Source organism: Myotis myotis, unplaced genomic scaffold, assembly GCF_014108235.1.
Source record: "Myotis myotis isolate mMyoMyo1 unplaced genomic scaffold, mMyoMyo1.p scaffold_m19_p_17, whole genome shotgun sequence".
Lineage (NCBI taxonomy): Eukaryota > Metazoa > Chordata > Mammalia > Chiroptera > Vespertilionidae > Myotis > Myotis myotis.
In genome coordinates, this window is record NW_023416321.1 from 37226690 (window position 1) to 37298548 (window position 71859).

At 46.9% G+C, this 71859-nt stretch overlaps 1 protein-coding gene and 1 pseudogene across 1 annotated transcript; one reads left to right on the plus strand and one right to left on the minus strand.

Moving 5' to 3' along the window:
- Positions 1 to 2830: 2830 nt before the first annotated feature.
- LOC118671526 (NACHT, LRR and PYD domains-containing protein 1-like) lies at positions 2831 to 26216 on the minus strand. Its single transcript, XM_036339795.1, has 7 exons — positions 26192 to 26216; positions 24502 to 26101; positions 15772 to 15942; positions 12527 to 12587; positions 11303 to 11319; positions 5401 to 5571; positions 2831 to 2921 (listed from the first exon to the last, which is right to left on the minus strand). The coding sequence occupies exons 1-7, from the start codon at positions 26214 to 26216 to the stop codon at positions 2831 to 2833; spliced, it is 2136 nt and encodes a 711-aa protein (XP_036195688.1).
- Positions 26217 to 29679: 3463 nt separating this feature from the next.
- LOC118671527 lies at positions 29680 to 31148 on the plus strand (annotated as a pseudogene).
- The last annotated feature ends 40711 nt before the right edge of the window (positions 31149 to 71859 follow it).

Here is a 71859-nt window from a genome sequence, read left to right on the forward strand (position 1 = left end):
TGCCAGTCACCCCCCAGATTGGCCCTGATTGCTGGCCAGGCCTATGGACCCTACCCGTGAACAAATATCGTGCACCGGGCCTCTAGTACTATAGTAACAAAAGAAGGGGAAAATAAATAGTTGAAACAGATTTGGGAAAATGGTTGTTGAAGCTGAGTAATGAGTAAGTGGTAGTCCCTTGGACTCTTTTTCTTTGTTGTTTGCAGCTTTTCATAATAAAACTTCAGTTTCAATAATAAAAGCTCTAATCCAGCCCTGGTCTGTCTGCCTTGTGGCTCAGCAATGGAAAGGGGCCCACATGGCTATGACTGGGGTGCTGAGTGTCTGTGGGGATCCAGTGTGGGGATGGCGGGGTTGGGGGCCAGCCTGGCACAGTAGAGTCCCCTCACTCACCAGTCCAGACTGTCCCTGTGTTTGTCAACCATCTCTGTAGCCTCAGGCCATTTGGTGCCCCAGAATTCATTAGGAGTCATTAGAGGTTCCACTGGTTGTTTCCTCTGAAGTCCAGGATAAGGCCAACTCGAGGATACCACCTCTTTTCTGTGAGAGGAAAAGATATGGAAGTGGTCAGCTTTAGGATCTCCTGTCTGGCCTCTCCTACCTCTTAAGCTAGAACATGGAGGGGTCCTTCTCATGGCTGGTCTGCCTGGACTTCAGAAGGTGTGTGTTAGTAGCCTCTGTCCATGCTACTGGGGCTGCCTACCTGCTATCTGAGGAGGCCCAACCCTGTAGTCCCCTGATGCAACCCCTGCCCACTGGTCAGAAGGCATTTCTATTCCCTCATCCACCAGGAAGGTAGCTTATGAGAAGAACATGGCTCTAAAGGTGGATGGGCAGTGACGGAAAGGGATTCCTAGGCCTCAGAAGCCCAGCATGGATCAGTGTCTGAGACATTCCAGACATGAGCTGGAGAGGAGCAGCCTCAGCCCCTGAGCCTGGGAGGGAGGGAACCAGAGATCTTGCCAGGCTCTAGGTGTGGAAGATTTTGCATGGAGCGAGGCTTCTCTAGTTGTGAATTTCGCCATGGCTCACCCCAGAGGCAGGAGCATGGAGGGGATGGCCTTCCATATCCTCCCCACCCCTGTCCCAATTATTGATGCTCCCAGCCTGGCCCCTTCAAAGTGCCTCATTCTGATCTCTGCCATTGGGGTGGAGATGTGCCATCACTCGTCTGTCCTCCACGTGGGACAGTTTTAGTGATCGTTGCACTTGGCTTCCTAGACACAGAGTTGGTCATTCTCCCTGAGATCTTGGAGGAAGTTGGGGCTGTCTATGTGACATCCCCACTCAATTTCAACCTATCTGAAGGGAACTCATGGCCTTCATCTGATGTTCTTTCATAGACCCTGTCTTCATGATGGCCCCCATCCAGCCCTCCATCCATGCAGGAACTGGGATGTAGTTCTGACTCCTTCTGGATCTCTCTGAGAGTGGATTGGCCACCATGTCACTGGCTCTAGTGTAGCTCTTTTTTCTAATCCCTTCTCTCCACCTCCACAGCCTCCACCTCCAGCCAAGGCCCTGGCATCTGTGGCTTGAACCACTGCATCCTCCCCCTAAAGGTGTCTTCTTCTCTTGTCCCTCTCCAGGCCATTTCTACACAGCAGCTGGTTTTCAATTTGAACCTGACTCATCACGTAGCTACTGAAGCCCTGAAATCTTCCTTTATTGCTTTTGAGGTAGAAGCGGAAGTTATTAACATGGCCCAAAGGCCTCTTTGTCCTTCCAACTGCCTGCCACCCCTGAGCTCCAATCCCTCCTCTGCCACTCTGCCTGCTTACTCACTTCTGATCCAATGCTGCTCAGAGGCCTTGTCAAAACACAGATTCTGATTCAGCAGGTCTGGAGTAAGGCTTGAGATTTGCATTTTTAATGAGCTCTCAGGTGATGCTGATGCTGACACTGCTGGTATATGGTCCACACTTTGAGTAGCAGTGTTTCTGGTACCTGGCCTCCTTCCATTTCTCAAAGGAGCTGAGATCAGAGCCTCTACATCTGCCAGGAATCTACCCATTCTCTGCCCAGCTAACCTTCCCACCTTTCATAACTCAGCTCAGGTCCTTGGACGGACTCAAATAGGCCATCATGGCATTTAGACTGATCCCAGGCACAATGATTCATGCCATGGGTCACCTGAGCCTCTGTCCCTGCTGAGTTAATTCCTAAGTGTTGGGCTCATGTTCCTGGCCCTGTCCCTAACACACTGTGGGTCTGAGGGGAATGCTTGTTCCCTAAGGAATGGCTCTTCCTAAGGTCTCCTAATGTCTTCTGCCAGTTTAGGTGAGGCAGAGGAATGGGAACCAGGGCATAGATTTACTTTGCAGTCACAGGCCAAAATATACCAAAAGAAGGCCATGGGCCTGCAGCAAATTCCTATTAGAAAATCGTATTCTCCTCTTCCCAGGATTCCCCTCAGCTGGGCTGCGTGCATGGTTGTTTATATGTGTGGGGATTGAATGAGGGTGGTCTGTCCCGCCAAAGCTCTCTCTGCTTGTCCTTATCTCCCCCTCAACATCATTGCTTTTCATGTTCCAAATCTCACCCACTCACTCATACACTTTTCTTCATTTTTTTCACCTCCATATTATCTCATGGGAGGGTTTAAACAGAGAAGGGGCATAATCTTGTTTGAACTAAACAAACAAACAAACAAACAAACAAACAAACAAACAACCTTACTCTGGCTGCTGTTGTTTCTTGGCTTCTTCCTGGTTCTGTCTGTCTCTGCTCCCAACCTCACCCCACCTTACTTCTGGCCCATGTTCCTGGAACAGCCTCAAGGAGTCAGCCCTTTGACTGGGCCAGCTTGAGGGAGTTCTGTGTCTCCCCCTTACCCATAATAGATGATCAGCCGAGACTTCTCCTGCTGCAGGAACCTCAGCATCTCTGTCACCTCCTCACTCAGCCAAATCTGGTCCAGCCTGCAAGCACAAAAGAAGCCCAGTTATCTTGGGAAACCCATACGATCTCAAGGGCCTCAGGGCCCAGTATCATGGAACCTTCCATGTCTTGCAGGAACCTGTTGTAGATTGGATTCCCTGAAAATATGTTCTATGATGGAAAGTAGAGTTAGGAGGTTTATTATAAGGGAGTGTTCTTGGGTCAATACCAGGGCAAAGGGAGGTAACAGGACTGGGTAGAGGGACAAGTTGGGGTGTGATGCAGTCCCCAGGGACACAGCTGACTCTGTGGGAAGTTTGTTGTGGGGATGACCCTCCAGGGCTGTTCCATACTGGCAGGAGGGTCCTTATACCACTACCCCAGTCACTGGATGCAGGCCACCCAGGGAGGGAGGTGACCTTGTGTGAGATGGCCCTAGTTGGCAGAGGCCATCCTTTTAGCTGGCAGCACTCCAAGGGGTGGGGGTTGGGTCTTCTTTCCTGAAAGCGAACTGGGCAGCACTTCACAGCATCCATCAGAGAACAGCCAGTTCCCATGGCCTCAAACTCACCACACAGAAGTAGGTCCTGGGATTTCCTTCCTAGAGGCTAGGAGCCTTCCTGGAAAGAAAGAGCCTGTTTCCATTCTCACACATCCTGTGCTCTGGGGTTTCTGTTGGATTTGGGATGGCTGCTGCCCTCTCTGGGCCTCCATGTCCTCACCTCCAACATGGAGGGACCTGCTCAGCCTATTGTGAGCCATGGACAAGGCAGGTGTGAAGACCCTGCACCTGTCAGGGCACACACCGTCCTCATTCCTGCTGTCAGAGCTGTTCTCCCCTGGGGAGGGGATGGCCCATGATACAGAGGTTGTCCCTCTCATCCCACTCCCAGGGCCCAAGGAAGGAAGGAGGCAGAAATCTTCGCAGGACACCTAGAGCTGCTCTGAGGCAACCAAAAGGCAAGGAATAATGGGTGAGCGGGGCATGGATGCAGACCTACTGCAAAGGCTCAGCTCTGGAGAGGTGGTGAGATAGGAGATGGTGACAGCCACACATGCTCAGAGGGGGAGGCGGCTGGGTGGTGGTAGCCCCAGACCAGTGATGGCAAACCTTTTGAGCTCGGCGTGTCAGCATTTTAAAAAACCCTAACTTAACTCTTTTGCCGTGTCACATATAGAAATTTTTTTGAATTTGCAACCATAGTAAAATAAAGATTTATATTTTTGATATTTATTTTATATATTTAAATGCCATTTAACAAAGATAAACCAACCCAAAAAAATGAGTTTGCGTTGTCTCCTTTGACACGTGTGTCATAGGTTCGCCATCACTGCCCTAGATGATGGGGTTCTCTTGGTTGTGAAGGGACACGGTGGGCTCTGGGGTGACCCACATGTAGTGTTCACCTCCTGCTGCTTTAAGGTTGAGAAAGGAGGCCTCTCAGAGGAAAGGCTGAGAGTCAGCTAGAGCCTGAGCCAAGACTGAGGGGTCAGGACACACAGGTTTGGAGCCCTGTCAGCTCTGTGAGTGTGAGACAGGCCCCAGCCAGGTCTACAGGGAAATGTTCAGCCAGAAACTGGCTGTGGACTTGTTTTCAGGTTGGGGGGAGCGACAGGAAGTGGCCGGGAGACAGGGTGGGAAATGAGGGCTGGGGTCACTGTACCCCAGCCACACGGCTCTCCAGAGCTCTGAGCCTGATTCTGTCCTGGGGTCTCCCCCACGCTATTCTCAGCCTGGACTGCTCCCCCTGACGGGGCCTGGTCAACCCCTCTTTCTGCTTCCGGTCTCGGTCTGATGTCACTTCCACAGAGAGGTTCTCCCTGCCCCTGAGTCTAATTCCATCCTCCTCCCTGTTACACTCTCATAACACAGTGCACTTTCCCTTCACAAACTGCACGGAGCTCAGAGATACACACTGTGTGTTAACATGCCATCAACATCTGTCTCCTTCTCACTGGAGTGCAAGCTTAAGGGGGCAGGACCCACACCTGTTGCTAAATATTGTCTCCTCAGTGCATGGCCCAGTGCTTGGCACGTGGGAGTCATGAAATGAATGAAAGAATGAATGAGTGAATGAATAAATGAGGGAAGGAAGGAAGGAAGGAAGGAAGGAAGGAAGGAAGGAAGGAAGGAAGGAAGGAAGAAAGGATTCAAGGCCTGCCTTGGATGGAGAGGTAAACTGGGGCAGAAATCCTTTGAACATGTGGTCTTACCAGTGGTTCTCATTGGAGCCTCTCAACTCTGTTCCCAGCACTGCTCTAGTTTTACATGAATTTTATTTCATCACATCTATGAGGTGGGTATGATAGCCCTGATATACAGATGAAGAAACCGAGTTTCAGGTGAAGACCTGCCCGTCTCATGGCCTAAATCAGTGTCGGATCCGGTAGGAAAGCCAGGCTGCCCAGGCATTTTTCTGCCCCTTTACTTTCGCATCCAATTCAGGGCCCCCACACCCCTTCCCATCGCTCTCCCTCCCCTTTCCTGCCCTCTGCCCAGAAATGACACCAGGGACTTACCTCAGATATTTGAGTTTGCAGGCAGGCTGCCTGAGCCCTTCACAGAGCAGCCTCACACCAAGGTCACCCAGGTTGTTCTGCTGCAGGTCCAACTCTGTCAGGCTGGGACAGGCACCCAGCATGGAGGCCAGGCCCTGGCAGCAGTTGTATGTGAGGCCACAGCTGACCAGCCTGTGGGAGAGATTTGCAAGTCCTGAGGGCCCTCTCCTCAGGGTAACTGGGGTCTGGTTTCCATTTCCAGTACTGTGGCCCTTTTGGGGTCCTTGGTGATATTAAAGGAAAAACATATGTCTGGATTATAGTAACCTGGGACATTTTATTTAAATTTTTTTATATTTTTTGGGCAGTTGCAGGGAGGATGGAGGAGGCTGGAACAGGTTTATGGGGGAAATAGGATACATATGCAATACTTTCAACAATAAAGATTGAAAAATAAATAAATAAAAATAAAATAAAGGTTTCAGAGACCGGCAAAAAAAAAAAAAAAAAAAGAAAGAAAGAAAAGAAAAAAGAAATTTTATTTTTAATCCTCACCAAGGATATTTTTTCCATTGGTATTTAGAGAGAGTGGAAGGGAGGAGAGGCAGGAGAGAGAAGGAGAGAAACACCGATGTGAAAGATAAAAGAATTGGTTGCCTCCTGCAAGTGGCCCCTGTTGGGCCACCAGGAATTGAAGCTGCAACTGAGGTTCTCACTCTTGACTGGGAATCGAACTTGTGACCCTTCAATCTGGGGGTCGATGCTCTAACCACTGAGCCAAATCTGCCAGAGCATGGGAGATTTTCATTTCTTCCTGCAGCCAAGGAGTCACTCGTCAGCATTTCTCACTCCTGTGTGATTCTTACCAATGCTTCCTACTCTCCACATCAGCACTGCAGGATTAATTAACCCAACCTTCCAGTTGTGTACTGGGCCTAACTGTTAACTACATCAACCCTCCAAATGCCCAGTTAGCTGACTCACGATGCTTTGGAGAGGTTCAACTTGAGGGTATGTATCTGCTCCCAACCCCATTCTCTCACCCTGCCTAGTTCTCACTTTCTCTCTGATTTATGGTCTTAGGACAACTATCTCCCCTCCTGTGGCTGCCCAGCCCTCAAAGTAATGTCAATGGTGAGCAATTTCAGCTGTAGCCGTGGGGTGGAGCAATAAAGCTTTATATCTTAGTACATTTGATTTCATTTCTTTCCTGATGTTTGAGCAAGGGCACTGCATTTTCATTTTGTATGGATCCTACAAATTATCAAGCTAGTCCTGAGAAGAGGAACAGGTGTTTTTGGTTAGGGAGGAAAGTCTAGTTTAGAATACACTGAATTTGAGAAGTCCTGGCACATCCTGGAGGAGGGTGTGGTTTTCCAGTTCTGAGCTAAAGATGGAAGCTTGGCAGGTACCCGCTGAAAGGGGTCTGGGATGTGATGGTGGGAAGCCCTGAATGAGGTGGAGGACACTAAAATTGAGACCTGGTTACACGTCACCTGATTGGACGTCAGATAGGCCTGGTGTCAAAGCTCACCTCTGTCAGTTACTAGATGAAGACTGGGGGCAGGTTTCTTAATCTTCAAGTTTACAGATGTGTAACATGAATTCGACGTGCCTTTGCCCATGGTGGTTGCCAAGGTCAAAGGTGGTAACATATCCCATGTGCTTAAACAGTTCTTAAAGGATGCTGCTGCCGTGGAACCTGAGCCCCTTGGCTTTCTTCTAAGTCTCCTTCCTGTTTTCACACAGTCTTGCATCTCAGTTTTCATGTCGCCCTTCTTTTTTCCTTCTGTCTCAGAAGGGCCAAGGCTCCTGTGTCTTTGACTCTACAATTTCCTGTCTCCTCTCTGACCCTGTTCTTTTTGGAATTCCCTCTTCAGACCTCCAACCTCTCCTTTACCAGTTCCTTCTGCTTTGTCGATGTACTATGCTCAGTTTTACATGTCCATAAAAATCGAAGCACCCAGAATCCTTGAGTCTCACATATTCAACTCTTTTCAGAAGAAATCCAATCATTAGTTAGACTTTGCTTGAAGGTCTTAGATATTCCTACACTCGGCATGCAGGAGGAAGCTGATCAATGTTTCTCTCTCATAGATGTTTTTATATCTCTCTCCCTCTCCCTTCCTCTCTCTCTAAAATCAATAAAAACATATATATATATTTTTAAATACAAAAGATACCATCAGGTTCCCACAATCAAATCTATGTGTCTTTTGGCCAATGTCCCTCTGCAAGTTCTTCTCCCCTCCTGTTACAGTTGGAGGTGTTTCCCAACTCCTCCCAAGCCATCCTTCTCCCATTGCCTCCCTCTGAGGAAAGGGAGACCATCAATTAGTCTTCTTGTATCTTTCATCATCCTTTATCAACATATATTCAAACTTAGACCTTTTCCTTCTTTAGTGTAAATAAGTGCACGTGAGCATGTGCAAACACACACACACACACACACACACACACACACACACACACACTCACTCACTATTAGTCAGTCCCACATTCTCTTATGCTTTAGTTCTTTTCTCTTGTTTTTTTTTTAAATTAAATCTTTATTGTTGAAAGTATTACTTATGTCCTCCATTGACTCCTTCTAGCCCTCCCCCTCCCCCACCACCACACCCCAGGCCTTCACCGCCCTATTTTCTGTGTTCAGGGGTTATCTTTATATGCATTCAAGTTCTTTTGTTGATCTCTTCCCACCGAGCCACACTCCCCCACCTTGTCTCTGACATTCTGCAGTCAGTTCTATGCTTTTATGTCTCTGGATTGACTTTGTTCAACAATTTATTTTGTTCATTAGATTCCACATATGAGTGAGATCATGTGATACTTATCTTTCTCTGATTGGCTTATTTCAGTTAGCATGATACTCTTTAGGTCCTTCCATGCTATCCCAAAGGTAAGAGATCCCTCTTTTTTATAGCTCCATAGTATTCCATAGTGTAAATGTCCCACAGCTTTTTTTTAATCCACTCATATACTGATGGGCACTTGGGCTACTTCCAGATTTCAGCTATTATAAAATGTGCTCCTATGAACATATGGGTGTATACATTCTTTCTGATTAATGTTTCTGGTTTATTAGGGTATATTCCTATACATGGGATTACTGGGTCAAATGGCAGTTCCATATTTAATTTTTTGAGGAAACTCCATACTGTTTTCCATAGTGGTTGCACCAGTCTGCATTCCCACCAGCAGTGCATAAGGGTTCCTTTTTCTCTGCATCCTCTCCAGCACTTGTTGTTTGTTGATTTGTTGATGATAGCCATAAAAATTCTCTGTTCTTTCATTTGGGAGTTGTTTTTTGTCTCCCCATTTTGGCTGCCTATTTGGGTTTGTGACTGTGTATTAGGTAGATCTGCTATGACTTCCAATCTCCAGTGCAGGACAGTGTCAGGCACTGTTTCTGACTGGCCCTGAGTATCCTCTTTGGGGCTATCAGCAACCCAGAGCTTATGCCTCACTCTTCTGGGGGCAGTGCCTTTGGAAAGGACCAAGATGTGTACCAGGGTCTGCTTTTCCTAGCCCTGGGCCCAGAAGGAGATCAGGCAAAGACTCAAAGCCTCTAAAGATCTTCCTCTGCCTGCAGTCTGATTGTTACCAGCCTTGATTAGTCTCAGGGTATTGACCACAGGGTGGGGCGAGTGGTCTTCCAAAAGGGTGTGGCAACTGCCTTTCCCCCAGGCAAATACCACTTGAATAGCAAAGGTCCTTGAAGAAAGATGTCCTCCACAGTGTGAGGGAATGACCAAGCACAGGAGAGCAGGCTGGTTGCTCTCTGAGCTCCAATCCCAGAGCCCCCAACCCTAGACGCTCCTCACACAGCTCCAGTCCACTCTGCCCTCCTTCTGCTGGAGCTCAAGATCAATGGCTTCACATATAATTTTGTGCATTGGCCCTTTAAGAGGGTGCCTGCATTTCCAGCTGTCTCTTCCTGGCAGACAGCAACCTTGCTGCTTTCCACAGCCAGATGTTATGTGGGCACTGTTCTCAGTTCTGGTGCTCTGGCCTGGGGAGCCCAGCTTGGGGTTTTGACCGAAGAGTTATCAGTGGGACCCCCACACAGCTGAGATATCCCTCCAGACCTGCAGCTGCTGTTTGTGGGAGCCTGTCTACATATTTCACATCTCTGTACTTCCTACAGAGTAGTCTCTCTACATCTCCACTTTCTGTCCTTGTTTATCAGGGTTCTCTCCAGCTAGTCTTCAGGAGATTTTTCAGGGTGGTTTTTCTATACTTTAGTTGTATTTTCAGTTTTGTTCTTGGAGCATGTTAGTGTAGCTTCCATTTACTCCACCGCCATTTTTTATCCCCCTTCCTTGCTTTTCTTCACTACCAAAATCTTTGAAAAAAGTGTTTGTATTTGTAATCTCATTTTCACCCCTGTCTACATCTTTAATTCATTCCAATTTGGATTCTGGCTTCATCATCTCATAAAATTGTTCCTGCTAAGGACATCCATGACTTCCCTATCACAAATCCAATGGACAACTTTCAGTCCTTATTTTACCTGACCTCCCAGCAGCAATGGATCCTGAGGACCACACACTCCTTGAAACCCTCTGTTCCTCTAAGTAACATGACACCACACTGTCCTGGTATTCCTCTCACCTCCCTGGATGCTCTTCCTCAGGCATCTTTGTTGACTTCTCTTGGCCATTAAAATTGGGAAGGTGGGTTTCCCAAGACTTGACATACAAACTTTTCTTTGCATATAAATTTTAGGATTAGCTTGATCATTTATGCAAAAAAGGCAGCAATGATTTTGATAGGGATTGAGCTGAATCTATAGACCAGTTTGGAAAACATTGCTGTCTTAACAGTATTAGGTCTGCCAGTCCATGAACATGGAAAGTCTTAACATTTATTTAAGTTTTATTTAAATTCTTCAACTATGTTTTGTAGTTTTCAGTATACAAATGTAAAATCATGGTCCTGATCCACACCCATTATCATCTGGCAAGAGAGTAGTAAATTGCTCTTCTTTTGTTAGAATTATTCCTAAATATTTCATTATTTTTGATGCTATTGTAAATGGAGTTGTTTTCTTAATTACATTTTAGATTGTTTATTACTAATATGTAGAAATACAATTGATATTTATATATTGACCCTTTATCCTGAAAACTTGCTAGTTTATTAGTTCTAATAGCTATTTTTGTGTGTGCATTCCTTAGGATTTTTACATAAAATCATGAAAGCTGCAAATAGAGATAATTTTACTTTTTCCTTTATAATCTGGAAGACTTTTATTTTATTTTCTTGTCTAATTTCTCTGATGAGAACCTCTAGTGTAAAGTTAAATAGACATGGAAAGAGTGGAGAGGTTTGTCTTGTTCCTGATGTTAGAGGAAAACATGCAGCCTTTTCAGCATTAGGTATAATGTTCGTTGTGGGTTTGCATTGAATCTATAGATTGCTTTGGGTAGTATGGACATTTTAATGACATTAATTCTACAAATTATGAACACGGTATATTCTTCCATTTGTTTATGTCTTCCTCTATCTCTTTTTTCAACGCCCTATAGTTTTTTGAGTACAGGCCTTTTATCTCCTTAGTTAAGTTTATTCCTAGGTATCTTAATTTTTTTGTGCAATGATAAATGGGATTGTTTTTTTAGTTTCTCTTTCTGTGAGTTCATTATTGGTGTATTAAAAAGCCATAGATATCTGGGTGTTAATCTGGTATCCTGCTCCATTGCTGAATTCATTTATTAAGTCTGATAGTTCTTTTTAAAGATATATTTTTATTGATTTCAGAGAGAAAGGGAGAGAGAGAGAGAGAGAGAGAGAGAGAGAGAGAGAGAGAGAGAGAGAAACATCAATGATGAGAGAAGATTAGTGATCAGCTGCCTCCTGAATGCCCCCTACTAGGGGACAAGTCCACAACCCAGGCATGTGCCTTTGACCAGAATCGAACCCAAGACGCTTCAGTCTGCAGGCCAATGCTCTATCCACACAGCTAAACCAGCTAGGGCAAGTCTAGTAGCTTTTGATGGAGTCCTTGGGTTTTCTATGCACAATATCATGTCATCTGCGAATAATGACAGTTTTACTTCTTTTCCAATTTGGATGCCTTTCATTACTTCTTCTTGTCTGATTGCTATGGCTAATACTTCCAGTACTATGTGGAACAGGAGTGGTGAGAGTGGGCATCCCTGTCTTGTTCCTGTTCTTAGAGGAAATGATTTTAGTTTTTGCCCATTGAGTATGATGTTGGCTGTAGGTTTGTCAATATATGGCTTTTATCATGTTACGATATGCTCCCTCTATTCTCACTTTGCTGAGAGTTTTTATCAAAAATGGGTGCTGTATTTTGTTGAATGCTTTTTCTGCGCCTATTGATATGATCATGAGATTTTTGTCTTTCAATCTGTTTATGTGAGGTTTCATGTTTATTGATTTGTGACTATTGTACCAGCCTTGCATCTCTGGAATAATCCCACTTGATCATGGTGTATGATCTTTTTTATATATTGCTACCCTGGGAGCATGTCCATGCAGCATCCACTTACTCTGCCACCATTTTTAATCCTCTAGACCAGTAGTCAGAAAACTCATTAGTCAAGAAGCCAAATATCAACAGTACAACGATTGAAATTTCTTTTGAGTGCCAAATTTATTTTTAATTTTTTTATATGTTTTATTGATTTTTTACAGAGAGGAAGGGAGAGAGATAGAGAGTCAGAAACATCAATGAGAGAGAAACATAGATCAGCCGCCTCCTGCACACCACCTACTGGGGATGTGCCCACAACCCAGGTACATGCCCTTGACCGGAATTGAACCTGGGACCTTTCAGTCCGCAGGTCGACGCTCTATCCACTGAGCCAAACCGGTTTCGGCAAGTGCCAAATTTTTTAAACTTAAACTATATAGGTAGGTACATTGTTATTAACTTAATTAGGGTACTCCTAAGGCTTAGGAAGAGCCACACTCAAGGGGCCAAAGAGCCGTATGTGGTTCATGAGCCACAGTTTGCTGACCATGGCTCTAGACTATTTCTCTTTTATAGAGTAGTTTTAGTTTTTCAGCAAAATTGGCACCCTCTCCCACCTTCCCTCCGAGGTTCTGCAATTGGTTCTGTGTTTCTATGTCTCTGGAACTTTTTGGAGAGTTCTTATATACCTCTGCCCCTACATACACAGCCACCTCCATTATCAACATCTGACAAGAGAGTAGTAAATTTGTTGGAATCAGTGAACCTACATTGACACATTATAATCACCCAAAGTCCATAGGTTACATTATGGCTCACTTTTGGTGCTTTACATTCTATGGTTTTTTGAAATATAAAATGACATGTAGCCACCATTATAGTGTCTGCTTTACATATGTATCCTTACCTGGCAATCACAGATCTTTTTACTATCTTCATATTTTTGTCTTTTTAAGAATTTCATATTGTTGGGATCATATAGTATACTAGAGGCCTGGTGCACAAAATTCATGCATGGGGGTGGGGTCCCTCAGCAAGGCCTGCATCCTCTCCAATCCGGGACCCCTTGGGGGACATCCCTCTCGCAGTCCAGGACTGCTAGCTCCTAACTGCTCACCTGCCCGCCTGCCTGATCGCCCCCTACTGCTCCCCCCTGCTGGCCCAATTGCTCCTAATTGCCCTCCCCTGCTGCCCCAATCACGCCTAACTGCTCCCCCCTGCCGGCCTAATCGCCCTTAACTGCCCTCCCCTGAGGCCTGATTGCCCCTAACAGCCCTCTCCTGCTGGCCTGATTGACCCTAACCGCCTCTGCCTTGGCCTCCACCACCATGACTTTGTCTGGAAGGACATCCAGAAGATGTCCATCTAATTAGCATATTACCCTTTTATTAGTTTAGATAGCTTTTCAGAATGTCCTTTATTCAACTAGTAATATGCAGTTAAGTTTTGTCCATTCTTTTTATAGCTTTAGGGCTCATTTTTTCACATACTAAATAATATTTCATTGTATACATATATCATGCTTTATTTATTTGCTCACCTACTGAAGGACAACTTGGCTGCTTTCCAGTTTGGGCAATTACAAATAAAACTGACATAAACACTGTTGTGCAGATTTTTGTGTGGATATAGGTTTTCAACTCATTGAGTAAATGCTGAGGAGCACGATTGCTGGATCATATGGTAAGGGTGTGTTTAGTTCACTAGGATTCTGCAAAGTGGCCATATTATTTTACATTCCCACTAGCAATGTATAAGGGTTTCTTTTTCTCCACAACCTTGTCAGCATTTGGTGGTGTCAGTGTTCTAGGTTTGGCAGCTCTAATGGGTGAGTAGTTGTAGCCCTTATTTCTAAAATCTGGGCATTGACAATATACATTTCCCTGCAAGCACTGATTTAGTTGCATCAAATGTGTTTTGTTTTTGTTTTCATTCATCTCAAAGCATTTTAAATTTCCCTTGTGATTTCTTCTTTGACCCATTGTTTATTTAGGAGTGTGTTGTTTCATTTCAGTGTATGTGTAAATTTCCTAAATTTCCCTTTGTTATTGAGTTCCAATTTCATTTAATTATGTTCAGATAATATAATTTGCATGGTTTCAATTCTCTTAAATTTGTTGAGATTTGTTTTATGGGGCATCTTATTTTTGCACAGGAGTTAATTTGATACCTGCTTGACATCTCCCATTGGATATATCAAAAAAACTTGAAGATTTTGCACAAAATCACACCCTTGACATTCCATCCCCCATTCACTCCTCTTCCAGTATTTCCATCCCAGTGAAGGTGCCACTATCCCATGGATATCTCTGGCCTGAATCTAAGATTATCTTCTTTATCGCCATCTCCCTTTCTCCATAATTCAAGTCTATTGGATTTTACTTTCTTTTTAGATCTCTTAAATCCATTCACTTTTTTCCATCTTGATGGCCGACACCATAGTCCAAGATACAACTATTTCTTGCAGAAACTATGGTAACTTTCCTTAGTGCAACCTCTGACAATTTTTAAAAAATATATTTTATTGTTTTTTTACAGAGAGGAAGGGAGAGGGATAGAGAGTTAGAAACATCGATGAGAGAGAAACATCAATCAGCTGCCTCCTGCACACCCCCTACTGGGGATGTGCCTGCAACCAGGGTACATGCCCTTGACTGGAATCGAACCCAGGACCCTTCAGTCCGTAAGCAGATGCTCTATCCACTGAGTCAAACCAGTCAGGATGACAATTTTTATTGGAAAACTGAAACTTTCCTATGAACTGTTTTCCCAATCTCTACGGTTGCTCTCCTCCATTTCCAGTTTTATATGGCAGTCTGTTTCTACTTTGTAAATGTACTGATTTTATCAACCTTTTGATTATAATCACATTGCATTAGAACAAACAACCACCCCAGATTCCAACAGGACCTTGCATGGATAGTCTTACTTCATGACCTCTGAAGCCTCCTGTGGCTCCTTTGCTCTCCATCCTCCAGCCTCACTTCTCTGCTTTCAATCCCATGACAGCCCATCCTCCCTCCTGCCACATGGCCTTTGACCTTTCTGCCCTCCTGCTTCACTTAGGTAAATCCTCTGTAGTCTTCCCATGTCCTTCAATATTCACTTTATTAAGGTCATTTTCCACTGGAGGCCCTTGTCTGGGCCTATAATTACACATTTGTTTGTGTGGTTAATGTCAATCATTTGCAAGTTCTCTGGAAATAGAATCCTGTCTGTGTTTGCTAATTGCAATAGCCATGGTCAGAGAGGGGCTCAATGAATATTTGTTGGATACAAGAATTTTTCAGGTTGATCACTTAGTAACTTTTATAATGTCTAATCACTGAGATGTGAAAGGACAGAACGGGACTGATAGCTGTGTCCCTAACTCCTTTTCCAAGAAAAAGCCGCAGAATGTATCAGTTACTCAGCCTGCCCTTATCTCAGCCAATGGGAAAGCAAGGGAAACAAGCCCAAGGCCAAAAGTATGCTAGCCACCCCCCTGTCTTTGTGTAACCAGAGCCTAGCTGCACCCTGCCCTTGTGTCACTAGCCCCCAGCCCTCACTCAAACAACCGGAATCGGCCAAATCAGTAATCTGAGTGGGCCCTCACCCCCCCCCCCCCCAAGCCCTATAAAATCTTTGTTCTTTCAAGAATCGGGGCTCTCTCGAATCCTGCCCTTGCACCGGCAATGGAGGCAGAGGGACCAAGCCCGGGCTTGATTAAGGCTCTTTGCTTTTGCATTGGACTCGGCTCCCTAGTGGTCTGTCTTTGGGGGTCTTGAAATCTGGGCATAACAAGATGTACACCTGAAACTAATATAATATTGTATGTCAACTGTAATTGAAAAATAAAAAATGTTAAAAACATAAACAAAAACAAAGACCATGCACCCATACTAGACACAACTTCTACCTTGGGTCTCCTGTCCATCCCTGTTTCAGATCAGAACCCAGGCCAGACTCACCTCAAGGTCTCCAGGCGGCAGTGAGGGCTTTTCAGGGCGTCACAAAGACTCTGTACTGCAGAGCAGCTCAGAGAGTTCCCACTCAGGTCCAGCTCCCCCAAGCTTCCAGGGACTTTGAGAATAGAGAAGAACATCTGCCACCAGGAATCTGTAAACGGGCCCCAGCTGTACCTGAGGGAGAGAGCGGGACAGGGGACATGTGACCGGTGTGTGTGGGGTCTTATGTGCACACTGTGCTCAACACCATGGGGTTTGGCCCCTCTGAGTGCCAGGCTGCCATGGGCAGGGCTATTGCCAGGGGTGATCAGTCTCTAGAACTGCCCCTCTGTTCCCACCACCCTGGGCTAATTACCCCTGTTCCATGTGGTTTCTCACGGTGCAGCCCTTGCCATTCTACACTGCAGTGCTCATTTAGTGTGTCTGTTTCTGCCTCAGTCTGGGAATTTCTTGTGGGCTGGGGCAGATGTTCATTTTTTTTTAATCTTTGGTGTCCAGCATAGGGCCTGGAAAAGATCTTGGGGATGCAGACAGTGTTCCTCTCATCAATGCAGACATGCCTTTCTTAATTTGGCACAGATTTTGTAAAGTCCCAGTTTCCAGAAAGGAAAGGAAGAGATGGGAGGTGGGAAGAGAACCTGGGTGAGGTGGTTTAAAGGTAGTTTTGTGATGGGATTTTTGTATATTACTATATACTATACTGTTGTCCAGATTGGCTTGCATGGGACCATATCTCCTTCCCAGGATAGCAAGACCATCGGGAGGTTCCCCAGGAGAGAGATGGCAAAAGGGAATGATTTAGGCGAGAACATTTGCAGGATGTGGGAGAGGAGGATGGGCTTTGTTTGAAAGTTATAGGATAGACTGCCTTGTATAATTTCCACCAATTTAAATTCTACATGTCACACACTATTTAAGTGATTTCATCTACTCCCAAATAAAATAGATAAAATGGATTTTATATATTTCAAGATGCAAACTGCCATCTCTATTTTATTGCCAGATAAATCCACCTCGATAGCCCAGTAGCACCTTGACCCACTATGTCCCCAACTCCATTCATCTTTCCCTTCAGGTCTGCAGACATTGAATTAACTGGTAAGTGGCTTGAGTCTATTAACCCTTTCTTTTTGGGCTGTCCTGCATATTTGTCTGGGATAATTGGGGCCAGGCTCTGGGCTGTGGCTGCACAGCCACTCCCTAGGTGACATCCAGTGCTGGTCAGGACACACTCCCCGGGAACCAGGTTCCCTGTCCACCTGTCTGTGGGGATGCCTACTGGTCAGGTGTGATCGCCCGGATGTTTCTGACGCTCAGGAGGAGAAGGGGACGCCTTTCTCTTAGTGTCCACGGGAGATTAGACCTCCACTTATAGGGAACACACAGTCGGCCATTCCCCGCACCACACCCCTGGGATGTCTTCTTAAGAATCTGCAGGCCCTAGGGTTCGCTCAGGACTTATGTCCCAAGTGCCTCATTTTCTATTGCAATACCGCTTGGCCGCAATACAAAGTAGACAATGGGTCCCAATGGCCTGAGAATGGTACTTTCGATTTCCCAATTATCATTGATCTTGACAACTTCTGCTGCCAGCAGGGCAGATGGTCTGAGGTCCCGTATGTCCAGGCTTTTTTACACTCAAAGACACATCCTTCTCTCTGTAACAGCTGCTCTCCCGCACAGATTTTCCTTCCTCATGCTAAGCACCCCAGCCCCCGCCCCCCATCTCAAATCCTCCTCCTCCTCCTCCACCATTTTGATCCCGCTGACCATCCCCCAGTCCCCCGGTCTACGGCTCCTCAGTCTCAGCAGCCTGAGAGTCAGCCACCCTCCCCAGCGGATCCCACCGCCACCATCCTGTCTCATACTTGCTCCAGAGCAAGTTTTTGGCTCTCTTCCTCTCCTTCCTCTGGCACTAGCCTTAAGTGCCCACTTTGGGAGATTGCTGGCGCCAAATCTGGCTTCATTCTGAGGGCCACGTGAATACCCTGTGCTGGCAGGCCTCTGCTCTCCCAGTCTGAGCGGATGCTATCCCTAACAGGGACCCACAATGGAACTATCAGGAAGGGCAGGCAGGTCACAGGTCTGGAGACCACATGGTTCTCTGCCTGCTAGAAGGACTGAGAAAAGCAGCCCACAAAGCAGTTAATTATAAAAAATTAGCAGAGGTCACCCAGGAAAGACATGAAAATCCGGCAGACTTCCCCTCTCGCCTTACACAGGCCATGAGAATATACATCAACCTTAACCCTATAGGCCTAGAAGGAACTAAACCCCAAAAGAGACCTTTTTAACATGACCTTTAAGGTTTCTAATGATAGAGACAAGGAGACCCAAATCCAAAAACAAAGATGAGATCAGGCCAAGTCTGAGGCTCAGACGAAGGCCTTTCAGCCCCTAGCCACCACTCTCATAAACCCCAAATAAAGTGCCCGTCCTCCAACCAAGGATAAGTCAGGACTAAGCCTCCTCCGGGCCCTGCTTCAAATGCAACAAGAAAGTACACAGGACCAAGTCCTGCCCAAACCCGAGACCCTGCCTGGGTCCTGCCCAAGGTGTGGGAGGAAAGGCCACTGGAAATCAGACTGTAGTCTGGCCCCTCCAGGTCAGACCTCAGCAAGGCCACCTCTGGATCTTGTTTGGAGCTCCCAGACCTCCTGGGACCGGCCACCAAAGACTGAAGCTGCCCAGGCCCCGAGAGGGCCCCGCAGACTTACATCACCAGGACAGCCTCAGTAACGATTGTGGTGGCAGGTAAGCCGATCTCCTTTTTAAGTGACACCGGGGCCACTTATTTTGCCCTCTCTGAATTTACTGGGACCCTTATCCTCTCCTCAGTCGCTATTATGGTGGTTGATGGCTCAGTCTCACAGTCATTAGCTACCTCACCTCTACACTGCATCTTACTAAATACCCCCTTATCCACTCTTCTTGCCCGACAGGAGTGGTACACGCATTCTCTCATAAAGCCCAGTTGTCTTAAATGACAGTCACCTAATTCAGTTTCAGTCTTATCCCACAAAGCTGTGCCATTCCTTAGACTATATTTATTTATTTTTTTAATTAAATCTTTATTGTTCAGATTATTACAGTTGTTCCTCTTTTTCCCCCCATAGCTCCCCTCCACTCAGTTCCCACCCCACCCTCTGCCCTTACCCCCCCCCCACTGTCCTCATCCATAGGTGTACGATTTTTCTCCAGTTTCTTCCCTCACCCCCACACCCTTTCCCCCGAGAACAGTCAGTCCACTCCCTTTCTATGCCCCTGATTCTATTATATTCACCAGTTTACTCTGTTCATCAGATTTATTCACTTAATTTTTAGATTCACTTGTTGATAGATGTGTATTTGTTGTTCATAATTTGTATCTGTATCTTTTTCTTCTTCTTCCTCTTCTTATAGGATACCTTTCAGCATTTCGTATAATACTGGTTTGGTGGTGATGAACTCTTTTAGCTTTTTCTTATCTGTGAAGCTCTTTATCTGACCTTCAATTCTGAATGATAGCTTTGCTGGGTAAAGTAATCTTGGTTGTAGATTCTTGGTATTCATCACTTTGAATATTTCTTGCCACTCCCTTCTGGCCTGCCTAGTTTCTGTTGAGAAATCAGCTGACAGTCGTATGGGTACTCCCTTGTAGGTAACTGAGTGTTTTTCTCTTGCTGCTTTTAAGATTCTCTCTTTGTCTTTTGCTCTTGGCATTTTAATTATGATGTGTCTTGGTGTGGTCCTCTTTGGATTCCTTTTGTTTGGGGTTCTCTGCGCTTCCTGGACTTGTAAGTCTATTTCTTTCACCAGGTGGGGGAAGTTTTCTGTCATTATTTCTTCAAATAGGTTTTCAATATCTTGCTCTCTCTCTTCTTCTGGCACCTCCATAATTCAGATGTTGGTACATTTGAAGTTGTCCCAGAGGCTCCTTACACTATCTTCATATTCTTGGATTCTTTTTTCTTTTTGTTTTTCTGGTTGGGTGTTTTTTGCTTCTTCGTATTTCAGATCTTCAACTTGATTCTTGCGATCCTCTAGTCTGCTGTTGGGTCTCTGTGTATTATTCTTTATTTCAGTCAGTGTATGCTTTGGTCCTTTTTCATAACCTCGACAGTCTCACTAGATTTATTGAGGATCTCACTAAGTTTATTGGCGGTTTTTAGAAAATTCTTGAAAAGCCTTAAAAGTGTGGTTTTGAACTCTATATCCAGTAGTTTGCTTTCCTCCATTTCTGTCATTTGTGACCTTTTTCTTTGTCTTTGCATTTTTTATGCTTCCCTGTGTTGATAGAGTGGCTTTCTGTGCTAGGTGTCCTATAGGGCCCAGTGGCTCAGCCTCCCCAATTACCTGAGGTGGACACTCTTGGTGCACCCCCTAGTGGGCTTTGTGCACAGTCTTGTTGTAGTTAAACCTTGATTGTTGTAGGTATCACTGGGAGGAATTGACCTCCAGGCCAATTGGCTGTGAGAATCAGCTGTGTCTGCAGTGGGAGAACTTCTGTGCTGGAGACACTCTTCTGGGGCAAGACTTGCTTCAGTGGGGCTTTGGTGCTCACTGAGTTTGCCCCCTGAGTGTGTCCCTTATGGATCTGAGGAGCTGTAATCTGGATAGTCCCACTCTGACCACTGGGTATACTGGCTCTTGGATCTCTAAGGAGGTGCTAATTTAGCCTCTTCCTGAGGCTACCCAGCAGGAGCTCAGCTGTGAAGGAATGCAAGCTGCTGTGGGGCCTTAGGCCAGCTGCAGTTAGTTAGGTAATTTTCAGATTGCAGAGGGCCAGGCCTTTCATATGCAAAAGCCTCTGTTCACAGCTTGGGTGGGGCGGGTTCCCAGGGGATCCATAGGGTGGAGCAAGCAGCTATTGCTGCTCTTCAGTCCTGCTCTAAGAGGCCCCGCTTTTCAGTGTCCCAGTAATTGCTGCAAGCACCTCTGAGAGAAAGCCACCCTTGAGGTCCGACTGATGCCAGACAGTCTAGCCCAGCCGTGGGCAAACTACGGCCCGCGGGCTGGATTCGGCCTGTTAGAAATGAATAAAACTATTGAAAAAAAAGACCGGACCCTTTTATATAATGATGTTTACTTTGAATTTATATTAGTTCACACAAACACTCCATCCATGCTTTTGTTCTGGCCCTCCGGTCCACTTTAAGAACCCATTGTGGCCCTCGAGTCAAAAAGTTTGCCCACCCCTGGTCTAGCCTCTCCCTGTATGAGTCTGGATCCACAGAGACTCGCTCAGAACTGGAGTTCAGAGCAGTCAGGGGCTTGGGACTCTGTCCTGATTGAAAAAGACAACCGTGTCCACAGCCGCCAGCCCTTTCAGCATGCGCCTCCGTACCTCTGCACTTTACCTGCACACCGCACCTCCTCTGAGTCTCAGTATGCTTTTCTCTTTCCTTCTAGTAGTAGAATTTCCACTCAGCCAGCCTTCCTTAGTTCTGGATGATGTCTGTTTTCTCTTTTAGTTGTATTTTTGAGGTGGTTGTGGGAGGCAGCAATTTCCAGTGTTTACTTATGCCGCCATATAGGTTTCTCTCCCCATAAAATTATTTTCATTGCTACTTCATAACTGTAATTTTGCTGCTGTTATGAATCGTAATGTAAATATTAATATGCAGGATGTATTTTCATTGTTACAAATGGAACATAATTAAAGCATAGTGATTAATCACAAAAGCAATATGTAATTATATATTCAATATGTGTTTTCCGATGGTCTTAGGCGACCACTATGAAAGGGTCGTTCGACCCCAAAGGGGTCGCGACCCACAGGTTGAGAACCACTCTCCTAGACACTAGATCAAAGTGAGCCTGGTGCAAATTACTGTTGCAGTGGGGGATGGAGGTGAGAAGCAAAGGTGAGAGAAATAAGTAAAATCAGAGTGTCTAGGAAAAATTAAAGGGAAGACATCCTAAAAGTTCCAGGAAATCTCTACCAATGAAGCAAAGAAAAAAAAAAAGTCGTTATTATTCTGTGAGCAACCAAACTGAGTTGGGGTCTCAGACAATTTGCTCATATTATTGCAAAGACAGACAGAAACTCCCAGATTGGAGAGGGTGCAGGTCAGGCTTAGGGACTCCCTACACCCTCCAGTGCATGAATGTCATATACCAGGCCTTTAGTCCTATCTAATAATAAACAAACATGGTAATTGACCATACCTCCGCTACATTTCCCATTGGCTAATCAGCAGGATATGCAAATTAACTGCCAACAAGATGGCGGCTGGCAGCCATGCAGCTGAAGCAAACATGAGAATTGCTTGTTCCAGTGATGGAGGATGCCAAGGTTCCCCACCTGCCCAGCCCAGCTCTGAGCTCTGGAAGCAACAATATTTCAATTATAGAATCTAAACAAACCTCAGATACCTGCTTTCAGCCGGCGACGGCCGCAGAGCTTAGAGCACCAGTGATGGCAACAGAGTTTCAATTATAGAAGCTAAACAAACCCCAGATACCTGCTTTCAGTCAGCCGGGGCCTCAGAGCTGGAGCAAGCAGGACAGCAACAATGTTTCAATTATAGAAGCCAAACAAACTCCAGATACCTGCTTTCAGCCACCATGGCCTCAGAGCTTAGCGCACCAGTGATGGCAACAGAGTTTCAAGTATAGAAGCTAAACAAACCCAGATACCTGCTTTCAGTCAGCCACAGCCTCAGAGCTGGAGCCAGCTCTCAGCTCCAGTGACAGCTATAGAAGGTAAATAAATCCCATAATTAAAAAAAAGAGGCTGGGAGCTTCAGTCACCCGCCAGTCTGCAAACGGCCCTCAGCCCCTCACCCAGACTGGCCAGGCACCCAGTGGGGATCCCCACCCTGAAGGGGGTGTGACCAGCTGCAAACAGCCATCAGCCCATCATCCAGGCTGGCCAGGCACCCAAGCGGGACTCCCACCCTGATCCGGGACACCCTTCAGGGCAAACCAGCCAGCCCCCACCCGTGCACCAGGCCTCTATCCTATATAGTAAAAGGGTAATATGCAAACTGACCCTAACAGCAGAAAGACTGGGAATGACTGGTCACTATGACACACACTGAACACCAGGGGGCAGACACTCAATGCAGAAGCTGCCCTCTGGTGGTCAGTGCGCTCTCACAGGGGGTAGCTCTGCTCAGCCACAAGCCAGGCTGATGGCTGCCAGTACAGCGGTGGTGGTGGGAGCCACTCCTGCCTCCTCAGCAGCTCTAAGGATGTCTGACTGCAGCTTAGGTCTGCTCTCTGCTGGCAAATGGACATCCCTCGAGGGCTTCTGGGCTGCCAGAGGGATGTCTGATTGCCATCTTAGGCCCAATCCCCAGGGGAGCAGACCTAAGCCAGCAAGTGGGCCCCGAGGGGTCCCAGACTGCAAGAGGGCACAGGCTGGGCTGAGGGACCCCTACTCCCCAGTGCACAAATTTTTGTGCACCGGGCCTCTAGTATATATATAAGCCTAAGTGACTGTCAGAGAGTTCAACTGTCCTACTGGTAGCTATGATGCGCATTGACCACTAGAGGGCAGATGCTCTAACTGGTGGCTATGACACACACTGACCACCAGGGGGCAGATGCTCAACGCAGGAGCTGCCTACCTTCAGTGACTTGGCAGCTGTGGTTCTCAGGTGACACACTGGGAACTAGAGAGGAGGGAGCCTGATTCCTTGGTATGTCACCTGAGAACCATCCACTGGCAATTCAGGACCCCTCAGGGGATATCGGAGAGCCGGTTTCAGTCCGATCCCCACAGGCCAGGCTGAGAGACCCCCCACCTGTGCATGAATTCATGCACTGGGGCTCTAGTCTGAAAATAAAATACCCAAGTCTACCATTACTTTATCTGAGACTCTGTACTAATCATGTAAACTCGTGTGATCCACCCAGTCTTAAACTACGATTCTACCTTGTCCATGCCTCTCTTACCATGGACTTTGCACGCTGTTCTAGTTATTGGATGGATATCTGTCTTCTCTTCCAGATTTGAGTTTGTAGTGGACAGGGCTGTGCTTTACTAATCTGTGATCTTTTAAGAGTTGGTGTAAAATCAGTGCTTAATACACATTTATGGAGTGAATCATTTAAAGGGGAGATAGGCACCTCAAAGTACTAAAAAATCAAAGCTGCCACTGAGGTGGGGAACCCGGATGTGGAAGTTAACAGTGTTGCTGGTGCTGGAGGGTAATTTGAGAAATCTACTCTGTCATACTCACATGGTGGGTTTCAGCAGAGTCTGTGGGGCAATAGTGCATCATTGAAAAAAACAGGGAAGTTGGTTTTGTAGAGAAAAAGAAAGACTCATTTTCAGACAGACACATTCTGAGGTGACAGGGAGAACTTAGGACCAATGTCATAGTCAACAGCCATCCAGGGGTGCCTGAAGCAGCTGAGTGAGCTGTTGCATGAAGGAAGCATGTGTGAGGGAGAATCAGAGGCAGGTGGGCTGGGTGAAGGGCAGCTGATGCCATCATGGGGGTGGAAATGCACCCAGGAGAGAAGGTAGCCATTGTGACAGAGACAGGAAGAGAAGCAGCAGCGCAAGGCAGGGCCACAGCAGGCTGCCGAGAAGCAGGCAGGGAAGGTCACGTGGTCATATATTGCTGTGGAAGATCCTAGGTGGACAGAGAATGGGGGTCAGGTTTGGCTGTTAGAAGTCACTGGTCACATCAATCAGTCCTTTAGCCCCTGGGGCCAGGCTCAGTGAGAGTGCCCCCAGTGGCCAGGACAGTGATACCAACAGAGAAGCTGGAGAGAGGAGAGAGGGGGAGTACTTACAGAAATGCACCTGAAGTCCTTCCTGCTTGTCTGTGCTGTCCACCCTCATTCAGTTGAAGCCTTTCAATGCGGTGGCAGAATTTAAAGAAGAAAGTGAACAGCAGGAGCTCCATGTCAGTTTGGACACATATCCTCATTTCATTGCAAGTGAAAATATTTTTCATAAAGTTTTCATCCTGAATCTCATAAAAACAGTGCAGCAAATCCCAAGAATGTGGGCCTGGCATGGGAAGGACTTGAATCTTGGCCAAGCGCAGCAGAGAGGAATGCCTCTCCCGAGACAGGCTGCATTTGAAGATGCTCTCCATCTCTCGCATCCCCTGAGCACTCAAAAGGCCAAAAAGGAAACATGTGGTTGGTTTCCCAATCAGGTCATGCCTGTCATATACATCTGTCAAGGCTGTTATAATTTTGATGTTTTTAAAGTGACCACTTTTCAACACTCCATCGCCTAAAGCATAGGACATTGCTGCAAAGAACTCCTGGAAGCACCGGTGAATGAAGCTGAAGATCCGAGGGGTGGGGTGCTCTTGAAGAACACCCATGTTTAAGAGAGTGGAGATGTTGGCCCCGTCTAACCCATGTTTCCTGAAGTCCTCAGGGATGAACAGAGTCTTTCCTTTCCAGGTGCCTTCAGCAGCCAGAGAGCAGAAGCCTCTCAGCTTAGTCCCGAGGGACTGAGCCTGGAGAACGTGGAAAAAGTAGTGGAGACAGAGGGCTGTGGTCGTCTGGGAGGTCAGTGAGAGTGGTTGCTCCTGCTTCATCTGCTGCTTCAGGCAAGTGCAGACCAGCCAGGACACCAAGGGCATGAGACACATGGTCAAGAGTGCCGGGTTGGATTTAACTGAGGTAAAGGCTCTAATCGCTTGGCTCTCATATGGGAAATATTTGTAGAAATAGTCCTTCCTGGCCGACTTGGAGAATCCCAGGACCTCCACCCAGCGAGGATGCTTTAAAGAAGGAATGAGTTTTCTCAGAGCTGTGATCCGAGCTGTGATCAGCAGGGAGGCCGTGGGAAGTAAGGTTTTCTTCAGCAAACTGCCCAGCAGTGTGTGCACCTGCTGCTGCTGGCTCCAGTGTGGACAGAGCTCAGAACTCTGCTCCTTCAAGTCCCATTTTGGTTCATCTAAGTTATCAAGAATGAAGAGCAGCTGCTCTGGCTGAGACAGGATCTGCCCAATGGGAGCATCAGGAGCCGCCCAGTCTTTTGTGATGAGCTCAGCGAGACTCATGGTCTCGGACTGGGCCAGCTCTCTGCAGTTGAAGTAGAAGACATGCTTGAAGCAGTCCTTGAACAGCCAGCCTTCCTCCCAGGCTCCCCTCACCTGCCTGGCCAGGGTTGACTTCCCGATTCCAGCAACTCCATGCACCACGACAGTGGAGGTCTCTACCTGGGTACTCAGGCCTGGGCCAAATAAGTCTCCGATCTCCATCAAATGTCTTTGTTCACCTACCTCATAACTGAGGAAGTCATAGCCTCTGGGTTGAGATCTGTGTAGAAGTAGCAGTTGTGTGAATTTTTGGGGCAAATACCCATTTCTCCATGACTGTGTGGGGCAGGAACTCTCTCTCCTTTGGTTCTGGTATTTTTCTTTGACTCCTACAGAAAGGAGAGAAAGATGGAACATTTGTTCAATTGTTTCTCCATTTATTCCACAATTGTTTTCTGAATCCACTTGAAGCTACACACTGTGCTGGCTGCTGATATGGTACATTCTTGCCAGGCCAGTGGAGAAAACAGGGTCTTGAGGAGAAGATCCCAGCTGAAGTTTTGACTTGACCAATCATTCTCATTGGGTGATATTTCTTCCTTCTGCAAATATCTAGGGCTTACACTGTGAGGCACTTATCTAGAGGCTGGGAATAAAGAGTGAACAAACAGACACAACTGTCTGCTCTCATTAATTCCATGACCTGAGCTATTAGCCCCACTAAGCATCAGTTTTTTCATTCATAAATTGTAAGTAGTTATGGTCGAGTGGAGGATATAATGGATGGTGAAGCGGATAGGATTGGTTCCTGAGAGTTCCTCCTCTGCACCTACACATTTAACCACATGGCAAGGATATTCTTCTACTCGCACCTTTGGTTTTCTGTCTGAGGACTCTCTCTCAGGCATTGGGTGTGACAGGCCAGAAGCCCTGGGGAACTAAAGCTCCAGGGGGAGCTCTCAACCAGTGACATCTGACCCCCAGGAAAGATAACACTGTCTCCTGAAGATCCCTAGTTCATTGAACCTCAGTTGCCCCACAATGCAGGTTTCATTGGTTTCCCCCCTTCTCTTCCCACTTCTCTCTCCTAATGGTGCTTCCAGAGAACCTGTTCCTAAATAAGCCACCTGCTCTCCAATGTAGTGTCAGGGTCTGCTTCTTGGGGAAACCACCTGGACAGAGGAGAAAGTGGTTTATGAACTGTGATGAGCTGAGCACATGTCAGGGAATGTGCCCCTGGGAGGAGCCCCAAGGTCATATCTCTGTCAGATTCCAAGTGGAATTACTGTTACATCCTTTTCCCTTCTTCCCTTCAGAATATTTTTAGTGACTTTCATCTCTCTTCATAGGTGAATGTTTGAGATGATGCAAGTGACCCATCTGGGTTCCTGAAGCCCAGTTAATCTTGGAAAGCCCGCTGGACCTCCAGAGTATGCGGGCCAATTTTCACCTGTAGCTTGGTGAGAATAGGGTATTAGGGGCCCACTCCCTCCTCTGGTATCTTCATCTGAGGATCCACTTTTATTGTCTCCCGTGAGAACATTTCTTGCAAAGTGCAGATCTTCTAATGCATCAATATGGCCCACCCCACTCTGAATCCTATGTCTGCCTGAGGTGCCAAGAGAGGACTTAGGTCTTTTGGTGCCATGTTCTCCAAAATATCCTGGTTTTAATGGATCTGCTGGCATTCCACATATCTAAATTCTCTTAATTTACTAACACTTTCAAAATTCTACCCTTACCACCAATACTTCTATCAAGATACATTTTAGCATTGTGCTTTTGACCAGGGGTTGGCAAATTCTGGCCAAATCTAAGTGTCTACCTGTTGTACAACCTGCGACCTAAGAATGGTTGTTACATTTTTAAATGGTTGAAAAAGTCAAAGAAGAATTATATTTAATGACATGAAAATTATATAAAATTCAAGACATGTGAAGAGATGTACATCCAGGTACATGAAACTCATAGGTCCTGGTACAGACTCAACTTTAAAAGGACTTCATTTATCACATTATAATGAAACTAGAGGCCCGGTGCACAAAAATTTGTGCACTCGGCGGGGGGGGGGGGTGTCCCTCAGCCCGGCCTGTGCCCTCTCGCTGTCTGGGACCCCTCGGGAGATAACGACCTGCTGGCTTAGGCCTGCTCCCGGGTGGCAGAGGGCAGGCCCAATCCCTAGGTGCAGCCCCTGGTCGGGCTCAGAGCAGGGTTGATTTGGGAGTTGGGGCGCTGCCCCCTGTCATGCACAGAGCAGGGCAGATTGGGAGGTTGCGATGCCACCCTCAGTCATGCTTAGGGTAGGGCCGATTGGGGGGTTGGGGCACCGCCCCTTGTCACACTCAAGGCAGGGTCGATGGGGAGGTTGCGGCGCCACCCCCTGTCACGCACAGAGCTGCAGGGCAATCAGGGGGTTGGGGAGCTCCCCACTATCAGGCACAGAGCAGGGCGGATCAGGGGGTTGGGGCGCTGCCACTCTCACACTCAGGGCAGGGCAGATGGGGAGGTTATGGCTCTACCCCGTCACACACAGAGCAGGGCCCGTGGGGTGAGGGGGTTGGGGCGCCGCACCCTGTCACACACAGAGCTGCAGGGCAATCAGGGGGTTGGGGAGCTCCCCGCTATCAGGCACAGAGCAGGGCTGATCAGGGGGTTGGGGCGCCTTCCCCTGTCAGGAACAGAGCAGGGTTGATAGGGAGATTGTGGCCCCTCCCCGTGTCACACACAGAGCTGCAGGGCTATCAGGGGGTTTGGGCGCTGCCCCCTGTCATGCTGATCCTGGTGCTGGGAGGCATATTACCCTTTTACTATATAGAATAGAGGCCTGGTGCACGGGTGGGGGTTGGCTTGTTTGCCCTGAAGGGTGTCCTGGATAAGGGTGGGGGTCCCCACTGGGGTGCCTGGCCAGCCTGGATGAGGGGATGATGGCTGTTTGCAGCTGGTCACACCCCCTTCAGGGTAGGGTTCCCCACTGGGGTGCCTGGCCAGTCTGGGTGAGGGGCTGAGGGCTGTTTTCAGGCTGGCGGGTGACTGAAGCTCCCAACCGCTCCTTTTTTTTTTTTTTTTTTTTAATTCTGGGCCAGCTTTAGCTCTGGCTCCAGCTCTGAGGCCTCTGCTGCTGAAAGCAGGTATCTGGTTTGTTTGTGTTCTATAATTGAAAAACTGTATCAACTCCAGCTCTGAGATCCCGGCCGGCTGAAAGCTGGTTTCTGGTTTTGTTTAGCTTCTATATTTGTTACAATGTTTCAAACTGCAAGCTCAGAGGCCAGCAGCGGCAGGCGGGGAACCTTGGTTTTCCTCCATTACTGAAGCAAGCAAGCCTCATGTTCAGTTTAAGCTGCCTGGCTGCCGGCCGCCATCTTGCCTGGTAGTTAATTTGCATATCTCCCTGATTAGCCAATGGGAAGGGTAGCAGTCGTACGCTAATTACCATGTTTCTCTTTTATTAGATAGGATTGTCAAAAATCAAAGACAAAGAGAATATGAAAGGAGCAAGAGAATGACTGATCTCAGACAAGGTGAATCCCACAAAGCTATGAACAAATTTCAGCAGAAACATCACCGTTCAGAGAGAATAGATGATATATTCAAAGTGCTGAGAGAAAAAAACAGCTGTCAGCTCAGAATGAGCAAAGGTTCAGAAATGAAATAGCTATGAAGGTATTCCTAGATAAACATAAGTGGAGGGAGTTCATTACCACTAGAACCGACTCACAAGAAATGCAGAAAGGAGTTCTTCAAGCTGAAATAAAGGATGTTAATTGGTACATGAAAGTATATGAACGTATATATCTCACTGGTAAGGGTAAATATATAGTCAAATTCAGAATATGCTATACAGTAATGGTGGTGTATAAATAATTCTAGTAGAGTGATGAAAAGACAAAAGTATTGGCTAATGCTGTGGGAGTGGAAGAGCATGGTGTTGTCAGACTGTAGTAAATACTAGGAGCTGGTGAAGAGGGCCATGGAGGCACTGGTGCAGGACAGTATGATGACCTTGGAAATTCTTTGGGGTATGCATGGGTCATGGGCTGATAATCAGGCATTTGATTTTAACTTTTAGCTTTGTAACAGCTCAAGGGACCACGTGAGAACATGTGTGGAGTTGGCCCGTGTCACTGCAAACGGTTCAGAGTTTGTATGTTCCTTTTTACAAGTGATTTCCCAGATCACAGTTCTCTGCTGAGATTTGAGTGGGATTTGAGAATTTGGGGAACACCTGCACCTCTGTAACTTCAGAGGTGTAATCAGTTAAAAAATTCACCTTTTGTGGAGTTGTGTTTTGTCAGTCATCCCTCCTAATTGAGCCCCAAGAAGGACTCCTGAAAGATGACAGAAGTCACTGTTATAGCTAAGTGTATGTGGGGGGGTGGGTGGGTAGGGGTGCTAAATTGCCTGATAGAACCAGAAACTTAATTAACATCAAAATGAATCAGCACATGTGGCTGCTGAATGACTCCAAGACGCGGTGGCGGGTGAAGAGGTGGCCAACAAGACAGGCCATGGTGTTATCCATCTACATGGAGAGGAAGAATGGCCTGAAGAAGGGTTTCCTCATGAAGAACCTGAAGAATACACTGAGCCTTGGCAATACCAAGAGGAAGACCAGCATGTGGGATGAGTCTGAGTACCCTGCCAAGGGGGGAGTTGCCAACCGTATCTATGACCTCAACATCCTGGACTTTGTCAAGTTTGCCTACATGACTGACAGGTTAGGTGACCTGTCCCTGGTGAAGGGGTCATGTGTCACTGCCTTGGAGACATGCAGCAATGGCTGGTGATGTGGCAGCTACAACGGGCAGTTGGACCTGTTCCCCTTCAACAACATCCTGAGGAGGTAGGCAAGCTGGCCACCAAGTTCCAAACTTACTCAGCTTGCTGAAGGGCTCATCCCCTGTGTCCTGCATGTGGGCCATAAAGTTTACCTTTTCAGCTTGGCTGCCGAGAAGCTCAAGTTCGAGAAGGGAGGGACTGTGAAGGTCATCGAGAAGCCTGGGAATGACCAGGAGAGGTGGAAATGCAAAAACGCCTGGGGGCGGGCAGGCCTTGTCCCCCCAACTACATGGTGGTGCTCAGCCATGGGTCTGCCCTGTCCACGTTGCATGCCCCATACATCAGCTACCCGGGGTAAGGGCAGCGGGTGCTCTGTAGACAGAGAGTGGTGCTATGGCAATAACACACCACCAGGCCAGGTGCGTCCTCAATGAGGGGTGTTGGAGGGCGACATCCTCATTTGGGACAGCGAATCCTCGCCCAGTGACTTGTCATGTGTCTCTCAAAGCATCAGGAAAGAACGAACATTACAAGGTGCAGCTTGTGAAGAGTGTCAACTGCATCAGTCAGTGGAAGTTTCCCATTATGGACACTACAAAAAGGCTCCATCCTCACCGCGGGCATGGGGAGAAGCTGTACCTCATCAGAGAGTTTCAGTGATGTCCTCCCCAGGGCCCTGCCACCTCCAGGCCCTGGTGCCACATTTACTTCCGCAGCGCTGAGCTAGTGGCTCCACACCATGGTGGGTCACCTGCTCTCCTGCAGCCCCTGTTCTGTAAAGTGGCTCCTCCCCTCCTGGGGTCCTTTGCCTGGTTGATGTTTCTGTCCAGGTTCTTTATTTCCAACTGCCTCCCCTTTGCCATCCCAGCCCCTCATTCCAGGGTTCAACGCCGCCCCTCCCTACTGCAGTCAGTTTTAGAGAATGAAAGATGGAAGAGGGCAAGTTTGTCCAGTTTATTCTTTTCAATTAGAAACAGCCATACACTCTCCAAACTGTTATGCTGTCAGCGCCCCTCAGTAAAGACAGTGGGCCCAGTGGGAATGCACTGAAGCTGCCCTCGGTGAAGTGACCTAGGTGCCCTCCAAGGTGAAGGTCCCTGGTCCCAGCAGCCCTTTTTGGTGTCTTTTACACACACGTGCGCGCGCGCACACACACACACACACACACACACATTATATGCACACACACTATATACACATTACACACACATTATACACACACACGCTATACACACACACACATTATACACACACATACACACACTATACACACATACACATGCATAATTTTTTTTAAGGGAAGTTTTTCAGGATTTACAAAGAATATGTGATTGGTAATAAGAGACATAGAAAGTTTATGAAGGAATTGCATTCTGCTTTCTTTACATTTTTACTTCTTTATCTTTTAAACAACAGTCTTGAGATGGTACATTCCTACAGTTGAAGAAATGGTCTTGACCCCTCCTAAACCTGCATGCTGAGTCTTCTGGCTATTGTAATAAACAGTATTATGACAAAATACTGTTTTGTGTGTGATTTATCTTAGGCAAACTCTGACTCAATGATGGGACAGCAATCACTGAGCATTTACTGAATACTCAGTGCCTGAAGGGAGGAGTTTAACACATTTATTACTTGTGTGTTTTCTTTTTCTGTCACAACATTTTTTATTATATTGAAATCATAAATTTAATGAGTGAAAATCCATGAGGAAAAAATGGAAAAAAGTATTAAAAAATAACTCCAGCTAAAATAATTTGGACATGGAGACACAATATAAAAAATATAAATTGTGACTTCAAAAACAAAAATATGGGGGAGTAAAAGGGTAGATTTTTGTATGTGATTGAAATTAAATTGTTATAAGATTAAAATAGAATAATAAGCATAAGATATTTTATATTTTCAGTGCATCCCTAGTCAGAACTCAAGTACCAAGGTCTGGTCTGACCCCTCCTGTCTAACACCTGGTGCTGTTCTCACCGTCATGGTCAACAGCATCAGAAAACAAGAGACCGGGTCTTAACTAGGAGAGGTCAGGAGAAACCAATGAGCCCAAAGCAAAAACCTATAGCAGATACACAAAACATAAAACAAAAGGAATCAAAGCACACCACTATAGAAAGCAATCAAGCCCTGGCCACATGGCTCACTTGGTTGGAGTGTCTTTCCATGCACCAGAAGTTTGCTGGTTCAATCCCCTGTCTGGGTATGTAGGGGAGGCAACAGATAGACATTTCTCTCTCTCCCCCAACTCTCTCTCTCTCTCTCTCTCTCTCTCTCTCTCTCTCTCTCTCTCTCTCAAAATCAATAAAATCATATCCTTGGTTGAGGATTAAAATGAAAAAAAAGAAAAGGAAATAATCAAACCATACAGAAAAACACCAAGAGAGGAGGAAAGGAATAAAGGAAGCACAAAAACAATTGACAAATCCTTCCCTATCAGTAATTACTTTAAATGTGACAGAATTAAATTCTCCAATCACAAAACATAGAGTGGCTGAATAGATAAAAAATAAAAGCAAACCAACAATAAAACCCAAGACTGACTCTATGGTGCCTGCAAGAGACTCGCTTTGGCTTTAAGGACACACATAAACTAAAGGGAAGGGGTGGAAAAATGTTCAGTGTAAAAGGAAGGAAACCAATGAGAGCGGGATTAGCAACTATTATATCAGACCACAGCCCTGAAAGGACCCACTTGGAAAGCCGATGAATATTCTATTGAGATCCTCCCTGGGATCTTCCCTAAGATCTCCACTCTTAAAGCTTTTAGGATGGAGGACCCAGTGCGCTCTCCCTCCTGGGTGCAAGCCCAGGCCTTTCCGAACCCCTTCCCTCCCATCCCCCATTACATTACCTTTACCTTCCTCACTCCCAAGCTCCAAGGGCCCTTCCTTTGCTGCTGTAAGGTGTTTCCTGAACCCCTTTCTTCTATCATCCCTTTCTGTTACCACTGCGATTTTCTAAGTAAAAGTTCTCTTACAGTTTGAGTCTTGGCTCTGAATTCTTCCCTAGTCAGAACTCAAGTACCAAGGTCTGGTCTGACCCCTCTGGTCTAACACCTGGTGCTGTTCTCGCCGTGATCATCAACAGCATCAGAAAACAAGAGACCGGTCTTAACTAGGCGAGGTCAGGAGGAACCAGTGAGCCCACTGCAGCCTGCGCCACCCTCTCATTGGAGAATGGTGCCCTGACACTGCTGGGCAAATGTCCCGATCTGTCCTCCAGGAAGTTTGTGTCTCTGGTTCTGCCTCTGCCTCCCCATATATGTCATGACTCCTCTCTGTGCCTCAAGTCCCCTCACATGAGGCTGAGAACCTCTGCCACCCACAGCTGTCAGTAGTAATAACACCCACAGGGGCAGCAACAGTAGCAACAGAACAGTTCATTGAGCACTTACTAGGAAGCAGACTCTGGTAGGTGTCTAACATGGATTTCCTCTTTACCCTCCTACAGTCCATGGGCCAGGCTCCTACCCTCTCATTTTACTGATGGAGAGAAGATGCAGAGAGCAATGAAGCAACTTGCCCAATGTGGTGGTGCCAGGACTCGAACTTGCTTCTCCCAGACTCCCTTCTGTGCTTATAGCACAAACCAGGCAAGTGGCCTCTTGAGAGGTGGGTGTGAAACCCACAACCTCTTGCTGGTGCCTCTGAGAGTCAGCCTCTCCTCTCTGGCCCTCTGAGTGCTCCCTCCCAGGTGCTGTAAGGACCCATGGGTTGCTGGGAATGCACTTGGCATTCTTCCCGAACAAGCCTCTTAGCTGCAGTCTAGTCTGGGTCTGGATCCCTTCTTTGACAAGGCAGTTCCCAGTCACTGCCCAGGGTCAGGTTTGGTGGGAGGCTCAGCAGGGTGTGGGAGGGAAGGAGATGAAACGCAGGTAGAGGGAGTTTTGTCTACTCACCTGACTGCAAAGCTGCCTCTTTCCTGGCTATGGCACACAGCTCGCTCAGGCCCATCTGCTCCCAGGTCTGCAGGGCCAGGTCCCAGGCCTGCTGCTCCCTGTATTGAGCCACAAGGTATGAGGCCACCTCCATGCCACCCACCTCCTCTGGTTGAGCTGGGGTCGCCCCAGGAGAGTGCTGGCAGAGGTCCTTATCAGGCAGCCGCAGCAGGAACTCCCTCAGCTGCTCCTTGCTCATAAACTCCAAATTCCAGGCCAGCCTCTTCTGGACTCCTTCAGCCATCTTTGCTACATCAACCTGGTCTGCTGCACTGCATTTGTCTCTTGCCCTCAGCCGGAATCGTAATCGGAAGAGCTTTGGGTAGCTCACTGGGGAGGGAATGGGTGGTGAAGGGATCAGGCAGGCAGAGGAGCAGTCATCCTTGGTCCCTATCATCTCCCAATGCAACACTTTTACTTGGGTCATTATGGTCACCTGGCAAATTCCTCTTCAGCATTCAGAACCCACTTTTGTAAACCCCAGGGCATCTGCCAACAGATGTTGGGAGAAGGGATGTGAAGGAGAGAGGCAGGAAAAGGCATAGGAAGGAGGAGTCCAGAGGGGGCTGGGAGACACTGGAAGAGATCAAGTTACTGAGTTGCTGGGTCTGGTCTGGGGGCAGGCAGGAGTGTGAAGGGGGCAGGCATGGGAGGATGGGATGTTCAGGACACTCACTGTTCTGTGCTCCTCAGTCCTCAGCCTCCTGAGACCTGGACTCTATGGACCAAGCCTTGAGCTGCAATGCTGACAGGAGGTGGGGGAGGAGGAAGGCAAAGCACAATGTGGGCTTTGAGAACCCAGGGCTGGGCTCAGAGTTGCCCCATCCACGTCTCTTCAGACCTCTTCTGGCCCCAGGACACCGACCAGGAAGAACAGCCTCACACAGCAGGAGAGGAACAGAAATCACCCAGAGGAAATCACAAGGGGGTGAAGTGAGGGGAGGGGAGGGCCATCATGATTGTGAGCAGAAAAGAAACTTAGAGCCAGACACCCAGACAGGCCACAGCTGCAGTCTCCATCTATAGTGAGGCCAGGGGCACAAGGACAGACAGTCTGATGCCCTGGATGCAGACCCAAGTAGCATGAGGTACTCGCAACTTCACATGACACCCTGCCCGGGGCCCCCCTGTATCTTTCTGCTGAGCCAGGTTTGAGAAACTTCAGAAAGTTGAGTGTAGAGACAGAGGCAGCTCTCAGGAAGGGCGGAGAGCCCCGAACCTTCCTGGGGAAGCAGGGTTCCTGAAGCCCAGTTCATCTCGGGACACCTGCTGGACCTCCAGCGTATGTGGGGTCAATTTTCACCCGAATTTGCTAAGACTAGGGTGTCAGGGGCCGCCCCCACCTCTGGAATCATGATCTAAAGATCCACTTTTCTTGTCTCTGGTCAGGACATTTCTGGCAAAGTGAAGATCTTCTAGTGCATCAGTAAGCCACTTGGGGTCATGGCAATGGCCCACCCCACTCTGAATCCTGTGTCTGCCTGAGGTGCTAAGAGAGGGCTTAGGGCTTTTTGGTGCCACGTTCTTAAATATATTCTGGTTTTAATGGCTCTGCTAGCATCCCACATACCTAAATCCTCTTGAGTTAGTAACACTTTCAAATTTCTCCCCCTCTCACTAATACTTCTAATAAGTTACATTTTAATATTTTACTTTGGGTCTGGGGTTGGCAATCGCTGGCCACATCAAGATGGCTAACCTGTGACCTAAGAATGATTGTTACATTTTAAAATGGTTGAAAAAGTCAAGAATAATATTTCATGATATCAAAATTATATAAAACTAGAGGCCCGGTGCAAGTATTCATGCACCAGTGGGGTCCCTCGGTGTGGCCTGCGGGGATTGGGCTGAAACCGGCAGTCCAACACTGCCTGCTGTTCCTGCTCATCCTGGCCCTGTGGTGTCTGCCACACTTGCGCCCAGTCATTCCCAATAGTGAGAGGCTTGCACCACCACAGCAGCGCTCACCAGCCATGAGCCCTGTGTCTAGTGCCCATCCCGAGGGGGATGGGGGGAAGGCCGGGATGGGGATGGGATTGGCCCTCTGGGTGGGCTGTGGGACACCCTTGCTGGCCTGGGATCTGGATCCATCTCGCTGACATTAGTGTCTGGAGCCACCTGGCGGCCACTTTTATATAGTTTCTTCCTTGCCAAGCCTCTAGGGAGGGAAAGCAGCCAAGGTGCCCCAGGCCGACTTCCAGGAGGCCTGTGGCATTGTCTGGATTGTGCCTGCAGTGCTGGTCCTTGGTGCCTGGCCATTCTCCAGAGATTGGACCTCAGGACTACTGAGGGAGTGAGTAGCTGCTGCCAGGCTGGTGGGGTGCTGGGACAGGTCAGTCTGCTAAGTGGTGCTTTCACTGTGGGAGCGTACTGACCACCAGGGGCAGCTACTGCATTGAGCGTCTGCCCCCTGGTGGCCATTGCGTGTCATAGCTACCGGTCAACTGGTCATTCGGTTGTTTGGTCGCTTAGGCTTTTATTATGTATATAGAAGATTGTAAAAAATCAACAGCAAAGAGAATATGAAAGGAGCAAGAGAATGACTGACCACATACAAGGGGATCCTCAAAACTATGAGCAAAATTTTCAGCAGAAACTTCACAGTTCAGGAGAGAGTAGATGATACATTCAAAGTGCTGAAAGAAAAACAGGTAAGAATAATTTACCAAGCAAAGGTTCAGAAATGAAAGAGCTATAAAGGTATTCCCACATGGGGGTGGGACCAGAGGTGGGGAGGGGCCATCATAGTTCTGAGCAGAACAGAAACTTAGAGCCAAACACCCAGACAGGCCACATGTATAGCGAGGCCAGGAGCACAAGGTCAGGTAAGTTGCTGTGCTGGGCGCAGACCCATGTACCCTGCAGTACTCACATCTTCACATGGCCTCTGCCTGTCCATCACCCAGAGCCTACCCACAGAGCCAGGGTTGAAGCTCTTCAGGTTGTTGAGTGTGGGGCCAGGCCCCCAATTCCCAGGGTGGGTGGGGCTACTGTGAATCTTTCTTTAGAGCCTTGGTTGAGGTTCTTCAGTGATGGGTGTGGGGCCTGGCCCAATTCTCAGGATGGGTGGGGCTCCTAAGTCTGCCAGGGAAGCTCCTTCTTGGGGCACTACAGCAAGGTCAGGGACCCTCCCAGATTCTCATAGTTTTAAGGGCTTCTGCGGTCCATTGCATTTGTGCCATGTGTTCTGGCCAGGGGGCTGTTGGTTTTGTGTTAGCTCAGCACTCAACTAGTAATCGGCCATCTGAAAGGGAAACAGCCCCTGCCTCCTGGTTGCAAAGCCAGTTCTCTGGGGAGCTTCTTCTTTTGTGGAATCAGCAGAGATGTGGACTGTAGATGGAGGAGTGATGTTCTTTAAGTCCTTCCCTGTTTGTAGCAGCTTCTGGAGATGCCTTGAATTGACCTGGGCTGGAGAGCCCAGGCCTAAGGGGCTTCAGCCCATTGCTCACCTGGACACAGACTCCTTGTGTGGCTGATTTATTTCTCTGAGCCTCAGTTTGCTCACCTATTAAATGGGACATCATAATTTTGCCAAGGAGCTCTAATCAATTAAAAAGATCTTAATAACATCTAAAAATGTTATATAATACTGTTTTTAAAAGTGGGCAATAAACACTGGTGGACATTCAACAGCCAGACTTACCAGAAATGGAAAGTACTACCCTAGGAAGTGGGTTGATCAGAGGGACCTAAGCCTCTATGAAGGGCCCTCAGACCCAGTGTGGTGGGAGGTATGGCCTGGAGGAGGGGTGTGATATGTTTTATTTCCTCCTGATCCTAACTAATTTTGACCCCCACTCTCTGGACACCAACTGTGTATCCCACAACTCAATTCAATTTGGGCCTAAGCTGGCAGTCGGACATCCTTAGTGCTGCTGTGGAGGCAGGAGAAGCTCCTGCACCACCGCTGTGCAAGCCAGCTGTGAGCCTGGCTTCTGGCTGAGAGGCGCTCCCCCTGTGGGAGTGCACTGACCACCAGGGGGCAGCTCCTGCGTTGAGTGTCTGCCCCTGGTGGTCAATGTGCATCATAGCAACCGGTCGTTCCGCCATTCAGTCAATTTGCATATTATCTTTTTATGATATAGAATGGCTGATTAAATCAGGCCTTGGCGATTGCCTTAATCTCCCATCCCTCACCATGCCTTTGGTTTTCTGGTGACCAGCCTCCATTCTGAGGGCATTTAGAGGGCCTAGCCCCTACTCATTTCACTAGTATACAAAAATCTCTTTGAGCCCGCAACGCCGGTATGTGCCGTGACCAGGTATCGAACCCGTGACCTCCAGGTTGAAGCTCAACCACTGAGCCACATCGGCCAGGCAGGGTGCCCTTCTTAGTAGGTATCTTCTTCCTCAGGGTCCACACTAGTCAGCAATTCTTTGTTTGAGTGAAAGAATTACAGCTTGTGGCTTTTGCCTTTCTTTGTTCTCTCCAGACCACAGTTTGGGTTGCTACTCAAATCTGTATCTCTCTGGAATTTGAACCTTTAAGACCCTAGATTAACTTTTAATTTGGTTTAGGGCCTCAAGTCTTTGTTAACACAACAGGCAGCCCTTCCAAATGACATGGCCATACTCACCTTTAGTGCTAATGGAGCACCACTCCCTCACACTCATGCCTAGAGCTGGAGGCACCCTGTACCTATGGCCATCTTCCACGTTTGAACCTGATTGCCTGATGCCCAGGGAGGGAGACCTGAAAGTGCAATTTGACTGCTGACGGTGCACTGGATGCCGAGAACCAGGCTTTGTGCCCAGACTCCTCCCCTTCTCCAGCTGCACGCTTCCCCTGGTGGCCTTACCCAGACTTGGGACTGTGAATGCCCTCCATGGACTGATGACCTCACATTTGTATCTCCAGCCCCAACCATCCCTCTGATTTCGGAGCCTTTATCCAGCAGCCTCCTCCAGCTCTTTACTTGGGTGCATCACAGCCATCTCAGACTGAACTCCCCAGATGTGGCCCTCCAATTTCACCATTTCCCGTATCCCTTTCAGCCTTCTCTGCCCACAGTCTCTTCATTTCAGGAAATGACAGTTTGGGCCCCAAACACTGACTCCTCTCTTTCTCTCAACCCTGACATTCCATCTTCCGTCTGGTCCTGCCAGTGTTATCTTTTTAAATAGATCCAGAACCTCATTGTCATCACACGCAGGGATACCCTGCCACATCCAACAGCCATAGTCTAACCCCAGATCACTGCCCTGGCCCCCTGACTCTTCCTCTGGCTCTGAGGTTGCCTTCTAGTGTCTATTCTCGGACCAACGGCCAGAATTACCCCTTTAAAACAAGTCAGATCTGGACAATTCTCTCCTCAAAGGCTTCCAATACTCTCTGTTTCAATCAGAGGAAAAGTGCACAGGGCCACATGTGATCTGGCCTCGACCTTTCTCTGCCTCGCTCCCTACCGCTGCTCTAGCCCCTCAGGACTCCTTTTGCCCCTGGAACAAAATCTCCTTCCTCAGGGCTTTTCCCCAGCTTTTGCATCTTCTTGAGATGATTTTCCCCAGACAGAAGGCTTATCACCTAATCTTCTAAAAAGCAGCAACGTCCTTCCCCCAGCTCCTATTAGACCCCTTACCTTTCTTTATTTATCTGTCCAGCCCTTTTCTCACCTTGACCCGATTGATTTGTTTATTTGTTTACTTTCTGTCACTCTCAGCTGCCATTAGAATGCTAGGCTCCTCCTTGAAGACAGGCTTCTTACTTTGTTTACCATTGCACTTCCTGTGCCTAACACAGTGCCTGGCCCACAGTATCAGAGCAGTAAAAACTGCATATATTGAATACCTTTGGAACTATTTCCTTTATCTTTCTAAACTCACTCTGGCCATTAGATGGCAGTCAAGTACTTCCTGTGCCTTGAAACAGTGGAGGACCCTTTGAGGCAGTGGTTCTCAACCTGTGGGTCATGACCCCTTTGGGGGTTGAACGGCCCTTTCATAGGGGTCGCCTAAGACCATCAGAAAACACATATATAATTACATATTGTTTTTGTGATTAATCACTATGCTTTAATTATGTTCAATTTGTAACAATGAAATTGGGGGTCACCACAACATGAGGAACTGCGGCATTAGGGAGGTTGAGAACCACTGCAAAGGATAAGCCAGAAAAAAGTAGAAAGGATTATTTCTGATTAATAGCAGGAACATTTTTCAAACTCAAATAGATAAGGTTTCTACTCTTTTAAAGTTCTAAGTCCAGTCAAGAGCTAGGAACTGTTCATACAAATAAAAGTTTCTGGAGGGGAAACAAAAGGGGTGGTTGTTCCTATGAGCCCAGCAAGGCAATCCCAGCCATTTGACAATTCATTTCCCCAACATCTGTGTATTTCAGGCTTAGGTACATTGTGCACCGAACACCGAAAGCTGAAATTTTTTGTTTAAAATACAATCTAGTCCAGGGGTGGGCAAACTTTTTGACTCGAGGGCCACAATGGGTTCTTAAACTGGACTGGAGGGCCGGAACAAAAGCATGGATAGAGTGTTTGTGTGAACTAATATAAATTCAAAGTAAACATCATTACATTTTATTCATTTCAAACGGGCCAGATCCGGCCCGCGGGCTATAGTTTGCCCACGGCTGATCTAGTCCATCCGTTTCTCCCTTCCCCGGTGCCTTCTCGTCCTCTTTCTAATCTCTTGTCCAGTCTGAAGAAAATATCAGGACTTGGGGTCTCCCTTTAGCATGGTTTGCTTTTACTCTCCTGGCAACTTTGACAGGAATACACACACCCACATTGCCATCTTGCAAGAACCAACAATACAGGTGCAAAGTGGTCACAAGGCAGATTAAGGACAAACACCCAACTCACTTCTCTAACCTAACCTGCAGGTGTAGTTCTTCCAAAGGCCACACCGGATTTACATCATTTAAACAGAACGCACCCTGTCACAAGTATTCTCACTTGGCCTTCTTAACTGCACTTAAGTCTCAATCAAGCATAATGATTGGTGCCTGTCTTACATGGGTAAGAGGACCCAGCAATGGGGGTCTCTTCCTAGAACCCAAGTAAGACACACGAAGTCTCCACCCTAGAAGGAAGAAATCATGCATGACTGTTAGAAACTCATTTTACTTTGAAAATATTTCAAACTTACAGAAAAATTGTAAGAGTAGTGCAGTGAACTCCCACATAGGCATTACCTAGATCCTCTAATTATTAATATTATGACATATTGACTTTCTAACTCTCTCTGTATACTTACTACTATTTTATTTATTTATTTTTTCCTGATGATTTGAGAATAAGTTGTAGATGTTAGGACCTTTGACTTGGAAGGACTTTGGCAAGTATCAATATTTTCTTACATAACAATAATACAATGATCAAAATCAGAAAATGTAGCATTAAGGTAATACACGATCTAATTACATGCAACTTTTAAAATGACAGTTTCCCTTTTTTATTTAAATCAAATTATTAGGAATAAAAAATCCTATCTAATAAAAGAGAAACATGGTAATTGGCGTACGACTGCTACCCTTCCCATTGGCTAATCAGCGAGATATGCAAATTAACTGTCAGCCAAGATGGCGGCCAGCAGCCAGGCAGCTTGAAACGAACATGAGGCTTGCTTGCTTCAGTGACGGAGGACTCCAACGTTCCCCGCCTGCCTTGCCGGCCTCTGAGCTGGCAGTTTGAAACATAGTTACAAAAATAGAAGATAAACAAAACCCCAGAAACCAGCTTTCAGCTAGCCGGGATCTCAGACCTGGAGTTGATACAGAGTTTCGATTGTAGAACCTAAACAAACCAGATACCTGCTTTCAGGAGCGGAGGCCTAAGAGCTGGAGCCTCAAAGCTAAAGCTGGCTCAGAATAAAAAAAAAAAAGAAAGAAAAAAAGGAGAGGTTGGGAGCTTCAGTCCCAGCCTGAAAACAGCCCTCAGCCCCTCACCCAGACTGGCCAGGCACCCCAGTGGGGACCCCCACCCTGAAGGGTGTGTGACCAGCTGCAAACAGCCATCATCCCCTCATCCAGGCTGGCCAGGCACCCCAGTGGGGACCCCCACCCTGATCCGGGTCACCCTTCAGGGCAAACCAGCCAGCCCCCACCCATGCACCAGGCCTCTATTCTATATAGTAAAAGGGTAATATGCCTCCCAGCACCAGGATCAGCATGACAGGGGGCAGTGCCCTAACCCCCTGATCGCCCTGTGGCTCTGTGTGTGATGGGGGCGGGGCCACAACCTCCCTATCTGCCCTGCTCTGTTCCTGACAGGGGAAGGCGCCCCAACCCCCTGATCGGCCCTGCTCTGTGCCTGATAGGGGAGAGCTCCCCAACCTCCTGATTTCCCTGCAGCTCTGTGTGTGACAGGGTGTGGTGCCCCAACCCCCCTACCCCACGGGCCCTGCTCTGTGTGTGATGGGGTAGAGCCATAACCTCCCCATCGGCCCTGCCCTGATTGTGACAGTGGCGGCGCCCCAACCTCCTGATGGGCCCTGCTCTGTGCATGACAGGGGGCAGCGCCCCAACCCCCTGATTGGCCCTGCTCTGTGCGTGACAGGGGGTGGTGCTGCAACCTCCCCATCGACCCTGCCTTGAGTGTGACAGGGGGTGGTGCCCCAACCCCCCAATCGGCCCTACCCTGAGCGTGACTGAGGGTGGCATTGCAACCTCCCGATCCACCCTGCTCTGTGCATGACAGGGGGCAGCGCCCCAATTCCCCAATCAGCCCTGCTCTGAGCCCAACCAGAGGCTGCACCTAGGGATTGGGCCTGCCCTCTGCCACCCGGGAGCAGGCCTAAGCCAGCAGGTCATTATCTCCCGAGGGGTCCCAGACTGCGAGAGGGCACAGGCCAGGCTGAGGGACCCCCCTTACCCCCCGAGTGCACAAATTTTTGTGCACCGGGCCTCTAGTCCTATGTAATGAAAAGGTAATATGCAAATTGACCCTAAGGGCAAAACGATGGGAATGACTGCTGGACCAGTCACTGTGAGGTGCACTGACCACCTCTTGGTCCCTTTCCCTGGCCAGCAGGCTCTGATCGCCCGATGGTGAATGGGGAACCGGAGTGGGCAGCACCAGGCCAAGGCCTCCACCCCACCAGTCACCCCACACACAGAGGGTGACCCACAGTGGGGGCAGGGCTGGTGAGCATGCGGGAACAGCCGACCTCTTGGTTCCTTTCCAGGCCATCAGGCACCCATCACCTGATGGTGAATGGGGAACCAGAGGTGGGTGGCAGGGCCAGCTCTGGGCAGCCGGGAAAGATGGCCCTGATTGCAGGCCAGGCCTAGGGACCATACCTGCACACAAATTCTGTGTGCCGGACCTCTAGTAAAATATAAAGATATGTAGAGTAAAAAGTAAAAATGTCCCTTTAACTTTCCCTACCATCTTATCCACTCCCCAGGGGTAACCAGCATTAACATTTTTATATAAATGGAGTTATAGTTCTCTACAAACTACAGACATAGGACATGAATTTTTTGAAGGTTGATTCTTTTTCTCTTTTTCTGCAGACCCTTTCATGTTAATACATATGGCCCTGTCATTCCTTTTCCTCTCTGTATTTGTAGAGTATCCCATAGTTTGTATGGACTAAAACGGATGTAATCAGTCCACTTCTATGGTAATTTAGCTTGATTTCATTTGTATTTGGCTGTTAACAGCTACTCTGCACTTTGCACACGTGTATGTCTTTGTGCATACGTGTGAGTACCTGTAAGGGTTAGAGTCCTAGAAAAGCAATTTCTGGATTGAAGGGAACAAACTTTTAACAAATTTGGCTCCGAACTTAGCTCTTTTTGAGAACTGACTTATTTTTCTCTTTCAAGCACTTTATCAAGCAGCTGGCCACTGTGCCTCTTCAGTTTGTCCTCTATGAGCTTTTAAGTCCAGCGTTTGACCCCTCTCAAAGCTTGTACGAAATGCCATCTTAAAGCACATGCTTCATGTGTTGCCTTAACTTTTGGTTTCATCTTATGCCTCCGTAATTGTGTTTTAACTTCGCTTGATATGTGTGGCAACTTAATACAATTTTTTTTTAATATATTTTATTGATTTTTCACAGAGAGGAAGGGAGAGAGACAGAGAGAGCTAGAAACATCGATGAGAGAGAAACATCGATCAGCTGCTTCCTGCACATCCCCCACCGGGGATGTGCCCGCAACCCAGGTACATGCCCTTGACCGGAATCGAACCCGGGACCTCCCAGTCCGCAGGCTGACGCTCTATCCACTGAGTCAAACCAGTTTCGGCAACTTAATACAATTTTTATTTTACTTTTTATGTATGTTAATTTGTATACTGAGTCCTTTCAGAACCAGATGGGCTGTGAGTACATAAAACAATTGCATTGAGGTTTCTCATGACAGGTCTGGGAGTGGGGGGAGGGCCAGATGATAGCAGCTCCTGGCGGGATCTGCTTCTCACCAGGCACTTTGTGGAGCTGGCTCACTGCATCTTCCCAACGCTTTTCTAAGATGGGGCTCATGGTCTCCAGCTTGCAGATGACACCAGATCTGGGAGACTTAAAGCCCATGTCCTCTCCCCACGCCCCCTTCAACTCTGAGTGTTCTGACAGGTGAGCTCGCAGGGTGACCGGTGAGTGTATCCATCTCCAAGAAACTTATCCTTTTAACTTCCAAGGCTACTTCTAAAGGGCAGCTGGGATGCAGGACAGAGGTGCACCTTGAGCTTGTGCTGGCCCTCACCATGGGGGAGGCCTGTGTCCATTGCATTAAGTGGACTGTCACCCACTCCTTCCCCCTGGAGGCTTTGAGCTGGAAAATACAGGGTCAGAGGATGACCTCTGAGTGTATGTGACAAACCCCATTGATGTCAATCAAAGCAAAAAGACTTTAGCTGTAGCAGGAGGAACTGGGATTAGCTCTGGGGTAGGACTTCTGCCCAGTGAGAGAGACTAATTTCAAAAATGAGTTAAACATGGAGGTAAGCATGGAATTCCCCTCCAATAGCCTTTCAGAATATGCCAAATCCTCAACCATCTGGGCTTAAAGATGGAGAATTAATAAGGCCCCTTGTGACCGCCTTGCTAAGCCTCCTGAGAAAGCTACCACTCCCGTGCCAACTGATCTTTAGCTCCAGGACTCAAGGCTTTCTTTTCTTGACAAAATTCGATGTAGGCCACCAGGTGGTGATAGTTCAACAGAAATGAATTCATGAGGCAGGGTGTGTGTTTTGTCCATCGCTGAGTACTCACAGTGTCCTGCACAATTCCAGGCATAAAGTATCTGCTCAGTAAAAGATGAACAATGTCTAGCTGTGCAGGACTGTTCAGTGGCCCTGGGAAATGCAGACCTGGTTCTGAGCTCGGCCCCTGGCCTGGCTCCATCAGCACTCTCTGAGGAGTAGGAGAGGAAGGATGCTATGCCCATTGATTTCTTACTTGCATTTGTTCACTCACATCTGTATTGACAAAAGAAGCCAGTCTTCATTCTTCTACATTGCTCCACGCTCTCTCAGACCCTCATCGAATACAGGATTAAGACAGGAAGTGAGGAGGTTAGACTCAGGAACGAAAGGTAGAGCCTAAGACCAGAGACTTTAGGTTGGCAAACAGGCTTTGAGGAAATTAGTGTTCTGCTGCCCAGCTCAGAAACCAGTGGGTGAAGAGGTGCAATTTCAAAGCCACCGAAATAAATGAACCGGGAGGTGGATGTGGGGAGTGCCTTGGGGAAAATGACTCAAACCTTGCAAGCTCTGGTATGACACCCGGGGCCCTGATGTCAGTGCCCATGTTGCACCAGTAGCAGAAAGGATCCCCAAGGCCAGGTATCACCAGGCAGAGCATTGAGCATGAAAGAAAAGCTTCCTTCTCTTTGTACAAATTGAGGCCACAACTCCCAGGACTCTGGGCTCTGCTCTCGGCTCCTCAGCACCTTGGAAATATGCAGAGACTGCAGAAGCCACAGGAAAGACCTTGTGCCCGGTGCCCTGTCTCTCCATGATCCCGCACCTTCTTTCCATCCCCTCTGCGCCTCATCGTTTCTTCTCTGGATGACTGTGATGGTCACCTCTTAAACTCTTCTACCTGCCTCTGATCTTACCAATTCCATCCCATCATCTATGTAGGCAGCTAGAGAGATCTTTCCAGCACACAAACCTACTCATGCCCCGCCCCTGGATAAACCTCTCCCATCACTCCCCACTGTGGTGCGCATGCAAAGAGCTCTGACCTCAGTCAATTTCAGGCCTTATTTATACGCCCTCCCCAGGTGCTCCCCATCCTGGCTGTGTCTTCTCAGTGCCCAGGAGCCACCATATCCTGTTACCCACTTAGTTCCTGGGGTGAGTCTGTTCCCTCCGTCTGGGATGCCTTTTTCCTACTTAGTGAACTCTGTCTCATCTAAGTTCAGATGTCACCTCTCCCTGGAAGCCCTTTCCCATTTCCCCCAGCACAGTTCCTTCCTTGGCCTCACAGAAATCATTTATTTATTGTTACAGAGAGCTGTGGGCTTATCTGTCTCCCCAGTGCCTCAGACCACAATCTCCTTGACAGCAAGGATGGTACCTTGCCCTGGCTGGTGTGGCTCAGTTGGTTGGGCATTGTCCCATGCACTGAGGGGTTGCTGGTTTGATTCCCATTTGGAGCACATGCCTGGGTCTCTGGCTCGGTTCCTGGTTGGGGGCGTGCAGGGGCAGCTGATCGATGTTTTGCTCTCACATCGATGTTTCTCTCTCTCAAAATCAACTTAAAAATCTATTTTTTTTTAAAAAAATTGTTTCTATTTATTTTCATATTCCCTTCCTTCCACCACCCAGCAGAGGGCTCGACATGTATTTGGTGTGTAATAAGAATTTGAGACCTGTGCTGAAGAGAGGGAGAGTGTGCGGAGGAGTGGAATCTGGGGAGAGACTGAGGAGAGAAGGGGGGCCGGGAGAGGTGGCAGCGAATTGAGTGCTGAGACACCCCTGAGCCCACGTCTGAGGCAGCCATTCTCTCCGGAGAGTGAGACTCCTCCCCCCAGCCCCCAGGCAAGGAGCACAGCCACACCCAGATTCCACCCTGTAGGAGATCAAGGATTAAAATAACCTGATCAGTCCCTGGGAGTTAACAGGGTCTGGCCTATAGAGGGATTTTCAATCCCAGCAACAACACAGCACTGGTAACTCTTACGCAGCCAGCTCTGGGCAGTGAACTTCCACTGGACAGAGAGGCCCTGTAGCCTCAGAGGCCAACCCCAGAACACTGCCACCCAGAGGCTGACCCACAAACTGACTCTTTGCTAAACACAAAATAAGGCAGTCTGGGAAACAAATGCGGCTTGCTTTAAAATAAGGACTGTGGTTTACAACACAGAGGAACAGTGTATCGCAGGGAAACTCAACACTCTCCTGAATACCGGGCAGGTCTAAGGCGAGCCACACTGAAGAATAGAAGAACCGAAGGACCTTCACTACTGCAATATTTTTTTTTTTTCTTTTTTCACCTTTTAACTAAGAAACCAATTTTTTTTCTTTTTTTTTTCTTTTTTTTTTTTCTTTTCCTCTTCTTCTTTTTTTTTTTCTTCTTTTTTCCATCACCTGATTTTTACCCTTTTAATTACTACCTTCTTATTTTTAACCAGTATTATTACTGCTACCATTTTACCATTTTTTTTAAAGTGCCATTTTATTTTCTCTTTATTTTATTTTGGGATTAGTGTTCTCCATTCTATTTTCATCGTTATATTATTGGTTGTTTCTAGTTTGCATTTATCTCCAGGGAGCTGTTGCTGGAATTTGTTGGGATTAATGGCTGTTCTATAGGAGCATTCTCCTCATATAAAAAGTCTCTTCCCCTCTTCCACTTCATTCTCTCTTTTCGCTCTTTTTTTTTCTTTTCCTTTCTTTTCTCGCTTTTACTTTCCCCCCTCCTTTTTCCCACTTTCATTTTTGCACTCCTTTTTTTGGTCCCTAATTTTCTTTTCTTTTTTCTCTTTTCTCTTTTTCTCTTCCTTCTTCCTTATCCCCTAATTCTCTTAATTCAGGTGGTCACCTTTATTTGGGGTTATTAATATCGTGAATATATTTGTGTATAGTGCCTGGTACGTGGTGCCTTGTTGTGTTGTATTTTGTGCCTTTAAATCAACACAGCAGATCCAAGCAACAGCAACCTCCTGAGCACCACACCCTCTGCTGAGGAACAGCAGCTGTACGTGAAACCTCGCCCCACCAGCCAGAAGAGCCACCACAGCTGTGAACAGCACCCACCAGAGGAGTTGCTGCCAACTGAAGAGCAGCTGCTACCGCAACCGCCCGAAGAGGAACCGCAGACCAAGGAGTCACTGCCACCAAGGGAGCAGCCACTGAACGACTCAACGTCTAGATATGTCAGTGAGATCAAACATGGGTAGACAAAGAAACCCCCAAAGGAAAGAGAAGGAGGACTCTCCAGAAAAGCAGCTAAGTAATACAGAGGCATGCAACATGACAGAAAAAGAATTCAGAATAAGGGTCCTAGAGTGCATAAACCGGATGGAGGAAAAAATCGACAACCTCAGCAAGAAGCAAGAAGAAACAGATGAAAAAATCGATAACATATGGAAGAAGCTAGAAGAAACAGATGAAAAAATCGATAACATATGGAAGAAGCTAGAAGAAACAGATGAAAAAATCAACAACTTAAGTAAGACCCAAGAAGATATGAAGAGCGATATAGCTGCAATGAAAAACTCCATTGAAAGTATCAACAGTAGACTAGGAGAAGCGGAGGACCGAATTAGTGATTTAGAAGACAAGGAAGCAAAACACACCCAAAATGTACTGCAATTGGAGAAAAAAATGAAAAGACAGGAGGAGAGCCTAAGGGAGCTTTGGGACAACATGAAACGAAACAACATACGAATAATAGGGGTACCAGAACAACAGAAGGATGAACAAGGATTAGAAAACCTATTAGAAGAAATAATATCAGAAAACTTCCCTGAGGTGGGGAAGAAAAAAGTCACACAAGCCCAGAGAGTCCCAAACAAGGTGAACCCAAAAAGACCCACACCAAGACACATCATAATTACCATGGCAAATGTTCAGGACAAAGAGAGAATCTTACAGGCTGCAAGAGAGAGACGGAAAGTTACATACAAGGGATCTCCCATTAGATTGTCAAATGATTTCTCAACAGAAACACATCAGGCCAGAAAAGAATGGACGGAAATTTACAAAGTGATGCAAAGCAAAGGACTGAATCCAAGAATACTCTATCCATCAAGGCTATCATTCAAACTTGAAGGGGAAATAAGAAGCTTCACAGACAAAAAAAGGCTAAGGGAGTTTATCACCACCAAGCCAGCAATGCAAGGAATGCTAAAGGGACTGGTATAAAAATAAGAAATTAAAAGCTCAGAAAGAAAACAGCCACACAAAAACAGAAATGCCTACAAACAAGTACCTTTCAATAATAACTTTAAACGTAAACGGACTAAATGCTCCAAACAAAAGACATCGAGTGGCTGAATGGATAAAAAAACATGACCCATACATCTGCTGTCTACAAGAAACCCACCTCATTAGAAGGGACTCACACAGACTGAAAGTGAAAGGATGGAAAAATATCTTTCAGGCAAATGGAAAGGAAAAGAAAGCTGGGGTAGCAATACTTATATCGGACAAAATAGACCTCAAAGTGAAGGCCATAACAAGAGATAAGGAAGGCCACTTCATAATACTAAAGGGATCAATACAACAAGAAGATATAATCCTGGTAAACATATATGCACCCAATGCAGGAGCACCCAAATTCATAAAAAAACTCCTGGAAGATATCAAAGGAGACATCGACAACAATACAATCATAGTAGGGGACTTTAATACACCACTGACAGCACTGGATAAGTCCTCTAGACAAATAATCAGCAAAGATACAGCAATCCTAAATGACTCACTAGATCAGATGGACTTAATAGACATCTTCAGAACACTTCACCCGAAAGCCAGGGAATATACATTCTACTCAAATGCTCATAGGACATATTCAAAAATAGACCATATATTGGGTCACAAGCAAAGTATCCCCAAATTCAAGAAAATTGAAATCATAAAAAGCGTCTTCGCAGACCACGATGGCATAATATTAGAAATAAACTACAATAAAAACAACCCAAAATACTCAAACACCTGGAAGCTGAATAGCATGCTATTAAATATTGATTGGGTTACCAATGAAATCAAAGAAGAAATTCGAAACATCCTGGAAACTAATGACAATGAAAACACAACAATCCAAAACCTATGGGACACAATGAAAGCAGTCCTGAGAGGGAAGTTTATAGCTCTACAGGCCTATCTCAAAAAACAAGAAAAAATGGTAGTAAATCATCTAACTCTACAACTCAAAGAATTAGAAAGAGAGCAACAAGAAAACCCCAGAGTGAGCAGAAGGAAGGAGATAATAAAGATTAGAGCAGAAATAAATGACATAGAGACCAAAAAAACAATACAGAAAATCAATGAAACCAAGAGCTGGTTCTTTGAAAGGATAAACAAGATTGACAAACCTCTAGCCAGACTCACCAAGAAGCAAAGAGAGAGGACCCAAATAAACAAAATCAGAAACGATAGAGGCGAAATAACAACAGACCCCACAGAAATACAAATGATTGTTAAAAAATACTATGGACAGCTCTACTCCAACAAACTAGACAACCTGGAGGAAATGGACAAATTCCTAGAAAAATACAACATTCCAAAACTCAATCAGGAAGAATCTAAAAATCTCAACAGGCCAATAACTATGGAAGAAATTGAAGCAGTCATCAAAAAGCTTCCAGCAAACAAAAGCCCAGGACCAGACGGCTTCACAGGGGAGTTTTACCAAACATTCAAGGAAGAACTAAAACCTATCCTCCTCAGACTACTACAAAAAATTCAAGAGAAAGGAACACTTCCAAGCTCATTCTATGAAGCCAGCATCACCCTAATACCAAAACCAGGTAAAGACAACACAATGAAAGAGAATTACAGGCCAATATCCCTCATGAACATAGATGCCAAAATCCTCAACAAAATCTTAGCAAATCGGATCCAGCAGTACATCAGAAAGATCATACACCATGACCAAGTAGGATTTATCCCAGGGATGCAAGGATGGTACAATATCCGCAAATCAATAAACGTGATACATCACATAAACAAATTGAAAGAAAAAAACCACATGGTCATATCAATTGATGCAGAAAAAGCATTTGACAAAATTCAACACCCATTTTTGATAAAAGCTCTCAGCAAGGTGGGAGTAGAAGGATCATACCTCAACATAATAAAAGCCATATATGACAGGCCCACAGCCAACATCATACTCAATGGACAAAAACTAACACCATTTCCCCTAAGAACAGGAACAAGACAGGGATGCCCCCTCTCACCACTCCTGTTCAACATAGTACTGGAAGTGTTAGCCATTGCAATTCGGCAAGAAGAAGAAATAAAAGGCATCCAAATTGGAAAAGAGGAAGTAAAACTGTCCTTATTTGCAGACGACATGATATTATACATACAAAACCCTAGAGACTCCATCAAAAAGCTACTGGACTTAATACATGAATTTGGCAATGTAGCAGGATACAAAATTAACCCCAAGAAATCCGAGGCATTTCTATACACCAATAGTGAACTTTCAGAAAGAGAGATTATAAAAACAATCCCGTTTATCATCGCACCAAAAAAATTAAGCTACCTAGGAATAAACTTAACTAAAGAGGTAAAAGACCTCTACTCAGAAAACTACAGGACGTTGAAAAAAGATATAGAGGAAGACATAAACAGATGGAAGAACATACCGTGTTCATGGATTGGTAGAATCAACATCATTAAAATGTCCATACTACCCAAAGCAATCTATAAATTCAACGCACTTCCCATTAAAATACCAACGGCATACTTCAGAGATCTAGAACGAACTCTCCAAAAATTCATCTGGAATAAAAAAAGACCTCGAATAGCTGCAGCAATCCTGAAAAAGACCAAAGTAGGTGGGATCTCAATACCAGATATCAAGATGTATTACAAAGCCACTGTTCTCAAAACTGCCTGGTACTGGCACAAGAATAGGCATATAGATCAATGGAATAGAATAGAGAGCCCAGAAATCGGCCCGAACCAATATGCTCAATTAATATTTGACAAAGGAGGCAAGAACATACAATGGAGCCAAGATAGTCTCTTCAATAAATGGTGCTGGGAAAATTGGACAGATATATGCAAGAAAATGAAACTAGACCACCAACTTACACCATACACAAAAATAAACTCAAAATGGATAAAGGACTTAAATGTACGACAGGAAACTATAAAAATTCTAGAAGAATCCAAAGGCAACAAAATCTCAGACATATGCCGAAGCAATTTCTTCACTGATACAGCTCCTAGGGCACTTGAAACGAAAGAGAAAATGAACAAATGGGACTACATCAAAATAAAAAGCTTCTGCACAGCAAAAGAAACCATCAACAAAACAACGAGAAAACCCACTGTGTGGGAAAACATATTTGCCAATGTCATATCCGATAAGGGCCTAATCTCCAAAATTTATAGGGAACTCATACAACTTAACAAAAGGAAGATAAACAATCCAATCAAAAAATGGGCAAAGGACCTAAATAGACACCTTTCAAAAGAGGACATTCAGAAAGCCAAGAGACATATGAAAACATGCTCAAAGTCACTAATCATCCGAGAGATGCAAATCAAAACAACAATGAGGTACCATCTCACACCTGTCAGACTGGCTATCATCAACAAATCAACAAACGACAAGTGCTGTAGAGGATGTGGAGAAAAAGGAACACTTGTGCACTGCTGGTGGGAATGCAGACTGGTGCAGCCACTATGGAAGACAGTATGGAGTTTCCTTAAAAAACTGAAAATGGAACTCCCATTTGACCCTGTGATCCCACTTCTAGGAATATATCCCAAGAAACCAGAAACACCAATCAGAAAGGATATATGCACCCCTATGTTCATAGCAGCACAATTCACCATAGCTAAGATCTGGAAACAGCCTAAGTGCCCATCAGTAGATGAATGGATTAGAAAACTGTGGTACATCTACACGATGGAATACTATGCTGCTCTAAAAAGGAAGGAACTCTTACCATTTGCAACGTCATGGATGGAACTGGAGAGCATTATGCTAAGTGAAATAAGCCAGTCAATGAAGGAAAAATACCACATGATCTCACTCATTCATGGATAATAGAGACCATTATAAACTTTTGAACAATAATAGATACAGAGGCAGAGCTGCCTCGAACAGATTGTCAAACTGCAGCAGGAAGGCCGGGGAGGGTTGCGGGGCAGGAGGTAGGGGGGTAAGAGATCAACTAAAGGACTTGTATGCATGCATAGAAGCATAACCAGTGGACATAAGACATTGGGGGATAGGGGAGGCTAGGGGACTGTCTAGGGCGGGGGGATAAAATGGACACATATGTAATACCCTTTGTAATACTTTAAGCAATAAAAAAAAAAAAAAAAAAAAAAAAAAAAAAAGAATTTGAAAAAATGTAAAATACATTAAGCTCAAAGGATAGACACAGAAACTACCCTGTGGGGACACACTCTTGAGTCTAGAACAGCCGTGGGCAAACTATGGCCCGCGGGCCCGGCCCGTTTGAAATGAATAAAACTAAAAAAAAAAAAAAAGACCATACCCTTTTATGTAATGATGTTTACTTTGAATTTATATTAGTTCACACAAACACTCCATCCATGCTTTTGTTCCAGCCCTCCGGTCCAGTTTAAGAACCCATTGTGGCCCTCAAGTCAAAAAGTTTGCCCACCCCTGGTCTAGAAGGACAAAAACTGAGAAAGGACACGAATGAAAGCGATGGAACCCTAAGGAAAACAGAGGGGGCACACAAACTACTGGGGTGTGTCTATTCCTTGGTCCCTGGACTGCCATTGTCTTTTGCTTTCAGATCCATCCCTGCCTTTCTCTTGCAGGCTGTTTCCCAGGCCCTTGCCAATGGTTTCTGTCTAGGTTTGGCAGGAGCTTAGAGCTAGGAAGGAAAGGAGAAGTCAGGGCACTTCTGCTTCTCTCTGTGCTCTGGGCAGGAGGGCATTTCCTGGCCCTGGCTCCATCTGCCAGACTGTTCCAGATTCCTGCTGGATGTCCCTCCTCCATGTCTCACCTCCTGCCAGACAGCCTCTGCTGTGGTCCTAGTTCAGGCTGAAGGGCCCTGGCTTCTGGGTGTGGAATAACACCATCCCCCATCCCTTCCCCCAGGCCGCCCCCCCACCCCCCCACATCCCACAGCCCTGGGGGGATGCCAGCATCCTGCTGTTGCTCATTTTTGTGTTGCTTCACCATCCTTGTTTGGATTCTTATTTAGCCTTTTCATCCCACTGTGGCCCATCTTCTGTATGTGACATACTAGAGTGGTTTCAGTTTCCTGACTGGACCCTGGCCATTCCAGTCTTCTTGCTTAGACCAGCTGAGGGTTCAGACCTGGGTCCTGGCTCAATCTCTGTCCTTGCTTCTACTTACCAGGGTCCCTTGCCTTGACCACAGTATTTCTGCAAGGCAGCCATTACTGGCCCCTATAAGAGCCAGCCATCACCTGTCTTATGATGACATAAATGTGCCTTATGTAGCATATGCCTATGATTCCCTTTGGGTGATTTTGGAGATCTGGATCCTTGACTAAACCATCATCACGTGCCCTGTGGTTCTCATGAAGGAGGATCTTGGAACCTGGCAGAAGGAGGTAAGGGCGGTGGTGCAAGACCACACCCCTGTGTGGCCACTATTTCCAGGATGCTCCTTACCTCCTGTGCCTTGACACTTGGAAGAAGGATGTTTTAAACACACTCAGAGGGAAGTGAACTTCAGGAATTCATTATGCCAAGAGCTGGTGCCAGTAGGAAATACAAAACCCTTCCTGAGAGGCTGGCAGACCTCCACAAGTGATCTGCATAGGACAGTGATGGCGAACCTTTTGAGCTCATCGTGTCAGCATTTTGAAAAACCCTAACTTAACTCTGGTGCAGTGTCACATATAGAAATTTTTTGATATTTGCAACCATAGTAAAACAAAGACATATTTTTGATATTTATTTTATATATTTAAATGCCATTTAACAAAGAAAAATCAACCAAAAAAATGAGTTTGTGTGTCACCTCTGACTCGCGTGTTATAGGTTTGCCATCACTGGTGTAGGATCATTAAGGGGAGTGAGCCTGTCATGTGGCCATCCCGCTGGAGCAGGGATCATGCACCTCGGGGACCTGTCGTGAGCCAGGACCAGGGCTGGGTAGACCAGGCCTGGCCCCAGGGGTGGTCCATGCTTCTTTGCAGAATGGCAGGAGGTGAATAGATTCTTTCCTACCTCTGGAGGAGGTCAAGGTGTGGGTATTGAGATCAGGGAGTGGAGCTGGAGAGGAGGTGGAGCGGCCACTGGAAGGACGCTTCCCCTGGACTGGAGAAATGAACACATTTAAATCTTCATTTTGATTGTCAGGAGGAGTTTCACTGAGCAAGGAGAGAGCAGGAAAGAAAGCGCTAAGAGGGAGCGCAGGAAAGAGACCTGGGCACCAGGAGAGAAGGGCATTTCTCAAAGGTCACTGAGGACACACGAAAGACAGGAACTCAACATGCAGGGCGCTGATGACCATGCTACCTGGTGGGAGTGTCTTCATTGACTTCGTGCCTCAGGTGCCAGGTAAATGGAAACACAGAGGTGAAAATGGCACAACTTCTGGAAGGGAATGATGGGCACTCACGCCCTGGTGTGGAGACAGACAATAAAGCAGATGTCATGCTGTAACCGGTTTGGCTCAGTGGATACAGCGTCGGTCTGCGGACTGAAAGATCCCAGGTTCGATTCCGGTCAAGGGCATGTACCTTGGTTGCAGGCACATCCCCAGTAGGAGGTGTGCAGGAGGCAGCTGAGCAATGTTTCTCTCTCATTGATGTTTCTAACTTTCTATCCCCCTCCCTTCCTCTCTATAAAACAAAGCAAAAAAAAAAAAGCAGATGTTCACGATTTTGTGTGAAAAGTGTTCTCACACAGGGAGGGCACGGCCGTTGCTGTGGAAGCTCGAAGAAGAAGCAACTACCCAGGCCAACTTGGGAGCCAGGGGAGGCTTCTGGGAGGCAGGGACTTTGGGGTGAGGTCTGGAAGGATCTGTTGCAGTTTCCCAGGAGAAGAGGAGGCAGTGGGGTGGGGGGAGGGGAAGGCTGGTGAGAATGGTGCTCAAAGGCCTGAGGTGAGGAGGGAGCAGGATGTGTGGTGGGAGCTGGAGTGTGGGGTGGGTGGAGGGTGAGGTGGAGGGTGGGTGGGTGGTGATGGGGAGACTGGAGAAGTGAGTGGTGGTGGAGGGTGCCCTCAAGGCCTGATGCTGCTGAGGGATTTGGGGTTCTGTGAGCAGGAGCGGGGGAGGGTGATGGAACAGATTGTGGTTGAGGAAGATCATCACCTGGCTGCAAAGGGGAAGCATGAGGGCAGAGGAGTAGAACTGAGGCCGGCGACTTCTGGGAGGCAGCTGTTGTATGGGTGGATCTGACGCTGTTTCCTGCCACCCGGGCTGTGCTGTGAATGCGGACAATCCTGCTGTCACAACCAAGGGAACCGATGGGCCTGTGCCATCACTGGCCAGGAACACGGGGGCTCCACTGGGCTCCCTCTGGCATGGAGAGAGGGGGTGGCAGGCTCCTAGGTGAGCCCCGCCAGCTCTCACAGGAAGCACTAGGCACTCCCCAGCCCTGTGGGGCCACCGCTGTGACTTCCTGTGACTCAGCGGGAGGAGTGCTTTGCAGGTGCAGACAGAGGTCTAATGGTCCGAAGAGCAGCAGTGAGAGCTCGGGTTTTGCGGGATGCATGTGAGGGGGCATCTCTGTACAGCTAAACTCCTTTATTAACTTAATGAGTTTGGCTGTTTTCCTGGAAATGCAAGTGCCATTTGGCACCACCGCTGCTGCTTCAGAAAGGGTGCCATTAAAGAAGAATCAGTAGGAACGCGCTATGGCGCTATGGCGATGAACAAAGCTGCCTGGGAGATTACAGAGATCACATGGGCTCATTAAGGACCCTCAGAAGGAATCCTGCACAGCCTGAGGCTGGAATGCAGTTAGCGGGTGGGGGTGGGTGAGTGGAGGAGACTGGAGCAATTCTCTGGATAATCCAATCCATGCAGGTGATAATGGGCACTAGTTGAAGGACTAATATGAAAGTTATATAAGGCTGAAGTAGAGTTTGAAACCCCTCCCCAATCTTCTCCACCCCTCACTCCTGGAGGCGGCCTCCAGAGCGGGTTCCTAAGGGCAGGCAGGACCCGCGTGTCTGGCTTTGTCTTTCCTGGTCCCAGCTTAGCGGCAAGGCCTGGCGGTTCCCAGACCCACTGAGCAGGAACCTTGAGGCAAATGACTTCCTTCAACCTCTGCACCAGACTCACCACGCCAAGAGCTGGGGCTGGATCACAGGGCAAAACGGGAACAGAAACCTCTCTTCCTGCCCTTTCATTCTTTGAGATGGGAGGGACTTGAAATTAGGGGGAGACTCTGGGAGTCATTGGGTTTTTGAATTCGTAATATTGTTGTGAAACCCTCTTCCTCTAAATTGAGTTTGGACCTGGTTGGATGTGGAGGCCATGGGGAGAATACGCCTTCCCAGATGAGGACAGCCCAAGACTCCGCCTGAATTCAAGTGCCACCAGGTCCCCAGGAGCCACAGCTACAGAGAGCAGGGGGCGGAGCAGCCTCAGCAACCACCTGCTGCTTGCCAGTCCTGCTCTCTGTGCCTGGCAGGAAGCCCTGATGGTGGTGGTAGTGTCTGCAGCTGAGAAGGGGGCGCAGAGGTTATGATGCTGTGCAAAGCCCTAGCCACTGGCCAGTGCCAGGACAGAGCTGGAAGACAGATTGTCTTATGCTGAAGTTGGGCCCTTTCCCTTGTCCCTTTGCTGGCTGAGGAGAAAGGTGCGTGTAGGGGGGATAATGCGAAGTCAGGTTTGAGCTCAGACCAGCCTGAGAAGAACGTTTGTGGGTCTCTCCACCCTCTCTTGGCTCCCATCCCAGGCGAGGATGCCACATGGTTGAGCGCTTTTATAAAATTTTTATTTTCCAATTACATGCTCATTGTAACAAATCAAACAACGTGTAAATGGGGAAAGTGGGCAGAGAAAGGCCCTTCCTCTCCCAGCCCAGTCCGAGTCCTGGTCCTAAGCTCCTGACACGTGGTTGACGGTGTCGGCTTAGGGGTCAGGTTGCCAGGCCCGATTCTGGGCTCCAGCACTTCACCAAGCCCACAGCCTTGGGAAAATTACTTCACTTCTTGGTGCCTCAGTTTCTGCATCTGAAAGAATGGAATAGTAGTACTTATCTCATGAGATTGTTGTAAGGATTAAATATTTAGATAAGTGCCTGGCAAAGAATATTCAGTACATCATTAGCTATTTTTATTAAATATGGCTTGTAAAATCCAAAGTGAGTGTTAACGCTGTACATGTTGTGCCGCAACTTCCCTTTTTCATTTTACAATATGCTGTAGGCTTCTTTCCAAGTCGGTACATATAGCACTTCCTAAAATGGTCCGTGTAGACTTTTATTTGTATGAAGGTACCATCATTTATTCTTTTCGATAAGGTCAGACATTCACACTACGGTCAGGTGCTGCATAACAATGTTCCAGTCTGCAGTGGACTGCATAGACAACGGTGGTCCTATAAGATTATAATGGAGCTGAATTTCCTCTAAGAAATGGAATGATAGGTAGTTCAGGAGGGATTTTTTTTCTCTGATGGGAGCAATATCTGTGGGGCCCGGCAATAGATTTCCTCTATCACAGCACCTCGATTTGAACGCACAGATTCCCTTCTAGCCATTCAGCTACTGACCGGGTTCAGCACAAGAGGGCCTCCCCAGGCTGCATACTCAGAGGGCGCCGCAGCCCTCCCCGGCCCGCTGATGGGCTTCAGAGAGCATCTCTGCGCGTTCTTTATTGAGGACCTAAGATCCCATACAGGACACAGGCCCACAGGAGCGACCTTAACACACAGTAAGTGCCACAGGCACTTCAGGAAAAGCTCTCTGTGGTAGGGTGGGGTGGAGCCCGCCAGGCCCTGCTGTCCCTGCACTGTGGAAGTACTTTCAGGTTGTAATGATGTAAAGCAGAGATGGTTTATTTCTTCCATCAGCTCAACGCCAGCGAGAGCCTTTTGTGCCAGACGGAACCAAAGACAAATTTCTGAAGTCAAAATATTGAACCCTCAGTTCTACACCCTCTTCATGTTAATCACCCTCTTTAAATTTTTTTAAAAATTGATTTCAGAGAGAGGGAGAGAGAGAAACATGGATTTGTTGTTCCACTTATTTGTGTATTCACTGGTGGACTCCCGTATGCGTCCTGCCCAGGGATCTAACCTGCAACCTTGGCAAATTGGGTTGATGTGCTGAACAACTGAGCTACCTGGCCAGGGCTAACACCCTCTTTTTCTTAGCGGAGATCACAAAGTTTCTTAATCTGACCACTGCTCCACGTGCAATAGCCACAACCACATCGCCACGTGCCTTTGTCTTTTCATCTTGATTTTTATTCCTGCTGATCCTTAGGCTGCCTTTTATTCCCTCCGGACAGTCACTGTTACAGTGATCTACACCTTCCCTGGTCAGCTGCTCCTGGATATGTCCCGTCATCCAGCCCACATTCCTGTTCATGGAGCAACACTGGCAGCTTCGATGTTCCAGTTCTCACCCTGTTGGCAGGCAGCAGGGACAGGGCTTGTGGGACAGTGTTCGTAAAGATGACAGCAGCAGTGCCCAGGAGTGCCCCGGCCTTCACACTCCCTCACCACCACTTACTGCCTCCCCCAGAGCAGCTTCCAGTCCTGCAAGCTCCATCCATGGTAACTACTTGACACAGATGTAGCATTTTAATCTTTTATACCATGTTTTTCCTGTAGTTTTCTATATTTAGATGTTTACTTACACAAATACCATTGTGTTACAACTTCCGACAGGGTTTAGTACAGTGACATGCGGTACAGGTTTATAGTCTAGGAGCAGTAGGCTCGCACACACAGCCTAGGTGTGTAGTAGGCTAGACCATCCAGGTCTGCGTGAGCGCACTCTCTGATGTTCACACAATGACCAGATCACATTTCTCATAGCATATCCCTGTGATTAAGCAACCCATCACTGTATTTCCACTTACGGAAAACACCCCATTACAAGCAATGTTGCATAACTTAGTCATGCTAGGAATTATGTAAGATATGAGTTCTAGAGGTGGGATCACAGGATTTTAGGGTGTATGTATATTTTAAATTTGATGATATATTTATATATTTTTGCCAAAATAGAGTGCCAATTATATTGTCACTGACAGAGTAAGAAGAAAACCTGCTTACTCAACTTTAGTAACACCAGGCTTTCTGATAACTGCTGGATTTAAGAACCATCCAATTTTGTACACGATAAAGATGTTGATGTTTGTACTGTTAACTTAAAAATAAGAGGCCTTTCCAAGTGAGAGGCAATAAGCATTTATTTGAGATTAAAGAAAAACTATTCAGGCAGAAGCCCAACTCGTGTTCTGATTAGCAGACAAAGGCAAGGGGTGGTTATGAGACAGGGAAGGGGGATTCTAGTTGCATCAATAGAAGGAAGGCATTTCTATAGGTGCAGGTAACGTAACACAGTGATGCTAATTCTAAACAATGTTTTTGATGTTCAGTCTGGTGGTCACCCGCCTGAGTAGTCCTAATATCTGCTTTCTTGTTATCCTTACAAACTGTCCTTTGGGACCCAATGTTGCGTTAGGCCCAGCCCAAAGGTTATTTTGCCTTGTTTGAACATTCCAAAGGTTTGAGGCATAAGGTGTCTAAGGCAGTTTTTTTCTGGGTTGGCAGCTCTGACTCCATTTTAAAGTGGTTCCTTTTATGTTATTTTTATAGTTCATACGTAAGTGAAGTCCCTATTCTACACCATCGACATGCACACAGTATGAAAGACACCAACAACTCATAGAAAAAGATGGCAAAAGACATAAAGCTCCTTCAGCATAATGTTGAACTAAAGACGAGTGTGTGTAGGGAGCATGGTTCAATCATTCTCTAATCCTCATGACATCTACGCAGTATTGCCCCCATTTCAGAGATGAGAAAACTGAGTCTTGGAGAGATGAAGTAGCTTGCCTAGGATCAGACAGCTGGTGAGTGGCAGAACTTAGAAACTGAACTCACACCTGCATGGCGTCAGGATGCGTTCTGTCTGTTCAAGCAGGCTGTCTCCATGTAGGGGCCACAGAAGCAAATTCTTTGGGTTTGAAGAAACTGGTGTGGCCTCAGAGAAGCAGAAACTGTATTCGTTTGGGATGCAGCGCTCCAAGTGGTCCAGCTCTGCCACGTCTCTTGTGTGCTTTTAGTCGATGTTCCCATCTCTGAAGCAGAGGGGCTGAGCTGTAATAGGGAAACATGGGGGCCAACAGAAGGTACTCTTGTCCCTCTCTGCCCCTCAGGATGGAGGGGCTGGGAGTCAGGTGGCGAGACAGTTCTTCAGTTAGACTGCATTAGCATCCCTGTGTATTTCTATCACATAGCTCACGGGCCTTCTTGCTTTCATTTTCTGTGCATGCCTATCAGTGCAGTAAATCCCGAGAGCTTCTGCTTTTATTTAAAAAAAAATAGAACAAAACAAAATAGAACCAGAGCCTCTTGTGTTTAAAAGCTGTGTCCATAAATAATGCTCCCCGAATGAGAAATGTGTGCGGATCCATGAAGACTGGGCTTTGGATTATTTATCAAGAAGGGATGCTACTTGGAACCTTAGGCACACTCAGCTCCACAACAAAAACCGAGTGGCTTCCCTGAGGGATGAGGACATGGATTAAAGAACCGCACATGGGGCCTCTCACTAGCTGGTCTCCCCTCCCCCCATCTTTCCAGCTCCCATAGCCCCAAGCTGCAGCCATAGCCACATCCTCACAGATTCACAGGTGTCTCATGCTTTGCACATCCTGTTTCCTCCCCTCAGATGTCCTTTTCCTTTCATGCATTGCAAATCCCCGTGAGTCTGCTCAGAGCCAGCCCAATTGTCCCTTTCTTTCAGAATATTTCTGCCTTCCCCTGTCAGGGTTAGTAGCTGCCTCCTTTGTATGTCTGGCTAGGTACTGAGCGCTTCAAGGGCAGAGTTAGTTACATCTGCATATCTAGTCATCCATCAATGCCAAGTACAGGGTCAGAGTTTGGGGTTGCTTAGGGAGGGAATGGTTTGGTGTCAGTGGGGGACGGGGTGCGGGAGTGGGGGACATTGCCAGGAGCAAATGCTTTACCAACTTTGCAGAAAGTACAAACTTGGAAGTGATAGCGAACACATTGCATGATTATTCAGTATTTGAATATATCTTGAGAGGTTGACAGAATTGCCTGAAATTAACAAGATGGCACTGAACACGGTGTTGAAGTATTACTAATATAAAGGATTATGATCAATGACTCTCAATGGCTGGGGTGAAGAAAGATTCATGGGTGACTAAGGTGTCAAACAGCCCTCTACATACTTGTGCCATGGTTTTTCGTACCCCTGGTCGAGGGCTAACTTAGGAGGAAAGGGGCACAAATATACAGAAGTTTGTTCCCTGTATGCTCTGTGCCTGTAATGACACCTGGAACTTAGTAGGTGATCAATAACTATTTGTTAAATTATGAATGACTACTCTAGTGACTGCATTTACCTTCTGCTTGGAATATCCTTTGCCTCCAAATTCTAATTCTTCATGACTATACTCAGGAGTCACCAACTCTAAGGCACTTTCCCTAGTGGGTGCCTATCCTCTGGGCCATCATCAGACTCTGGTTTTAAACATGGGACTTCTTATATCATGTTGATGTTATTTGTTTAGGGTATGCATCCCTCATTAGACTGGGCACTTGGCAAAAGCAGGAACTGGGTTTGAGTAATCTCTGATTACTCAGTGCATTGCACATAATCAGAGCTCAGTAAATGTTTATAGACTGAATGACTGAGAAATGCATGATGTTTATTTAATTTCCAGCAGAGCTCAGTGGTCTGAGAACTAGAACTGAATCAAAGGACAAGGGCCTTCATAATGGGGGCAAGACTGTAAGGCTTAGGTTCCAAAGATCCCACGCTATCAAAAAGAATAGCCCTTGGCCCAGAATTTGTAAGGTGGTGAGTGAACCAGGAGCTATACTGTTGGCCTGTGGAAATAGGTAGGTTTGATTTCCAAGCTCAGATTCTCAAATCATCCTTTAAGAGCTTAAATGTCAATTCAGGTCTCTGACTTGAAATCTAGCATGTTGTACACTATGTCACTGCTGCATCTGGGACATTGGAGGTGGAGGATGGCAGAGTTGTGACAGGGCCTTAGGCCGGGGGGACAGTAGAGTAGAGGAGGTCACTGGAGTTGAGGTGGGTGCAGAACTGTAAGATCAGGGTGCCAGACGACCACCATTTTGGATGTTCAAGGATGATATCAGGGGATAGGATGCAGAACACATTTTAAAGAATCCTACAGACTGAAATGACAGAAACAAACTCCAAACAAGCTTAAGCAAAAAGGATAATTTATTGGCCCCCAGCATCCTAGGAAGGCAGATTCATCAAGCTGTGGAGAAGGCAGGAAAGTGCCTGGGTACCAAGAACAATTAGAAGCAAAGACTTTGATACCAATTGCTCTGTGTGTGTGTGTGTCTCTCTCTCTACATTGCCTCTTGGGCATGTCTATTTCATTTTCTGTTTCATGATGAATATCTTTCTTCATGTGGCAGAACACAAGGCAGTTCTGAATCTTACTTCTCACAGCTTTAAACACCAAAGACACCAAAGAGACGGACTCTCTAGGACACAAATGAAAACATCCCCAGGGCCAAGATTCTTTGGTTCAGAAGGAGTGAGGTGCTCATTCCCTGACCAAGGACCTCTGGCTTTTGGGAGGGATGAGAGAAGAACTGGCAGGGGGGAGTAGGCGGGGTGGACGCAGAGTCACTTGGGAGACATCTATTCTTCATGGCATGAGAGGCGATGTATAAGTTAGGATGACATTGGCTGCAGAGAGGGTATACTTGGAATCAAATTGGCTTAGATAAAAGGAGATGTGTTGGCTCATGTAATGTGAAGTCCAGTGGGGTTCAGGCTGGCTCACTCTATGGCTCCAGGGTCCATTTTTATGCAATCCTATCATTTGTGGCCTCCTCTTGCTTTGTCTTGCACAGACAGGTCCTTTTATGCAGGCCAAACACAGCTAGCAGTTTCTGGCTTCCCACCCACACTATAAAATCCAGGGGAAGAGGAAACTTCTGGAAGTTTTTTCATAAGATTAAGAAAGCTTTACTCTCAGAGTCCTCTAGGAAACCCCATCCTGTGTTTCACTGGCTCCATTCTGGTCACGGATCCTTTCCTGAGCAAGTTGATGGCCAGGGGATGCTAGTGCTGACAGGCTTCACTCTTCCCATCTCTGATCCTGTGTCCACAGAGTGAGTGGAGGAGCAGGGCTTGAACAGGGGGGCAAGGGAGGGGGGGGGTGCTGTAGGGCCCAAAGTTAATGCCCTGAAATGCTCACTGCACTGCCTGACGGAGGCAGCGTGTGTAAGGGTGGGGGGAGGTGGAGAGCCGGGCTATGGAGACCCTCACGGTGAGGAGTGTGAAGTGTCTCCATCACAAATGTGTGAGGGCTTATTACTACTGGCCAACGATTGGACTGTTTTATTTATCTTAATTCTCAAATGTACTTGGGTATAGAAGCTATTAGTTTGCCCATTGAAGAGCTGAGGAAACGGAGGATCAGAGAGGTAAATCCATTTGCTAAAATCCATACCACACTATTAACCAGTGCCAACGCCACAGGCAAAGCTGGTCCTGGCTGACCTCAGAGCCCACGCTTACTCACTGTGCGTCCAGTACTAATTATCCATCAAACTGTGGCTCCTCCTCTCCAGGCGGAGTCTGACCCTTATACCCCGATGCCCTTCAGATGTGCACAGGAGGAGCGAGGTCACAGACTTCCAAGGACTCGAGACTTGCCCAGATGCAGTCTCTCTGTAGGAGGGGTCTGGGGGAGCTCCAGACCTCCCCATTATGAGAGGAGAGCGCCCTCAAGCTTAGCTAAACCACATCAGGTCCTTACACACTGTGTTTTTCTGCTTTCACACCAGGCTATAAACCTCCGATTCTGTGCCAGCCAGGCCCGTAGAAGTTGAGCAAGAATGGTGCCCTCCATCTGAATCAAACATTTCCCACAGTCATCAATAACAATCTCCATCCTCGCAGCATCTGCTAACGATTTATTATTACACGGATAGTGTAGCATTTTCAAATACACAACATTTTTCATCCCATGTTGAGTTAATTACAAACGGCTCCCAAGCAAGAAGCATTTCCTCCAGCAACCCATTGCAAACAATGGTGCATTGTTCTCCCCCTCCCCTGAAGCGGACTTTGCCGCCTTTCTCCAGCTTCCACAGCCTTCCCTCATTTATCACCACTGCTCCTGAAGAGCCACGCACACAGCAGAAAGGCCTCTGCAACTTTTGACTCCAGAGCTTCTTCCTGTTAAGAGCAGGTTCCAAAAAATATGTGGGTCCTTCCTGAATATTGAGCCCCCATTTCTCAATGAATGGACAAAGACCTTTTCCTCAGGGCTCTCTCCCCCTACAATGTCCATAAGATGTACAAGAAATTGTGGTGTCTTAGACACGACTGAGGGACCATGAAGTTCATTTAGTCAGTGAGGTGACAGAATGCTGCAACGTGGGAATAAGGCAACACCAAGCACAGCTCTCCAAATTAGTGCATTTTGGCCCTGGCTGGCATTGCTCAATGGTTAGAACACCGGCCTGCAAACCAAAGGGTCACGGGTTCGATTCCAGTCAAGGGTACATACCTGGGTTTCAGGTTCCTTGCCCCAGTTGGGGCATGTGTGGGAGACTACCAATTGATGTGGCTCTCTTACATTGATGTTTCTCTCTCTCTCCTCTCTCCCCCTCCACTCCCGGTTCCACTCTCTCTAAAATCAATGGAAAAAATATCCTCCAGTGAGGATTAACAAACAAACAAACAAAAAACCAAATTAGTGCATTTTGTATAATTTTAAGATAATAAAATAATAGCTAATGTTTATGTAGTTTTACCATGTGCCAGACACTTTTCTAAGTCAGATATTACACATCATTCTCACAACCATTCAGAAGTATCTACTATTAGTATTCCCATTTCATAGATGAGAAAACGGAGGCACAGAATTCTAAATAACTTGTGATTTGACCAACATCATATAGCTAATAAAGGGTGGAGTTAGAATTCAAATCCAGGTGATCCTGCTCTAGTCTGAGTTCTTATCCACTCTGCTATCCAGCCTTTATGCTCTGTGCAACCTACTTACTTTCCCTATGATGATAATGATGGGTTCGAAGACTATACAGCAGAGAGGTTGGTGAAGCAGTGTGAACAAAGACCAGGAGTTTTATAGAAAGGGCAAAGGTCACACTCTTTTTAGGATTCTCTTCCCCCACCAAACAGTGGGAACCTCCTCTCTCCCCACCTAACGGAATCACGCCCCTCAGCTCTGTGTCTGTGAGGGATTCAGTGGAAGGGACATTCTTGGAATTGGAGGATCTGGGTTTGAGGCCTGGTGTCCTCTTTTGGCTCCATAGTGTGAGAGGAACAGCAGACCTGGTTCTGGGTCTGGTCTTCCTCTCACCAGCTCTGTGCCCTCAGGCATGGGTTTTCCTCTCTTGGCCTTAATTGTTGCATCTGAAGGACAAAGGAGTTGAACTGGGTGATGACCAATGACATGTTTGCAACTCTAGTAGGAGACCAAATTCACTCATCTGGTGAACCAACTTGAAATCATTTTGGGGGTGGCCACATGGGGCGCCTTTTGGAGAGCAATTCTGAATGCAAATTTAGACTTAGAGGAAAAGGGTGCCTTGATCTACTTGTGAGTCTAACACAGACCCTGAAGGGAGGGTGATGAGTGTTGTATCAGCTGCCTGACACTTTAGTCTCACTAACCAAATGTTTCAGATGAGGAAGCGAAGGCCCAAGGAGGTTAAATAACTCCTCTAGGGCCTCACAGTGAGGGAATGGTGGAACTGGGGTTAGGAGCCAGCTCTTCTGCATATCTACTGTGTAACAGTCACTGTATAATAGCTAAGACTGCAATAAAATAGCACTGTATAATAGCTAATCATAGCTGGAATAATAACCAACAGTGACTGACAATTATTGAAAACTCACTATATGGGGTTGGATTAAATTATTGTTCATCACACATTCCTTTCTCCCCAATCTCCAATCTAGGGAAAAATGAGTGAGAAATACATACATATATATATATATATATATATATATACACACACACACGCACACACACACACACACACACACACACTGAGTGGCCAGATTATTATGACCAGCCAGATTATTATGACCACCCCATCAGTACTTCACTGACACTTCCAAAAATACTGAATATTGAAAACTTCCTAAGCAAATACTCTCAACGTTTCATTATTATTATTATTTGCATAACTAATTCACTTCATTGTACTGATGGGGTGGTCATAATAATCTGGCCACTCAGTGTATATATTGTATTACCCTGAAATTTTGTGGTTGTTACACAGCAGTAGCTAACTGGTGCAGAAATTGGTACCTGAAATGGAATGCTTCAATAACAAAAACCTGAAATATGTGGCATTGGCTTTGAGACTGGGTGGCGTGTGGTGAGGAAAGTGTATAGGAGGCTGGTGAAATGGCACTCATGTTATGTAATGAGGCAACATTAGGTAAAGCTGTCACTTGCAATAACCTGCAAGGCAGAAAAATGTGCCTAAAGCATTTGTCAAGTTGGGTAAAGAGATTTGAGACAGGATGTTGAAAGTATGAACTGGCTGCTGCTAATTACATTCAAAAGAGATACATTCAAGAAGGAACTGGCCATTTTGCAAGCAGAATTTTAAGGGCCCGTGGAGAGCCCAGAAATTGCCAGGTTGGAAAATAAAATGATTTCTCACCAATTCAGAGGAATGGCCATTACAGCACAGGCTTGGGAAGAAGACCAAATTCAGGGCTTTATATGTAAGACTGAGTGGGTTGTTCCAATGCAGTAGCTGACTTATATGTACTCCACCAATTACAGTGCATGCATTATCTCATTTAATCCTTACAATTATTCCTTAAAACAATAATCCCATATTATTCAGGTGTGCTGAGTCCAACCAACAGATTGGGAGATGATTGCTATTGAAAATGTAGATTGTTACAGTTCTGAAGAGGGAGGATCAAGCCATGACACACAGGACCACATGGGAAGTGCCAGGGGCAGCCAGGAGGCAGAGGGAGTGAGAGGAAAATGTGACAGGAGTCTTTACTGCTGTTTCCCTGGGAAGGAACAGGCAAGACAGAATAAGCACTTTTAGGATTGGCTACTTTGACTAACTTCAGTGGGCTGTGGGTTGTGGCTGTGGGCTGTGGGCTGTGGGCTGTGGGGGCTGTCCTTAGTTTCCGGTACCCGGTCCTGGGGTAATTAGGGCAGGAGAATATTAGCCTGAGTATGAGAGCCCAATAGAGGAGGTAGTGGAGTGTATGGGCTCTGGGTTGGTTAATCCTATATAATAAAGAGCTAATATTCAAATGGTCTTCATGCCCTCACATTGTCACACCATCACGCCATAACTGCTCAGACACTCAGCACTGGGGAGAGAGGAATGGGGACCAGCCAGGCACAAATGAGCTTGGGAGAGAGGAATGGGGACCAGCCATGCTGTGGCTCGGGAGAGGGACAAGCTGCCCGCCCTGCAGTCCCAGGTGCCAGCGGCTATACCTGTGGCCCAGGAGAGGGACAAGGCCCTGGGCAGAGAGGTAGCACCATTAATTTGCTTTTCTCTCCCTGGGGCTGGAGTAAAATGAAGCTTGTTTTCCATTTCTACACAAGGAGAAGAAGTGCATCGATTTTTCCTCTCTTCTGATTGTTCACATTAGAGGCTTGTTTCTAAGTAATTGGCACCCAGATCATTTGTTTTACTGAGCAAACATACGGGTCGCTTTCCTTTTGAGAACAAAGTCCTGGGTGGACTTGAAACAAGTCCATTTTGTAGATCTGTGCTGCCCTGGATGGAGAACATCCCGCAAAAGCAACTGTGGCTGCTCCTGGTGACCCCTTTTCAATTATGTATTTTTTCACACAATAATTTGTCCAAAGATTGCACTGAGTGTCTGTGATGTGCAGACAGAGGCCAGGGGGTGGGCTGGGCTGTGATAGCGGGCACCAGCAAGTCCTTGCTGCAGAACCATGGCTCTGGGACTGACATGCCAGCCTGGAGGGAGCCTTCCTCCCAACCTCCTTAAAAAGCAGGAAGGAAATTCAGGGCTGAGGGGGAAAGAGGAGAAAGAGGGAGAGGGCAGGACAGAGTCTAAGCACCAGGCCAGCAAGGTCCCTTCTAGCCTTTGCTCACCTGTGCTGACATCTCAAAGGATGCTGTCCATCTTCCCATCCAGTCTCCCCATCCTAAAAAAGTGTTAGGCTTCTCCGGGTTCACAAAGTAGGGAGATGCCTCCCTCATCTGACCCCCATCCCTCCCCTTCTTTCCTCACATTCTCACTTGGGTTTCAACCCAAATTCCTTGTGATGCAGTTGCTTTGAAGGCAGGAGCCACCCCTGACTCATCATCCCCAGCTTCGCCAGGATGGATATCTAAACCTCCACCTGGACCCTCGGTTCCCCCTCCCCTGTGTAAATCAAGAGAGATACCTGGGGTGGAAGGTGGCAGTCGCCACTCCCAGGGATGCTGACCATCTGTCTGGACAACCAGTATTGATCCCCTCCCAACCCCTGACTGTTGTTACCCCCTGAGGTCTTCTTAGTTTTAGTCAAGGCTAATTTCTCTTTTCAAGGTGAAGCTAAGAGTAGCAGTTTCTTCTCCCTTTCCATAGGGAGCTCAGATTCCCAAGCTTTGGTGCCACCTTCTGACACCCAGTGAGGAGGAGGAGGGAAGATTCAGGCCCAGAGGCAGGAAAGGGCTACAGCTTTTCCTCACTCCCCAGAGCGGCAGGCTTCTTCCTGGCAGCCCGTGGGCCCTGAGGAACTGGGTCTGCATTGTGTGCTCAGGGGAAGGTCAGCGGGTCTTCTGGGCAGCCTGAGCTGGTGCAACAGCAGTGGCAGGTATTGGGACGTATCTCCTATCAAGAAGTCGGATGAACCCAGGAGTCAAGGAATGCTAACCTCTCCAATATTCATCCTTATATTTGTCCTTCACAGCAGAACCCCAATTCTAGTCCATGTGGCAATGGACCTAATAAAAGGACTAAGCTTCCTTACAGCTACAGGTGCCCAGTGGGTTGGGAACAGAAGTGCAATACCGTGTGCACCCACATGCACACACATCCTGTAGACAGAGGTGTATACATGTGCTCTCATGTGCCTTATGCTGAAAAAGTGCTTTAACATAGGGACAGATAATGGCATGCGACTCTTTCCTCTCCCGTCCCGTTCTGTCCGATGTCTGCCTGGAATGCAGACACAATGGCTAGAGCTCTAGGAGTCTTCCTGGGTCATGAGTGGTCTTGAGCATGGAGGCCATGTTCTAAGGGTGATGGGGCAGAAAAGTTGAAGATTCCTGCTCCTGATCACCACGGGACACTTTGTACTGCCTTGTTTTCTATGAGAGAGAAAGAAAATGTTATTTCCAGTTTCTGTTACTGGTTTCTGAATGCAACTCCTGATGTATGAGGCTATATAGTCATGGCTTTTATCAAGGATAGTCGGGCATTCAGAGGCTGGGTCTCTCATGCACAAGTAATCCACCAATCTTTTAAAATTCTGTTGCTAAAACATGTTCTTTCACTTCCAGTAGAGCACTGGATCTAAAGTTAGATTGGTGTGCCATTATAATGCTGCACCAGCCTGTTTCTTTTTTTTAATATATATTTTTTGATTTCAGAGAGGAGATAGAAACATCAGTGATGAGAGAGAATCAATGATCGGCTGCCTCCTGCACACCTCACAGTGGGGATCAAGCCTGCAACTCCGGGCATGCACCCTGACTGAGAATTGAACCTTGACCTCCTGCTTCATAGGTTGACACTCAACCATTAAGCGACCCCGTCTGGGCCAGCCTGCTGTTAATTTAAGGCTTATAGGCATCTCACTAAATCGGGGATAGTCAGGTGACCAAAGGGAGAATGCTTTATTATAAAGTGGCAGATGCAAGGGGAGCCCAGGCCCCCCAGGGGATTTCCCCAGAAGCTCATCCAGCACAGGTATCCAGAGCAAAGTAGTAACCAACATGGGCTGGAGGTCCCAGGCAAGGCAAGCAGCCAGGCGGTGCAGCCCAGCGGAGCCCAGTCCACTTCACCTGGGCTGCACCTGAACATGCGTGGGGCTGATAGTCAGCACCCGTTTGCCTGGATGGATTACTAAGGTCAGCATTTGTTCTGAATGGTTGGCGGCTGGGCCACAATAGTTAACTATTTTGGATGTCACTCTTGCGTAGTACAAGGCTTCTAAATCTGACAACCTCCTC

What these genes read in the sequence shown, in the direction of transcription:
- LOC118671526 (XM_036339795.1), bottom strand. Translation starts at nt 26,216, where the DNA reads ATGTACCATATCAGCAGCCAGCACA. An exon ending in CCATATCAGCAGCCAGCACA is followed by an intron (nt 26,102 to 26,191) that starts GTGTGTAGCTTC and finishes TCCTTTCTGTAG; the next exon opens with GAGTCAAAGAAAAATACCAG. An exon ending in TGCCGCCTGGAGACCTTGAG is followed by an intron (nt 12,588 to 15,771) that starts GTGAGTCTGGCC and finishes GTGTCAATGTAG; the next exon opens with GTTCACTGATTCCAACAAAT.